Below are 72,089 nucleotides of genomic sequence, written 5' to 3' on the forward strand. Positions count from 1 at the left end.
CGTGAGGGAGGGAGATCCAAAATAAATGAAGTGCAAGTTTGTATAATAAACATCTTCAAAATGGAAAATAATCAATAAACTCCTCATAATGATCATTCCCCTTCTTTCATTTGAGCTATGTTGTGAAAATTGTACTAGCTTTTATTAGGCATATAGTGAATCTAGATTGCCTTAGTTAATAGATAAGAAATAACTCATTAGCTCCAGGAAGATTCTAGCATGAACAAAGTATGACTTGTTTATGTCCTAAGCATTAATTGTAAATGTTTATGTTTGCATGGATTAAACATAAACTAGATCAGTGAAACATACCATAAGTTGGATTAAAGTGATCAACTAGCTTGGTATCCAAACCCAGTTAGAAATTAAAATATGTGAAAGTATATATATGTAGATGTGAGCACATATGATAGGATGAAGCACTAGATATGCACATGTAGGTACAGGTCGAAATTGTATTACCAATTGTATTTCTAATTTTCATTTATGTTGTAGTTAATTTTCTTTATTATAGAATCGTTAATTTTCTTAGTTTTTTTTAAAACAAGACAATATTTTACTTGTTAGTTGCATAAGTTTTAGATGTCTTATTTCAATATGATATCATTGATGTATGTTTTAGATCTATATATATATTGTTATAAAAGTTAGTTATTCATTTGTAATTTGATGTAGGAAAAGGAGAACGAAGCATGGAAGAAGGTGCATGAAGCTCTCGGAGCATGACGATTAGTATTTTATTTTATGCTTAGATGTATTTGTTATTTGGATTATGAGTTGTTGAACCAAACTAGTTCTTGTTTTCATGTGTAAATATGATGTTTGTTGAATTGATATATTTGAATGTTAGTTTGGATGTGTAGTTTGGATGTGTAAATATTATGAGTTGATATATTTGTATGTAGTTTGGATGTGTATAAATATGATGTGTGTTGAAGTTTGGTATAAATATTTGAATGTTTGGATGTGAAGTTGTGTGAATGTGAAGTTGTTTGAATGTGAAGTTTGGATATGAAGTTGTTTGAATGTTTGTTTGGATGTGTATAGATATTTGAATGTATTTGATATGTAAAATAGGATGAAGAAATGAAAAATGTTTGGTTGCTGGATATTGTATTTTGGGACAAATTTTGGGACGAATTTGAGTTCGTTCCACATTTGGGACGAATCTAAAGTTCGTCCCTAATTTGGGACGAATCTAAAGTTCGTCCCTAATTTGGGACGAAATTTAGGTTCGTTCCAAAATCTAATTTATTCTGATTTACTATATTTTAGGGATAATTCGGGACGAAATTTTTTCGTCCCTAATTCGAGACGAAATTTTTTCTTCCCTAATTCGGGACGAATTTTTTCGTCCCGAATTCGGGACGAATTTGGTTCGTCCCTAATTTGGGACGAATATCTGTTCGTCCCGAATTCGGGACGAATAATTTCGTCCCGAAATTGAATGAAACGGGAGCTTGAATTTTGGGACGAACTGAAATTCGTCCCAAATTTGGAACAAACCAGAATTTGTCCCTAATTTGGGACGAAAATCTAATTTCGTCCCAAATTTGAAGACACTATGCAGTGTAGATTTGCAACAAAATTTGTGACGAAAATTTTAGTTCGTTGCAAAATTTGGGACCAATATTTTATTTTCGTTGCAAAATGTGGCAACGACTAATTTGCGACGAATATATTTTCGTCACAAAATTCGTCGCAAAAAATTTTGCGACGAAAATTTTGGGAAAATTCGTCCCTAAATTTGTCCCTAATTTACAGTTTTTTTGTAGTGACAAGAACCTATAGGGTCACACACAAAGGACAATTAGATGGAGATTAGGTTCATATGACGAACCAAGAGGATTAGATTCATTTGATGAATCAAATTGGATTAAGAGTAATCCTAATTGGGCTAATTGAGTTGGACTCAAGTTGATTCATGTGTTAAATGAGTCTAATTTAGATTATGACTCATTGAATCAATTTAATTAAATGAATTAGATTCATTATATTAAATTGGCTTGAATTAAATGGTTGGATTAGATCAACCATGAGAGAGATTAAGTCAAGTTTGACTTGACTTGAGAGGAAGAGGAAGAGTCAAGTTTGACTTGACTTTATGCCACATCATTTGTGAGTTGGCATTAAGTGGCCAATAATGGTGTTACACATCATCATATTTAGAACATGTGTGTGCCACCTCATGGAGGTTACAAATCTCCTCCTCATTTTAATGGCCACATTAAATGAGAGGAGTTACAATATTGTGGTCGGCCACTTTTGTGAGGAATGAAAAAAATTCATTTTTCATTCAAGTGCATTCACTTCATCTTCTTCCTTGCTCTCTCTTCTTGCTCTCCCTCTCCTCTCTTGGCCGAACCTTACCAAGGTGCTAGCACACCTTTGTGTTAGGTTTTCTCCACCTAATAGTTCGTGTGGATACTTCTAGAGGGTTGTGTTGGTGCGAGTAGCACTAACGGTCTAACCTAGGTTTTGATGAATGACAAATAAGTTAAGTTAGTTTTGTTATTGTCTGACACTTTGATCGAGTGTGCAGGAGAAGTCCAGACAGGTCGATGGGCTGACCGGATGTCTGGCACGAAGTCTAGTTTGGTCGACGGGCTGACCGGATAGCTGGCGAGAAGTCCAAGCGGGTCGACGGGCTGACCGGACGCTTGGCGAGAAGTCCAGACGGGTCGACGGGCTGACCGGACGTCTGGCAGGTAAGTGAGGTAAGTCACTGGAGGACGCGTTCCCGGGAAGGGAACATTAGGCGTCGATCCGGCTTAGATCCATTTCGGATATCTAAGTCAAGATCGTGACTAGATTCCGGTCTCGGAAAGACGGAATCTAAGTCATACTAACTTGTGCTAATTCATACTATTATAAAATGTGCTAACAATCTATGTTGCAGGTTATATATTGCCTCGGACTAACTTTGTTTTGCAGGAAAAGGGAGTTTTCTGGAACAAGGTGGTCCGGGCGCCCGGAGGGGATCGGGGCGCCCGGAAGGCAAATTATATCCAGCCGAGTCGTCGCCACGTGGAGCATCACGGTTTGAGTTGCTACGTCACATTCCAGGCGCCCGAAAGGAATCCAGGCGCCCGGAGCAACATATAAAAGAAGCCCCAGGCAGGAGCTTCAGAATCAATCATCAATCTGAGAACTCTTCTACTGCTGGTCCTGCTGCTCTACGTTCCTGCGACGTCGACAAAGCTCCGACAAAGTGCTCCTTCGATTTTTAATTTATTTCTTTGTCAGTATTACTTATTACTTTGTTTCATTAGCATTTCCTGTATTCATCTTGTAACTATATTCGAATTGCTAGTGATTGCCCAACGAAAGTGGTCAAGGACCACGGGCCTTCGAGTAGGAGTCGTCACAGGCTCTGAACGAAGTAAAAACAACTGTGTTCATTTACTTTTCCGCTGCGTATTTTTACTCAACTTTTCGAATCGATATTCACCCCCCCTCTATCGAATCTAACGGTCCTACAAGTGGTATCAGAGCAGGTACCGCTCTGATTTGGTGCAACCACCAATCAGACTGGGAGTGAAATTTTTTTTTTCTTTTTTTTTGTTTTCAGTTCGACGCTTAATTCTAAAACTGGTGCATCATTACTTTAATATTTTTATTAATCTAAATTGGTGAAACACGAATCTAGATTTTTTTTTACTTATCTCTCTCTTCCCGCACTACTAATTCAAGACCAAGTCTTGGAATTTTTTTTGTTTCTTTTCTTTCGTCTGTGCGCAGGACTAAAATGTCTCAGACAGAAGGATTCAGCACAGTACGACCTCCACTCTTCAACGGGGACGATTTTCCGTACTGGAAAAAGCGGATGGAGGTCGATTTTCTGTACTCTTCAACGGGGACGATTTTCTGTCCAGACTTCGACCAGTGGATGAGCATTACCAGACCCTACAAAATTCCAGTGGAGAACTCCGAGAATCTACTGGATCCTGAAGACTGGACAGCAGACTTGAAGAAGAAGGCATCAACAGAAAATAAAGCAATCAACACTCTACAGTGCGGATTAACAAGAGAAGAACTAAACAGAGTCGGTCCACACAAAAACGCTAAAGAGCTGTGGGACAAATTGATCGAGCTGCACGAGGGAACGAGCGATGCCAAGGTAACCAAACGAGACTTGCTCTTAAATAAAATTTTTAATATAAAAATGCAGGAAGGTGAAACGGCGAATCAGCTCCACGCGAGGATCAAGGACATCCTCAACGGACTTCATGTGATAGGCCACCAGATGGAAAATAGAGACTTAATAAGGTACGCATTAAATGCTTTTCCACGTAATAGTTTGTGGGCATCAATAGTGGATGCCTACAAAATCTCTAAAAATCTTTCTAAGTTAAAGTTAGATGAGCTTTTCTGTGAATTAGAATTACATGAATAAACTAATGCTGGAGCCGAGAAAGGTATAGCTTTATTTACAGGTTCCACCAAAGAAAAGAAAAGTAAGCCTGAATTTGAAGAAGATTCCGACCAAAACTCTGAAGACGAAGAACACCTGGTGAACTTAGTAAGAAAAATGTTCACCGGGAGAAAAAGGAGCTTCAGCAAAAAGGACCTTCAAAAGATCAGTTCTCGCTCAGAACAAAAGAACGTGACTTGCTACGGCTGCAATAAAAAGGGACACTACAAGAACGAATGCCCAAAACTGAAGTTCGACAAACCAAAGCCAACCAAAAAGAAGGCACTCAAAGCAACGTGGGGCGATTCCTCGGACGAATCGGAGGAAGAAGAGCAGAAACATCAGAGCCACCTCGCACTGATGGCCCGCGAAGATGAAACAGAAGACGAGTCGGAAGATGAAGACGGGTCTGAACCCGAAACAAGCCACGAGTCCGTACTCGTTTCCGAAGGCCCGAATGAGGTATATTTTAATTTAAACAAAAAAAATTTTAAAATTATTTCCTGTTTAAATAGTAAATTAATTAAAATAGAAAATGAAAACAAGTCACTTATTGAGGAAAATCAAAACCTCAAAGAACAAATCAAAAATTCAAATCCAACTCAAGATCTAACACTTGAGGAGGAGAATTTATCACTAAAAAATGAGATTAACAATTTAAAAGAAATGTTAGAAAAATTCACAACAAGATCAAAAAATCTTGACTTAATCCTGAACAATCAAAAAGCATGTTATAATAAAACCGGACTCGGATACAAGTCAAACTCAAATAAAACTTTTAAGTCATTAATAACTCAATACAAATCAACTAATCAAGCTTGGGTTCCAAAAGCGTGTCTGACCACGCAAGTAGGACTTAATCAATATTATATACCTAAAGAAAAAATACATTATATAAAATCGAATAAACCAAACCAAAATCCAAAATACAAAGCTAAATCAAATTCAAAATCTAAACACTTTAAAAATCAACAAAATTATCACCAAGTTAACCATAACTATAAAAAGAATCGACACAAACCTATAACCAAAATTTAAATTAATGGCCAATAATTCAGGGGGAGGCTCCAGAATAGCTGGCACCTCCAAAACTAACTTACCCGACAGGGTAACCCAAAACAAACTAACCCGGCAGGGTAATTAGGATTAGAGACCAAGTTTAACTTGAATCATGGTACTGGTGAAATTTTTGGATGATAGTACGTTAGGGAAGCTTGGGCATCGCATGTCTAGAAAGATATGGCTTCGATCTGGTGTATTTGGCCAAGTGGAACTGACCGAAGCTACCCTTAAATGGATCCTAGTTAGACCAAGATTTAGTACTAAGCTCCGTAGATAGGACTATTCGGAAAATCTCGAAATGTTGGTTACTTCTAATGACGTCCATGTGACTCACCAAGCTTAGAAATTTATCCGAAGAATGCCTATTTGTGGAGACCAAAGCTAAATCTGAATCTAACACAAGTTAAATCAAAACTCCATAAGTAAAAAATCTAATTTCATCTCACAAAATCATAGGATTCCCTGATTGATAATATAGATCGGGTGAGATGAATAAGGTTTAAAATTTTAAACAAAAAAAATTAATTTCAAAATTTTAATTTCAAATTTAAAAATTAATTTCAAAATTTTAATTTTAAACTTAAAAAATTAATTTCAAAATTTTAATTTCAAACTTAAAAATTAATTTCAAAATTTTAATTTCAAATTTAAAAATTAATTTCAAAATTTTAATTTTAAACTTAAAAAATTAATTTCAAAATTTTAATTTCAAACTTAAAAATTAATTTCAAAATTTTAATTTCAAATTTAAAAATTAATTTCAAAATTTTAATTTTAAACTTAAAAAATTAATTTCAAAATTTTAATTTCAAACTTAAAAATTAATTTCAAAATTTTAATTTTAAACTTAAAAAATTAATTTCAATTTCAAACTTAAAAATTAATTTCAAATTTTTAATTTCAAACTTAAAAAATTAATTTCAATTTCAAACTTAAAAATTAATTTCAAATTTTTAATTTCAAACTTAAAAAAATTAATTTCAAAATTTTAATTTCAAACTTAAAAATTAATTTCAAAGTTTTAATTTTAAACTTAAAAAAATTAATTTCAAAATTTTAATTTCAAACTTAAAAATTAATTTCAAAATTTTAATTTTAAACTTAAAATTTTAATTTTAAACCTAAAAAATTAATTTCAAAATTTTAATTTTAAACCTAAAAAATTAATTTCAAAATTTTAATTTTAAACTTAAAAAAATTAATTTAAAAATTTTAATTTTAAACCTAAAAAATTAATTTCTAAATTTTAATTTTAAACTTAAAAATTAATTTCAAAATTTTAATTTTAAACTTAAAAAATTAATTTCAAAATTTTAATTTCAAACTTAAAAATTAATTTCAAATCTTTAAAACTTAACTTAAATAATGTCTGCTCACAAAGACTAACTTTAAATCCTACTTACTGTAAGAAACCAAGTGGATTTTGGATAGTGGTTGCTCCGAACATATGACTGGAGATCACACCAAGTTCACTCAACTCACTTACAAAAGCTTAGGAACAGTTGCCTTTGGAAACAACGACAAACTAAAAGTAATTGGTATAGGTAATATTGAATTAAAATTAGACTTTATAATTACAAATGTTTTACTTGTTGAAAATTTTAAATATAATCTTCTGAGTATAAGTCAATTGTGTGATACTAGGTATAAGGTTAATTTCTATCCACAGAGTGTTTAATCAAACATCTAGATAATCCTACAATAAGCCTAAAAGGTTTTAGAAAAGACAACATCTATGCCATCAACTTAACCATTTCTTCCATTAAATGTTATTTAACACAAAAAGAAGAAACTTGGTTATGGCATAGGAGGATGTCTCACACCAACTTCAAAAATATAAGTAAACTAAATGGACTTGTGAGAGGCTTACCAAAATTACCTAACTTAGATTCAACCATATGTAATGTTTGTCAACAAGACAAACAAACTAAATCCACTCACAAACAAACAAATCAGCCACAAACTAACTCAATATTAGAACTTCTACATTTAGACCTTTTTGACTCCCATGGTGTCAAATCTATAAATGGAAACTTATATTGTTTAGTAATTATAGATGATTATTCTAGGTTTACTTGGGTAAAATTCTTAAAACATAAAGATGAAACTTTTGAAATTTTTACAAACAAATTGAAAACGAAAAAGATATTAAAATTAAAAGAATTAGGAGTGACAACGGGGGAGAATTTAAAAATCACAACTTTAACAGTTTTTGTCTTGAAAACGGTTATAATCATGAGTTCTCATGCCCTAAAACCCCCCAACAAAATGGGATTGTAGAAAGAAAAAATAGAACCTTACTTGAAGCTTCTAGAACAATGTTAAATGAGTATAACCTCCCTAAATACTTTTGGGCAGAAGCAGTTAGTACAGCCTGCTATGTACAGAACAGAACAACAATAAATAAAACTCATAACAAAACATTCTTCGAAATATTTTATAATAAACAACTAAATATAAAATATTTTAAAGTATTTGGGTGTCCAGTGTTTATCTTAAATACAAGAGAACACTTAGGAAAATTCTCCTCTAAAATTGAAAATGAAATTTTTGTAGGATATTCCCTAAATAGTAGAGGCTATAGAATTTACAATAAGGTTACCTTAAAAATTGAAGAAACAACTAATGTAAAATTTGAAGAAACTAAACAAGACTTAGAACTTACACAACCACCTGAATTTGTTCCAGAAACCAACCAGACTCTAAGTCATGAAGAAGAGGAACAACATCAAGAAAATGAACCCCCTAGAACTATAAGAGTGAATCCCAACCATCCAACTGATCAAATAATTGGTGACCCAGACCTAAGGGTTCAAACCAGATCATCTTTTAGGAACTTGAGTCAAATCTCCCTGATTTCAAAAATAAAATCCAAAACTGTGGATGAATCCCTACTAGACCCAAACTGGATTATAGTCATGCAAGAAGAACTAGCCCAATTTGAGCGTAATGAAGTTTGGGACCTAGTACCACCACCAAAGAATAAGAAAATAATAGAAACAAAATGGGTATTTAGAAACAAATTAAGTGAAACTGGAGAAATTACTAGAAATAAAGCTAGACTAGTTGCCAAATGGTTTAGTCAGGTTGAAGGACTTGACTATGATGAGACCTATGCCCCAGTAGCCAGATTAGAATCTATTAGAATGTTACTAAGTTATGCAGCCCATAAGGGATTCAAACTATACCAAATGGATGTTAAGTCTGCCTTTCTTAATGGACTAATTAAAGAAGAAGTTTATGTAGGTCAACCTCCTGGGTTTGAAAGTCTAGAACACCCTGATTATGTATTTAAGTTAAAGAAAGCGTTATATGGACTTAAACAAGCACCTAGGGCATGGTATGAAAGGCTAACATCCTACTTAACATCTAAAGGATTCAACCAAGGTCAAATTGACCCAACCTTATTTGTTAAATCATTAAATACAGACATATTTATTGCACAAATATATGTAGATGATATAATATTTGGTTCAACAAATTCAGATTTTTTTTTAGAGGAATTTATTAATCTAATGGAAAAAGAATTTGAAATGAGCCTAGTAGGAAAATTAACTTATATCTTAGGATTACAAATCAAACAAACAAATGAAGGAAATTATATTTATCAACACAAATACACTAAAGAATTACTTAAAAAATTCGGAATGGAAAATACAAAAGAAATAAAAACACCTATGGCAGTAAACACAATCTTAGATAATGACCCAAATGGAAAATCAGTTGACTTAAAATATTATAGGAGTGCAATAGGTAGCCTACTGTACTTAACTGCAAGCCGACCTGATATTTTATTTGCAGTTAGTATGTGTGCTAGATACCAAACTTGTGCTAAGGAATCCCATTTGACACAAGTTAAAAGAATTTTTAGATATCTTAAAGGAACAACAAATGTAGGAATTTGGTATCCTAGGACCAATAATTTTGAACTAATAGGATATTCTGACTCCGATTATGTTGGATGTAAATTAGACCGCAAAAGCACAAGTGGTGGATGCCAATTATTAGGTTCATCACTTGTTAGCTGGTTTAGTAGAAAGCAACATTGTGTTACTCTATCTACAACTGAGTCAGAATACATAGCCATAGGTGAATGTGTTGCACAATTATTATGGATGATGCATACTCTAAAAGATTTCAACTTAAACATCACAAATGTAAAAGTATTAATTGACAATATAAGTTCAATTAACTTAACCAAGAACCCTGTGCATCATTCAAGAACCAAACATATTGAAATTATGCACCACTTTATCAGGGATCATGTTACTAAAGGTGATATTGAACTCAAATACATTGAGTCCAAATCAAATTTAGCTGACATTTTCACAAAACCACTCCCTGAAAGTGAGTTTAGCAACTTACGTCGAAAATTAGGGATGTGCTCAATAGACTAGGAATTTTAAATTTCAAAATTGTTTTCAAAAATAATTCTTTCAAATTATAAGTTAAACTTGTTTGTTTTCAAAATTTTCCGTTTTTAGATTTTCAAAAACAGTTTTGGCCTTAGACTAGTTTTGAATCCTTAGAAAGCATGTACCCATAGGACTAGTTTTTGAGCATCTCACCAACACCTTAGGTTTACCTTGCTTGTGTTTAACAAACATAGAAAGGGGTGAGATGCATAGCCCAACTGTCTGGACTTAAGATGCTTATTTCAGTGCATCAGCATAAGTCTGGACGTTAAATACATATCAGACAGTAATCAAATTAAGATCATCAGTCAAGTCATACACTGACTGTTTATAATCACCTTAATCTGACTAACCAAGTGAAAGCTACTATCTTCTGATAGTTAGTTAGTACCTAATTGGTTAGACAACTGTTTAAATTTAAGTATCAAGTTCAGGGGGAGAAATTAATTAAAAAAAATTTTGTATTTGAAAATTGCTTTTTAAAACTAACTTATGTTTGAACATTAGTTTACAAAAAGTTTAAGTGTTTAATCCCACCTAATTTTCAAACCTGATTTAAAAAGTTGACTATTGAAAATTAAACTTTCCAAATTTAGCTTTTATCAAATTAGCCTTAAAAATTTATTTTGACAAATTTAATCTTACTTGTTTAATTTTTGCTTTGTTTAATTTACTTAAACCTAAAAAGAAAATTTACCGTTTGAAAAGTTGAAAAATCTGATTTAAAAATTTTACACTCTTGAAAAGTTAAAACTTGAATAACTTTAAATTTATACTTTTCAAAATTCAACTTGTCTCCCCCAAGTCAACTTGATTTTTTCTTGGATTTAAAAATTGTACTTTTATCCTTGAATTTTGAACCAAACTCAGATATTTTTCAAGATTAGGTGTTATTATTTTTCAGTAACTCTACACTATAATTGTTTACCCTTGTTATTTTTTATGAATGTCAAAGGGGGAGGGTTAGGCGATTAAGTTAGATAAACCAAATTGAAAACACTAAAACTAACTTTAAAACCGATGTACCTATTTTTTTGCGTTCTTTCACTAACTTAACCAGGTTGTTATTCAATCAAAAAGGGTGAGATTGTTGGTGCGGGTAGCACTAACGGTCTAACCTAGGTTTTGATGAATGACAAATAGGTTAAGTTAGTTTTGTTGTTGTCTGACACTTTGATCGAGTGTTCAGGAGAAGTCCAGACAGGTTGACGGGCTGACCGGATGTCTGGCACGAAGTCCAGCTAGGTCGACGGGCTGACCGGATAGCTGGCGAGAAGTCCAAGCGGGTCGACGGGCTGACCGGACGCTTGGCGAGAAGTCCAGACGGGTCGACGGGCTGACCGGACGTCTGGCAGGTAAGTGAGGTAAGTCACTGGAGGGGAGTGACTGCGAGGACGCGTTCCCGGGAAGGGAACATTAGGCATCGATCCGGCTTAGATCCATTTCGGATATCTAAGTCGAGATCGTGACTAGATTCCGGTCTCGGAAAGACGGAATCTAAGTCATACTAACTTGTGCTAATTCATACTATTATAAAATGTGCTAACAATTTATGTTGCAGGTTATATATTACCTCGGACTAACTTTGTTTTACAGGAAAAGGGAGTTTTCTGGAACAAGGTGGTCCGGGCGCCCGGAAGGCAAATTATATCCAGCCGAGTCGTCGCCACGTGGAGCATCACGGTTTGAGTTGCTACGTCACATTCCAGGCGCCCGGAAGGAATCCAGACGCCCGGAGCAACATATAAAAGAACCCCCAGGCAGGAGCTTCAGAATCAATCATCAATATGAGAACTCTTCTACTGCTGGTCCTGCTGCTCTACGTTCCTGCGACGCCGACAAAGCCCCGACAAAGTGCTCCTTCAGTTTTTAGTTTATTTCTTTGTCGGTATTACTTATTACTTTGTTTCATTAGCATTTCCTGTATTCATCTTGTAACTATATTCGAATTGCTAGTGATTGCCCAACGAAAGTAGTCAAGGACCACGGGCCTTCGAGTAGGAGTCGTCACAGGCTCCGAACGAAGTAAAAACAACTGTGTTCATTTACTTTTCCGCTGCGTATTTTTACTCAACTTTTCGAATCGATATTCACCCCCCCCCTCTATCGAATCTAACGGTCCTACAGGTTGTACACTTGACAACCTCGAGATCCGGCATCACTTGGAAGAGCAGGATACGCGAAGGGCTTCGCATCATGGGTAATTCCTTCTCTTAGTTTAGAACTAGCATAAAACTCGTACTCGTAATGTTTTTCCGAAAGTTTTACTTCGCACGGATCCGGTGGTATGGGGGTTTCGGGGTTTCCGCGATGCGAAAAGCGGTTTTCGCGGCCCGAAAAACCCAACATATTATCCTACAACTGGCAAGAGAACATATGGAGCAAATACATTCTTTTCCCGTACTAGCCCAGTTGGACCTGATCGCGGAAGGAGCTATAGCTGTAAGCTTCCTTTATTATTTTCTGCCATTATTCCTATCATCCCTTATACCTGTCTCTCTGTAGAACCTTGTCGAATCCTTGGCCAGGAGTCAAACCCTGTCCGCCCTATATCAAGAGAATAAAGCTATGAAGGACAGGGTAGCTGAGGTGGAACTCCAATTAAATGACTCGGCAGCAGCTAACCACATCCTGAGGGCTGAGATAGAGACCCTAAAGAGAGCGAATGCCCTCCATAGACAATTCCTGAGGGAAGCAGATCAGGAAATCAAGGGTCTTCAGGCAGAAAAGAGCCAGATCAGGCTTCTTCATCAGCAGACCATGAATCAATTGAATAAGGAGCTGCAATCCAAGGAAGCATTATTACAGGAGCAGAGCAGAACTCTAGAATCTCAAGCAACAGAATTGCGCACGATGCAGGCTGAATTAGCCTAAGCTTGCTCTGCTTCTTCTGGAGTCACCACAGCTTTGGAAATATATCGGGCAGGAGAAAATGAACACTGTAAGTTGAGCCGAGAGGCCTACCTCCATTCCAGAGAGTTTGGCGTCCAGGTAGGGGACCACTTCGTGACCTCCATAGCTTATGGTGCGGCAGGGGCCTTGCGACAACTATATGAATAAGGATACCTTAATTTCGCTCCCCCTTGAAGACTTAGATCACCGTCGTATTTTGAAAGAAATACCTGACGAAGTCTTCTCCGCCTTTAAGTAATTTGTGTTTGTAAACTATATAAACTGAACAATTCTGTGCTTAATTTTCCATCCCATTTCTTGTTATTCGCCTTCTGGGCATGAATCCAAAATAAGTCTGATGCTTTACAAAAGAGTAAGAACATAACGATCCTGACCGAGCAAACATTCTTACTAACTGGTTGGGCAAATATTCCCGACCTGAGTTATCCTAACTCCATCAGACTCACACTTATCGGGTTTAGACTTTGTAAAAAAATAAAGTTATCTATGTGCGATGAGGCCGTAGATAGTTAGCGCTCCAGGGTCGGTCTAGCTTTTTACCCCGAACGTCCTGCAGGTAATAGGCACCTGACGCCAACTTTTTAACAACTTTATAAGGCTCATCCCACTAGGGTGCCAGTTTGGCTACATCCCCGACAGGCTTTGTTCGCTTCCAGACTAGTTCCCCTTCTCCAAAGAAACGAGGAACCACCCTTCTATCATAATTCTGCCTCATCCTTTGTCGGTAAGCCGCTAGCCTCGCTGCCGTCCGCTCATGAGTTTCACTAATAAGATCCAGATCTATAAGTCGTCACTCGACATTCTCCTCATCGTATAGCGTTCTCCTAGTTGAAGACACTCTGATCTCTATAGGTACTACCGCCTCATTGTCGTAAACTAAATGAAATGGAGTGAGACATGTGCTCTCCCTGGGCGTTGTGCGGTAGGTCTAGAGAATACTTTGCAGTTCTTCCACCCAATCTCCTCCAACGTGATCCAACTTAACTTTCAATCCCCGCATAATTTCTCGATTAATAACTTCTGTCTGACCATTACTTTACGGGTATGCCACGAATGTGAAGGCTTGTATAATGTCGAACCCTTGACACCAGGCCTAGATCTTATGACCCTGAAACTGTCTTCCGTTATCCGATACCAGTTTGTGGGGTATGCCGAATCTGCACGGAATGTTTTTCCATAAAAACTTAATAACTGCCCCCTCTGTAATTCTGGCCAAGGCTTCGACTTCTACCCATTTGGAAAAATAGTCCACTGCCACAAGCAGAAATCGCTTTTGTCCGAGTGTCATAAGAAATAGTCCTACAATATCCATACCCCACTGATCGAAGGGACAAGAAATCATAGACGTCCTCAGCATCGAGGTGGGCGTATGCGTCAAATTTTGATGCTTTTGGCAAGATAAGCAAGTGTTCACCAACTGCTGAGCATCCTTCTATAAGGTAAGCCAGAAATAGCCGGCCAGCAGTACCCTGCGAGCTAATGTTCTGCCTGCAGCGTGACTGCCACAACACCCTCGATGTATTTCTTGTAAGGCATGCTCCGCCTCTTCCATGCTTAAACACTTGAATAAAGGCTTGAAAAATGCCCGCTTATATAACTGATCTCCTATCATGATGTAGGCGTGAGCCTTTTTCCTCACCAGCCATGCTTCCTCCAGGTCGGTTGGTAGGATACCTTGTTGAAGATAACTAATCATTGAGACTCTCCAATCAATAAGTTCCTCCACGTTATTCTGAATATCTATCTGGGCTATGAGAAACGTCTGCGCTATTGACCTGTCCAAGACCCATGTGGTCAGAGAACTGACCATTTTTGGCTAACTCGTCAGCTCGACCATTCTCTGTTCTGGGAATCTTGCTCACCGTGACCTCCTTGAACTCTTCTTTCATTTTCTCATAAGTCTCTCGGTATACCTACAGCTTATCACTATTGACCTCAAATTTGCCTGCTACCTGCTGGGTTACTAATTGAGAATCCGAGTAGATGATTACTCGGGCAGCTCCCACATGTCGGGCTGCCTGCAGCCCTGCCAATAAAGGCTCATACTCTACCTCGTTGTTAGTGGCTCTGAAGTTCAACCGTACGGCTAGCTGCAAGATGTCTTCGGGGGGGGATATCAGAAGAACTCCGACGGCTGACAGGTAGACCCAGAGCGCTCTCCTGTAATAGGCTTGAATAAAGAAGGTAAAGTCTCCAAATACTTTTTTAACTCTTCAAAAGCCCGCGTGCATTCCTCGTCCCACTAGAATAGCACATTAAAGAAGGGTGCCGCTTTGTTTGCTGATCGGGAGATAAATCTGGACAAGCCTGTTATCCTGGCCACCAACTTCTGAGCCTCCTTCAGGTTTTGGGGAGCCTTCAGGTCCCGGAGTGCTTGGACCTTCTCAGGGTTGGCTTCAATACCCCGCTTCGTCACCAAGTATTCCAAGAATTTTCCTCCTTTTGCTCCGAACAGACACTTCAAGGGATTCAATTTTAACTCATACTATCGGAGGGTGTCGCAGGTCTCCTCCACGTCGGCTATCAGGTTTGTGGCTAAAGGGGATTTGATGAGTATATCGTCTACATAGACTTCCACGTTACGCCCGGCCTGCTCCCAGAAAATTTTATCCATCATCCTTTGGTACGTAGCTCCAGCATTCCTGAGTACGAAAGGCATGATAGTGTAGCAGAAAGTACCATTAATAAAACTAACCTTCTCCTGATCCTCTAGGGCTAGGGGGATCTAATGGGACCCATGATAAGCATCCAACATGCAAATCCTCTCACAGCTGGCGGTTAAATCTACCGGTTGGTCAATTCTGGGAAGAGGATAACAATCTTTAGGACTGACACGATTGAGATCCCGGAAGAGTATGCAAACTTTCCACTTATTGTTGGGTTTCACCACCAAGACCACATTAGAGAGTCAGGACGGGAATTGTACTTATCTAACATGACCCTCTTTCTTGAGCTGATCCACTTCAGCTCGGATAATTTTATTTTGATCGGTCGAAAAATTCCGCTTCTTCTACTTGACCGGCCAGGCGTCAGACAAGAGATATAACTTGTGCTCTGCTATTTCGGGCCTAACCCCTGGTAATTTTGCCGAAGACCAAGCGAAGACATCCCTATTGCGGGCCAGGCACTGGATCAATTCTTCTTTAAGCTCGGGCGACAGGTCACCGGCTATACGAGTGAGACTCTTCGGGCGCTCAGGATCTAGCTGAACTTCTTCCCAGGGGATGAGCTCTTCCGCCATAGGCATAGGTTCTTCTTGAATGGCATGCACGGCCCCGTCCTGAGTCTTTTGCGCCTTGCGAGCCTCCACTTTAACCATGTCAATATAACATCGTCGAGAAACTCATTGTTCTCCTTTAACTTCCCCGACCTGCTCTCCCACGGGGAACTTGATTTTCTAGTGGAAGGTAAAGATAGCAGCTCGGAATTCATGCAGAGCTGGCCGACCCAAAATGATGTTGTAAGAAGAGGGCGAATCTACCACAATGAAGGTGCTCCTCCTGGTTCTTACTAATGGTTCGCTTCCCAAAGATATGACTAACTTGATCTGGCCCATGGGTTTTACCTCGTTACCAGTAAAATCATATCAAGAAGTAGCCACTGACTGGAGCTCGCTGGCATCGATCTGCATTTCCTCAAAAGAAGTCCTAAACAATAAGTTGACAGAGCTCCCGGTGTCAACGAAGACCCTGGCCACACGACTATTGGCTATGACGGCTTTAATGATGAGGGCATCATCATGAGGCAGCTCCAGTCTCTCCAAGTCTTGTGGTCTGAAGCTGATGACAAGGGCAGCAGTCTGCTCCTGGTTGCATCCAACAGCGTGAATCTCCAACCGACGTTCGTGGGATTTGTGCGCCCTGCCCAAATCTCCATTAGTAGGCCCTCCAGAGATCATGCATATGTCCTAGATGGTCACATTGCCCCTATTCTTAGCTTCACGAGCTTCTCCTTGCTCCCCCGCGCGTCCTTGTTGTTGTACGCCAGCCCCACTGATCTGCCCTGGGTCTGCTTGCCTGTCCCGCTGCCTCGCGCCGCTCCTCCATCATTCTTTGGACCTGAGGAGCTAGCTCGGGGGTGGCAGGCCTAGCTCAGCAGCACGACGAGAATCTCGGGCGAATTGAAAACAATCGTTGGTGGCATGCGTGTGTGACCAATGATAAGTGCAATAGCGTGGCCCCCAAGGCCCAGGTCGGGGGGCATGGTCTGCAGCTACGCGTGGGATCGGTCAAACATCCTGACTGGGGTGGAAGGTAGGCCGAGCATCCCGAGAGCGCGGGAGGGGTTGAGCAGGCGGTTGGGGTACTCTTCTCTCCGGCTTATTGGCAGAGGAGGGCGGTTTGTCTACCTTCCTTCGTGCCGTCTGCACTTCCTCCACATTGATATAGCTAGCGGCTTTCTCTAGCATCTCATCAAAATTCCTTACGGGATTTCTGAAGAATTCTCCCTCTCTCAAACCATAAGAGAAGACACTCATGAGTATTTTTGATATGGTTGTGGGGACGTCCTGAGTCACTTGATTGAAACGTTTGATATAGCTTCTTAACGGTTCCTAGGACCCTGCTTGAGAGCAAACAAGCAGTGGTCAGTCTTTTGATATTTCCTGTTGCTGGCGAAGTGGTGCAGGAATGCAGTCTTGAAATATAAGAAACAAGTGATGGACACGTGCGACAGTCCATCGAACCACTTCTGGGCAGAGCCCGATAGGGTATTCAAGAATACCCGACATTTAACGGCATCACTATACTGATGTAGCAGGGTCGCGTTTCTAAACTTGCGGAGGTGATCTTCAGGATCTTTGTGTTGGAGCAATCCCAATGGTCCGCGGGACCATGTGTTTTGGTGTTTGGGCAAAGGGTTTAAGTTAGGTTCACCCTTGTATTTGATATGTGTATTTGAGTTGTGCAGGTTTGCAGGATACACATATGACTCAGGTTGATGGCTTCGGGTCCGGTGAAGGATGGAGCATCCGAGGGACCGTGGACAAGGCAGCGAGGACAAGGGCCGAGGGAAGCGACTTCGAGGCATACGCGAAGGATGGCATTGGGTACGAGCCGCGGGCTTGAATGCATCCGAGGGACGAGAGCCAAAGGAAGTAGGCTTGAAGGCAAAAGGTCAAAGCTGCAAAGGAAGAATCAAGTGAGTCATAAGGGTGAGGGTACGAGTGCACGAGAGATTGTACTTGAGTAAAATCCTAGTTTTTAGGGTTTTACCGTGCGATCAGAAGCGCATCGAAAGATCGTAGCGCCATCGTAGCAAGATCGTAGATCGCATGTTTTAGCAATGATCGCGCCGATCGGGCAATGATCGTATCGTGTGGAATCGAGCTTGGGATGTAACGAATTTCCAGAGGGCGCCGATCGCATGTTTTAGCAATGATCGGTAGGCGGGTTTTCTAACCCGTGGCCTATAAAACCAAAGCTTGGGAGCTTGGTTTGAGTTGACGAAATAGAGGTGGTTAATCTCTATTAGTAGTCTACTTGTGCCCTAGCGTCAAAAGAGCTCTTGTGAGGGTTGTGGTGAGGTTTCTCCACCCACAAGGAGGTTTGAGCTAGCCGGAAGTTTTCCGGGGAGTAATCCACCGAAGGATCGGGATCGTCCACCTTACGGACACGCCGTGGAGTAGGAGCTTTATCTCCGAACCACGTAAATGATCGTGTAGCTTGGAAGCGAGTATTTGGGGGTGCCGTCTATCCAACCCCCCTTCAAGCCGGCCGTCCGATCCCCAACAAGTGGTATCAGAGCAAGGGCGCACTTCATCGGACTAACCACCGAGAAGAGCAACGCATAAGAAGATGGCCGGGTTGATTGTCCCTCCAAAGTTTGAAGGAGGAAGCCTTATGGACATCACATTTTGGATGATGAAGATGGAAGTCTTCTTCAACACGGATTGGGACACCATGATGGTGGTAAAGGAGTCATTCAAAGTCCCAAAGAACAAGAAAGAAAAGAAGCTCCGAACACGACATTGGACGGAGGAGCAAACCTCACGATCGGAGGCAAACTCAAAGGTAATAGCAATTTTAATTGATTTATTGCCTCCTAATGTGATAAGTGGTGTAGGTAAATATGAGAATGCCCATGAATTGTGGAGCAAAGTGAAGAAATTACCATGGAAGGAATTTTTGCCTACACAAGAAGATGAAAAATCCGAAGAAAGTGATGAAGTGGTCCAAGAGGAGAAGAAGGACCAATCGGATGTGGAGAGCAATTCAACATCAAAAGAAGAAGAACCCAAGGAGATGGGTTTAATTGCTCAAGTTGAGGAGGAGGAAAATGAAGATGAGGCATTATCTACATCCTCAAGAATTGAAGAAAATTCCAAGGCAAGTGAAGAAGAAGAAGAGGTCTTGGAAGTGGTCAATCTAGCAAGCACCTCCACCGAAGTGAAGTCAAAGGACCACATAATTTGCTTCGGGTGTAATAAGAAGGGACACTACAAGAGTAGATGTCCTTTGGGTAAGAAAGAGGTAACTCCTAAACTCAATTCAATTCATTTTGAATCTAATTTGAGTTGTAGGAAGAAGAACGAGAAGAAGCACATTAGATGCTTCACTTGTGGTGAAATAGGGCACTACCACACCAAATGCCCAAGGAAAAGAGAGCTCAAAAGGTTGGGGCATTTAAGGATGTGGGAAAAGAAGTGGAGGAAGAATGGAGGCTCATGTCAAGGGGGAGCTCCAAAGGTAAAGGGTAAGGTAAACCCTAGTTTGAATTTGAAGTCAAATTTAAATTCCTCCATGCATGCTAGGAATAATTCTCATTATTTACCCATGCAAAATTTTAGATTTAAATATCATGATAGGAATAGGGTAAATATCGATCATAACCCTAGGAGACCTATACATGAAAAACCTAGAAATGGTAGACCTAAGGAGACCCAAGGCATTAATCCCAAGAAGGGGAGACATATGCCTAGAAAGGGTAGGTCTAGGAATGTCCAAGGTGAACATGTTGACTCTAGGTTTAGGAACCTAGAAAGGGAGAATCAAGCTTTGAAGGCAAAGCTTGATGGTTTAGAGAAATTCCTTAAGAGATTCACTATTGGATCTAAGGGATTAAGTATGGAGTTGGGTAGCCAAAGACCCAATAATGATAGATCGGGCTTGGGATACCGATCTAGTCCCTCCAAGGCCAATGAGAGTTCATATGCTAGGGTGGCAAATGATCATGGCAAGGGAGAGGTCTCCAAGGCTAAGGGAAAGTCTTATGCTAGGGTTGCATATGACTATAGCAAGGAGAAGTCAATTAATGGCAAGGGAAAGTCATTTAATGGTAAGAAGAAATTAACCAAGGACAAGGTGTCCAAGGTTAAAAAGGTTAGGTTTGTAGGCCAAGTGTCACCAGAGGTGCACCGATGTGGCCTAGCCATCGTGGATGAGTCACCTAGGGAGGTGGCTAAGGCTAAGAGCTCTAGGGGGAGCTCAAAGAGTCAATTTGGGACCCATGGCCAATGAATCTCAGGTGGATTTTACTTGGGAGTCTATACAAGCCATGGAATGTGCCAAGTGGTTTGGAGACGGACTTGAGTCTCAAACCTAGGGATTTGACACAATTGGTTTATGTTTCATGCTTAGACATATGACATTGGGGTCATATAGCATGATAATTGATTTTGGATGTATAGATTCCATATAAACCAATGCTAGGGATGCATTGTGGGTTAGTATGGGAAAATACATCAAGAGGAAGCCAAAACTAGAACTTTAGGTCAAGGTTCAATTGAACTTTTTAGCTAGTTTTGTGTTTTGTGTCAATCTTGGGATTGGTGATAGATATATTTTTATATATATTTTTTCCAAGTAGACATTGATATAATAGACCTCTCCACAAAATTTGGGATTTTTTGGAGGTCTGTGGAATTTCTGAAGTTGGCCAGAAAAGGTTGATTTTTGACTACAGAATGTCTCTGTAAGGTTCTGTCGAAGGGGGCAATCGACTGGTACTTATGGCAATCGACTGATACCATCCTGAAAGTGTTTTCAGCACTAGATTTTGACCGGGTCACTCATATAGATGTATGGGATCCATGGGTGATACATACATGAGTTTAGGTCATTTGGATGACAAGTTTTCAATAATTAAGATATTGTTGGAGAACTTTTTGGATGTTAGGCAAAGGGGGAGAAGTAAGGTTTAGTTAGGAAACCACAGTACCTTTAAGAGGGGGAGCCTGGATAGGTTCTTAAAAGCCGTTGTAAAAATCCTAACTCAATGGAGAGCTTAGGTAAAGGGGAGCCTTGGGATAGGTCCTTCAAAAGCCTTATGTGGAAAATCCTAGCTCAATGGGAGCTTAGGTGTAGGGGGAGCCTTGGGATAGGTTCTAAAAAGCCTGTTGCATTGTTCATGCATGTTGCAATGTATTTGATTCGGCAGTGTAAGTCCAAGTGTGTAGCCTTGGCAACGTAAGTCCATTCGGCGTTGTAAGTCCAAGTGTGTAGCCTTGGCATCGTAAGTCCATTCGGCGGTGTAAGTCCAAGTGTGTAGGCTTGGCAACGTAAGTCCATTTGTTTTAGCATGTTTATTTGCTATATGTTTTCCCTAACTTAAACGTATTGCCAAACACCAAAAGGGGGAGATTGTTGAGCAATCCCAATGGTCCGCGGGACCATGTGTTTTGGTGTTTGGGCAAAGGGTTTAAGTTAGGTTCACCCTTGTATTTGATATGTGTATTTGAGTTGTGCAGGTTTGCAGGATACACATACGACTCAGTTGATGGCTTCGGGTCCGGTGAAGGATGGAGCATCCGAGGGACCGTGGACAAGGCAGCGAGGACAAGGGCCGAGGGAAGCGACTTCGAGGCATACGCGAAGGATGGCATTGGGTACGAGCCGCGGGCTTGAATGCATCCGAGGGACGAGAGCCAAAGGAAGTAGGCTTGAAGGCAAAAGGTCAAAGCTGCAAAGGAAGAATCAAGTGAGTCATAAGGGTGAGGGTACGAGTGCACGAGAGATTGTACTCGGAGTAAAATCCTAGTTTTTAGGGTTTTACTGTAGCAGTACTGTAGCGCTACTGTAGCAGTACTGTAGCGCTACTGTAGCAGTACTGTAGCAGTCGACTGCATGTTTTAGCAGTCGACTGGGGCAGTCGACTGGCAGCGAACAGAATGTGTGGAATCGAGCCGTTGGGATGTAACGGTCGAATTTCCACAGAGGGCAGTCGACTGCATGTTTTAGCAGTCGACTGGTAGGCGGGGTTTTCCAACCCATGGCCTATAAAACCAAAGCTTGGGAGCTTGGTTTGAGTTGACGAAATAGAGGTGGTTAATCTCTATTAGTAGTCTACTTGTGCCCTAGCGTCAAAAGAGCTCTTGTGAGGGTTGTGGTGAGGTTTCTCCACCCACAAGGAGGTTTGAGCTAGCCGGAAGTTTTCCGGGGAGTAATCCACCGAAGGATCGGGATCGTCCACCTTACGGACACGCCGTGGAGTAGGAGCTTTATCTCCGAACCACGTAAATGATCGTGTAGCTTGGAAGCGAGTATTTGGGGGTGCCGTCTATCCAACCCCCCTTCAAGCCGGCCGTCCGATCCCCAACACTTTGTTGTCATCATATTCCCCAATAGTTGGGGGCTTGTATCCTTTTGGCAGCCTTTCCTCCAATATTTTGGAGGAGAAGGGCACTTTTTCTTCTGGCTCCACCCGACGTTCTTAGGCAGAGAGCTTTCTGCCATAGAAACTTGTGATTGCTCCTTGTGGCTTTAGCATCCCGGCTTTGGCTGATAATAACCTTGGCCGGGCTCCCTATAGAAGGCCGAGGGAAATTCCATGGGCTGCTTCCTCTTAGAACCTCGATCCGAGGCATGGGTCGGCTCTTTGAAAGCTTCCGACAACTTTCGCGGTCGGGAGGCGGTAGTTTGCATTTCAAAGGTCGCCCTCTTCTTGGCTTCTTTGAATAGTTCGTATTTTCCAGCTGTCATGGTTACGTTGATTCTACCAGAATCCTCCATCTTCAAGTTCCGGAATAGGTAGATGTGTTCCCACAGACGGCGTCAAATTTAATCCCGTCCGGAAGCTGAGTCGGACAGAGGCTGGTCGCGTTGTCCTCGTTGTTGACGGAAAGTCGCGGAGACACCTAGTTGATCTGGTACCTCCTGGAAAGGTTCCCACGGGTAGATGACGAGGGGTGATGACTGGGACGATGAGGCGAGGGTTCTGCACACACTCAAACAAGCACCCAGGTCGTTAGAAACCAAGAACCAGGAAAAAAGTCCCCGGGTCAGGCCCTCCGACACTCAAGTCAAGTACTTTTTTCCCCAGAAGCACAGTGAAAAGACGAAAAATAAAGGACAAAATGTGAAAAGATGAGTGAGCGTACCTGTATAGAGACAAAGCCTCCCTTTTTATATGACAGTGGATACTTCTGAAGTCTGACGAGTGACAGGGAATGTTGGGTGTCAGGATTTGTCTGACGGTGAATGACACATGACATCTTTCTATAGGTCTAAGGAGGGATCGGTGGGCAATGAGCCCTAGACCGTTAGTATATTTCCTGACATGCGGTAATTATTCTCTGACGGTTGTTACGATTCTCTGGCTTGATTGTTGTATAGTGTATACTCAGCTCGGTCTATTAACCTTAGACTGGGTCCTCGTACCTGCAAATCTTGACCTATAGGCACAGACCTGCATTCCCTGGCGCATTCCCTGTCTTGTGTTTGTTGTCCCTTAAATCCATATCTGTACGTCCAGACTGGCATTTGTCATTCGGTCCCTCCCTGTAGATCCAGACCTGCGCCTACCGGTCTGCCAATCGAGGCCTTCGCTTGTCGTTCCTCAAGTCTCGTCTTGTATGCACAGCCCTGCTCCGTATTTTATCCTGTACGTCCTGAATCGTATGTCTTGGCCCTCATTTCCTGTTCTGCCTGTCTCGTTTTGTAAATCCTGACCTGTAAGCCTTAGTCTGCATATCCCGACCTGTACGACCTGGTCCGTATATTCTGACCTGTACGTCCTAGTCCGTATATCTTGTTCTGTATGTCTGTAAGTCCTGACCTGTATCCCGTAAGTCTTGAATCGTATGTCTTGGCCCTCATTTCCTGTTCTGTCTGTCTCGTCTTGTAAATCCTGACCTGTAAATCTTAGTCCGCATATCCCGACCTGTACGACCTGGTCTGTATATCCCGACCTGTACATCCTGGTCCGTATATCCTGTTCTACATATCTGTAAGTCCTGACCTGTATCCCGTAAGTCCTGAATCGTATGTTTTGGCTCACATTTCCTGTTCTACCTGTCTCGTCCTGTAAATCCTGAACCGTAAGCCTTAGTCTGCATATCCTGACCTATACGACCTAGTCTATATATCCCGACCTGTACATCCTGGTCCGTATATCCTGTTCTGCATGTTTGTAAGTCCTGACCTGTATCCCGTAAGTCTTAGTCCTCATATCCCGACCTATATAACCTGGTCCGTATATTCCGACCTGTACATCCTGGTCCGTATATCCTGTTCTACATGTCTGTAAGTCCTGACATGTATCTCGTAAGTCCTGAATCATACATCTTACCTACTCGCCCTGTAGGCCTAACCCCTGGTTGTCACTTATGTCTAACCTGGACCGTCCTATAATCTGGACTTCTGACCACCACGTAGGCCGGACCTTTGACCACCACGTAGGTTGGACCTTTGACCATTACGTAGGCTTGACTTCTGACCGCCACGTGGGCTACCACCTCGTGGGCTTGACTTCCGACCACGTCAACTATCCGACCCTACTATCATGTATCGTATCATACGTCAAGCACGTTAAATAAGGATGCCCTTTCAAATAGAGCAACTCATATTACTTAAAACATAAACATTAAGAATAACTTGTATGATTAAAAGCAGAGAAAAGAATTAGCAAATCATGGTAGGGAGCAAGGTTGGGATAAACCAATGCTTCCATGAGTCGAAGTATCAACTTGTTTTTATTTTTCACACCCTTAAAGTAGCAGATATTGCACGTCGTTCAAATATTAAAACTTTTATAGTACTTCAGAAGCAGCAATGTGATTCAAACCTAGTGTGACAGTACCATGTCTACCACTTGGAGAAGATCCTTCTTGTGGTGAAGCCCGAGTTCTATGAAATCAGCCTGGACAAAGAAAAGAATTGAACAATTTTCAGAGAAAAGTTAACATAAGGGTCGCACAAAGCAAAAATTTTGATGTCATGAACCACAAATGTCAATGAGTCGGTTTGAGAATACCAAATGGTAACCTATTGTTCATTTTACCATATAATATGCAGTATTTTCTTTCTCAGTGCAGGATGAGAGAGGAGACTGCAAGAAGAATACTAGAGAAATTCAACTTTGTTTCTAAAATATCAACAAATTAAGTGAAAATTAAACTTTGGCCACCTAACCTCTAGAACGTTCTTCAATCACTTGGCAGGGAATTCCATATTTGTCCCAAAAGTTGCTTCATCATATTCCTTGTATCTCATCTCCAATTAAATTTACACAATACAATATGCAGTGGGTCAACCATTTCACAGGTTTGGTAGCATAAAGAATGGATAATGGGACTGCTTCAGATATCACTAAGCTACAATTTACCAATTGAGACATGCTTTCTTGGCATTGAAGGAATGGGAGCTCTGGATTATCCAAACAAACCAGATGATCTTGGACAACCTAATCATAGTTGAGTTATAGCATACACCCCACTGGGATATCCTACAGACTGAATGTAGAATTACTCTTCTTAATAAAAGTGAAATGAAACATAAGGGGGGAAATTGCCAATGGTGCCTCATAGTTTAGGTTAGTAGGACTATGTTTAGCTACTTGAAAGGGCACAACAAATTATGGATCGGTGAGAATAGACCTAATTGACCAAGTAGGAAATAGTAAAAGTCAAAATAAAGATAAGTGAAACCGATTTTTAAAAAACTTGAATGAGGATGAAAACTAAAGGAACTGAGTCATGAGAATTATCACTCCACCCAAATCGACTAGATTGACAAAAAAAAAGTTCCAAAAAGAAAATCTAACTAATCCAATGCCCATAATTTACAGGTGGTACTAACAAAACATTTTTGGAAAAAATCAAGCCCCAAAAAAATGCATATTTGTTGCTTTATATTTCCCTAGTTATATAGCAAAAAATATAAACTCAATTAGACTTATCAAACATGAAATGAATAAAAAAAATCGGATATCTCCTATGCTAGATTCAACTGGTAACACACCTCATGACGAAAATAGGTTCCAATTTTTAGAACAGGCAGCATACAACGTAGAAGAGCAAGATATTAACAAAAAAAAAATCCTGACAATGGTGCTTACTTCATTGATGTTATGTTAGTATCCTGCAAGAACAATTGGTGCAGCATTTAAACTTGCAACACATTTTTGGTGAACTTTGCTAGAAACTGCAGTTGGAGGACCCAGTTTAGAAAAAAGTGCCATGAAATGGCTCAGCTCTTCTAATAGCAGATGGTTCATCCAAATCAAGCCTTGCTATGAGATCACCAGCCTACAACAAGAGGTTGGTTGTCCTTTTAACAAGGATGAAGATCAATCATTAATGAAGAGGAAATCTCCCTAATCCAAGACTAGGTGCATTGCCTGGCCCTTAAAACATCACAAAATGAATTACTCCAAAAGCTGGCAATAGCAATGGCATGCTTCATAATCAGCATACGGTGTTGTTAGTCTCAACCTGGGTAAGAAACCAAGTAACGAAGCAATTTGCATGGTGTCTCTGCCACCAATTTAGAAGGATCATGGTCATTCTGAAAAAGAGAGAACATAGATGAGAAGTTAAATCGATACCTCCAAATAAAGGTGATAACGTGGCCAATATCATGCATCAAAATGATACGATAGGAAAAAGTGAAACACTAGAAGAAATTCAAAATATCAATGTTTTGTAGCCACTTACAATCTACTACTGGCTGGAACTAACTAATAACATATAGATACAAATCTTTTTAGTTTTCAAATATTACACTTTTAGTTTCATCAAGTCTACCAGAGTAATAAAAATATGTAATATAAACAACAATATATATTCGTTATGCTCAATAGACATAATAAACCAAACAAGATCTAACAAAGAGATTACATTATCAAAAATAAAAATTTGAGAAGGAAACATTCATAATCTTGAATGTTAAAATGGAACCTTGAACGATTTGTGAATGTCGCTTCTACTTGGTAGACACTTGATATGCCTGATAAGTTGTAAAAGCAATCCATATCAAACAAAGAATGGTCACATTGAAGGATCCAACTACAGTAAACAAAATGCAAACAGGATACATGTTCCATGTTGTGGAGGATTAAGGGTGTCAATGAGCCAAGCCGCTCGTTAGCTATTCGAAGCTCGATTCGATAAAAGCTCGTTTGAGCTCGTTTAATTAGGCTCGTTAAGATAAACAAACCAAGCTCAAGCTTCATAATATTCGGCTTGTTAGCTCGTGAACATGTTCGTTAAGCTCATGAATCAATTTTTAAATTAAAAAAAATAATAGTTTTGATATTGAATTTATAGATTTTACACTCTACTTATGAAAAACATAGACAAATATATTTAATTTATTTATTAGAATAAAATTATAAATTTTAACAAGAATATTATAATTTTTAAAAAATATATAATTTAGTTTTTAATGAATATTTAAATTTATAATTTATATTTATTAAGCTCGTTTAGGCTCGATAAAAGCTCGAATAAGCTCGTGAGCCATGAATATATTCGTTAAATAAAGCTCGAGCTCGGCTCGATTATAAACGAGCCAAACTCAAACATCCAAGAGTCCGGCTCGGCTCGGCTCGATTACACCCCTATGGAGGATACAATAGAATCTATGTCAAGATGATTCAACTTAGAACATTGCATGAATTTAATGAGGATACATACTGTAGAAGATTTCTTGCATTCTTGATCACAATCCTGAACATCAACTTTAGACTACCACATTTATATTTATTAACTTAACCCATCAATCACCAAGAGACTGACTTCAGTAGTTTGATAGGATTAAAAGAAATATTAAGCAAATGTTCAACATAGCGGCACCAAACAACCTAAGATTTATAATTTGGTTTAATCTCATTTTCCATCTCAATGTGCTGGGAACAAAAAACTTTATGGAGGAGATAATGAATATGATTGATAGGATAAAGAGGATAATATAGAGTTATACCTTGCAGAAAAAAATTGAACAATTGACTTGCATATGGCAAAACCTTATCTCCAACATGATTAATTAGTGCAGATATCAAATTCAACACTTGTACCTAAAAGATGTTAGCAAGATGATGTAAAGAATCTCATAAAAGAGGGAGAAAACAAAACAAACATGGATCTCTATAATTGTAAAACACAAAGTTTACATGACAAAAATAACTAATTAAGTTAAAAGATACTCTTACACATAATGCATGAACCTCCGAATGCCAATAAAAATAGCGTTCAAAGAGGAATTTGATTTCCATTCTAAGAAAGAAGGATTCAAATGTATTGGGTTAGAAGCATATTATAATCTAGTTAATTATCAAAAAAGCAAAGAAATGAAGTTATTCAATGAGTAAATTATTAGAATTCTTACTAGCGCTCAACATTTGTAGCTTTACAATTCAGTCCAAAACACTGTCACTAAAGTTGAACTATTATGAAATTCAATTGTCCTAATGTGGATCTCCTATCTATGGAATAACCCATCTATATTGAATAGACCAAAATATGTAGATGACCACACAAAGGTCGAACAAACCTTTTTCAAGAATCCTTAACAGTTGTTTCCTAATAGTCATTCATTGAACCCAAAGAATTGACTAATCACACTTGCAACAATTAAGATCTGATAATAGTGATATAATTCAATTTTCTAACTAATTGTTATACTTCCTTGGAAAGTCATTTTAACACTAGGAAAACACATGATTTGCGTATACTCGGGAGTAAAGCATAATCAACCAACAACAACAAACAAGTCTTATTTCACTAGATAGCGTCGGCTAAAAGCATTATCAACCAACATAAACAAAATAAACATGCATTCGTTCCTCATAAAAGTTGGTAGAAAGATCAAGTGTTGACACTTTCTTGGAAAAATAAAAAGGCAAAAAGGCATTTTAGATAAATTACAAAGGCAAAATAGAAGAATTAAAGCAATGAAATAATAATTTGCAAATGTTTTAACCGGTAAACTCTTTGAAAAAGGCCTAAAAACTGAAAGATAAACCTTTAAGTCAAACTCTTCAACTTCTTCCATCAACTTCAAGTAAAAACTCTAGTATGTTGGTAGATGCTCAGAAAAATCATGTTCAAAAAAGTTCTTGAAAAAATAACAAACTAAAAATAAATGGAGCAATAATAGTTCGTTAGAATGTAAATCCTATTAATAGAAAGCTGATAATAATGCATATAACATAATGTTATTTAGATATTTTAAGGGTATAAAATGAGAAGTAATGATTGAATTGACTTGTCCTTTAGAAAGAATAATACTAGCACCTTGAGCAATATAATTAAAGCGTGATGGATAGGCTTCCTGGTGACACCTTTAATTTGTTACAAAGTAATAATCATAATAGAATGAATAAGCATATATGCATAGAAAGTGTTAATCTATAACAAACATAAAGAGACATGAACAAAGAAAAGCATTTTAACATATATAGGCATTATAACTGAAAGAAGAAGAAGAGGAGCAACAATTTTTACTCTTGATATTGCACTCATGATAATGCAAAATATATCATAGCAAAGATGATAAGAAACACGCAGTTCATAAAGATTTGATGAGGACATTTATATTACCATATGCTTCCCTATCATGACAAGACCAATTCATATTCAATGGAATCTATTTATACTTGCACAAGATCATCAATTTGTCACATTTGGCAATCCTTAAACGTATGAATCATATTTTATTTGTTTGAAAGCATGGAATATGCAAGCTTTTACAACAATGACAAGTAAGAGATCCAAAAAAAAAAATCCTTTCTCTTTTATTATTATTATTATAGTTTATTGATTGTCTATTCTTCTCTTCTTCTAAAATAGCTATGCAAGGTCATGTTACCTACACCCCAAGGCCACAACAAACACTAGTTAACCATTCTGCACTCTCAATTTCAATTTATCCTTCTTATTCCCCACACACTTGTGTTTCAGACCACATTCAAAATACATATTAGCTAATGTCGAGGGCATGGATCCAATCTAGTGGCCAAATTTATTAGAATAAAGTTAAGAAAGGCTTGGTTCTTTAAGTTATCAATATTCGACATGCATATTCTTATATCATGTGCTTTCGCATCATCTGGTTGATCCATCATTTCTATGATTGACAACCACAATTAGCATGGTAATGAAAAAAGAACAAAAAAAATTCAAAGTAATAAAAAAATTAGTTTATTTTGCACAATTCAATTCCCCATGTCAATAGATAAAAGAACAAAAATTCATATATGAAATAAATAATTAAAAAGTAATTGATTGTATAATTGATAAAAGGAAATTCCAATTCAAAAATGATCACCTCCTTTCATAGCTACAATAAAGCAACCCTACCAGATGGGAGTGAAGTGGATTTACAGCTGCATTTTGAATCTACATTGAAGTTTTGCACGGGATGCCGAAAACTAGGACATCATGTGGTGCACTGCGATGCCTCCCGGAATCCTCAAACAATGAATACGATTGGTGGGAACCATGCAGACTTGGATAGTCCTGCTGATGAGGCCAGTGATGAGAACATGAGTCCTGTGATAGTGGGAACAACCAGACAGAATAGTCAGCCGCCACCTGCACATCAGCAAACATACAATGACTGCAACATCAACTTTAACTACCACCGGAAGAAGACATTGGAGAGAATGACCTACTGACGCTGGTGTGTACAGATGGTTGGAACCAGAAAGACATGTGCCCACCTGGGGCAGTAACGATTTTGAGTTGTCCCAACCTCTGGTAGTATCAAATGAGGAAATATAGCAACTTGAAAATATGATTCTAAGAAAGGTTCCACCTATACTCAAGGCATTCCCAATGTAAGGGAACATTTAAATAAAGCTAGAGCTGATCCTAAAGGGCATTCTGCCTAGTCATTGCTACAATCTCTAGCATGTAGGAAAAAGAATTTGAGAAACAGTTTCAATAATAAAAAATACAAGAGTTCAATGGATGGAACCTAATTGCAAAAGCTACAGTTGCATTGGCAATACCGCCTGAACACACGCAAGGGCTAACATTTCAATGACTGCATTCACTATTTGGTGTAGCTCATGTGTCAAAAAAAAAAATAGAAAGCATGGTTATTAACTCATCGGCAATGCGAATGTAATAACTTTTTGTTCTGAGCATAATTGTCATTCCATGTTCCAGTTTGGAAAACATTCTCTAAATGGAACATATCAACCTATCAAAAAGTATAAGCAGCTAAGTAAATGCATCTTATTCAATTTCAAAGCCTTGCACCTTAAAAAATATAAGCAATGAAAAAATAGAAAAGCCATACACATCTAGTGAAGTATGTAAGAAAATAACTTTATCCCATTCTCAAGAACAAAAGTCACTCGAGCATTAACCATTATACCTGGAACCAATAGGTCAATTGAGAGTCCTTTAAGATCTTTAACCTATGATAGAATATCAAGACAATCAATAATGAGATTAAATATTAAAAACATAGACAAAGAACTAAAACAAACAACACATTTTGCGACCACATCAGGATCAGAATCGTTATAGAGAACAAATTGAGCTTTATCAAAGCTTTTAACACCACACTGTATAAATTGTCTAGCAGTAAGCACATTGGAAGAAGAAAAGTCCTGAGCAGTATTTTTTTATGAATCAACAAAATCATAGTTAGAAAAAATGAAAGAAATAATCAGCGATAGAAGATAGAAAAAGCTACGTATGGAATAAAAAAAATTAAGATTGAACTCAGACACCGTCGAGTACTTACCATTTTGATTCCTTGGTAAAAATCTAGTAATAGATGAGACTCCAAAATAGATAATGCAGTCATGATCCTTCATGCTCGAGTGATCAATCCGAAACATCACAAAGTACTAAGCTTAGATAGTTAAAGTTTTTAAGCAGAAACAGTTGAGAGGCAAGAAATCTAGGTAAAAGAATTGGAACAACAACAACCCAGACTTAGGATTAATTGAAACCAAGATTTCAATGATGATAAAGGAAATCATCATATGGAACTTTAAGTGCATCAAAATAATACATTCAAAAACACATAAAGGATGACTAAATGATTTTGTCCATGCTCCTTTCATACAAGTTGCTAGGAAGAAAAGAGTTTACTCCCATGTGATTGTTGGCTTTGATTTCCTGATTTACTCCCTACCAATGGTGTGGGGCAATCATGGGGGGCCGCCAAGGTGGCATATTTCACCTTTTGCAGACTTGCAGAATAGGAAGAAAAGAGCTTACTTAATATTGTTAATAGTCCTATCAAAACATAGCCCATAAAACATAACAATCTTCCTCGAGGAAGAAAAAAAAACAAACTGAAAGCTCGATAACAGACAAGAAGACAAGACTAAAGGTGACCTGGTGCAGTGATCTCAATGGGCATGCTCAAAAACAGACAAAAAGACAAGACTAAAGGTTACCTGGTGCAGTAATCTCAATGAGCTCGATCCCATGACCATTAAGATAATAAGAAGAAAAATGCATTAAATGCCTGAATGCCAACGATCCACCGTTAAGAATAAGAATGCCATAATACTTGAATACGATCTATCCCGACCAATGGGAGGAGTTCAATCATTATATTAGGAGGATAAGAAGAAAATCAAGAATACTAGAAGTCCAATAATGTCCTGACCGAGGAATGGAGTTCGATCCTTTAGTTGGGAGGATGATAACGAGAAAAGCAAAAATACCAGAAGTCCAATAATATTCCAATAGAGCATATCAATAATGTCCAGGCTGAGGAGATCAATCCCTATATGAGGATAATAACAAGAAATTCATGAATACCATAACTCCAATAATGTCCAGACAAGAGAAAGAAGTTTGATCCCTTGGCCGGGATGATGATAACCCGAAAATCAAGAATACCAGGAGTCCAATAATGTCCCCACCAGGAAAAGGAGTTTGATCCCTAGGTCGGGAGTATGATGACCAGAAAACTAAGAATACCAGAAGTCCAATAATGTCCCAACCGGGTCGAACAATAAGGAATAATATTGAAAATACTGATAAGACTAGGAGATGAGTCACGTCCGAGGATAAAATACCAATAAGATGAGAAAACCAATCCGCTAGGGATATTTGTGTAAAGAGACTAGCCAAGGGTTGTTATAGAATAATATAGCCTGGGGATATGTCAATGATATCAGAAAGTTCACTAGACAATATCTAGAAGTATAATAGGATATGAATTCCAATCCCTCCCAGAGATAGTAAGTGAAAAACCCAAAAAGATCTAAAAAAAACTAATATTGCTGAGGTCTATTAGCAAGATCAGAGAACCAATCCCCTAGGAGAATATTAATAAGATATGGATAAGATTATAAAATTAATCCCGCTCGGGGGTGCAGACCAATACAATCAGAAAAAACAATCCCGCTGGGGAATATTAATAAGATCAAAAAACCAATCCCGATAGAGAATAACATAGAAGTTCAATAAGATGAGAAATCCAATCCCGCTTGGAGATATTATAAGATACTATAGTTTGGAGGCTGTTGTTCTCATATAAATAAAGATTTTGCTATAGGCAATTATTAGTAGAGACTCCTATACTTCAACCAATATGGAATATTATAGGTTAATGAATTACCCTCTAGACTTCAAGGAAAAGAGAACATTCTCATGTCATTCAAAGTGACGAAAAAGAAAGAATGAGATTAGATAATGAATTACCTTATCAAATTTCAAGAAAAAGAGAAGAACATTCGCAAATCATCCACATATAAGCTAGTGGAAACAAGAATCCAAACCTATAATGAAAGAGCATATTGTCATTATCAATCTTAGCAGTTATTTACAAGTTGACAAAATTTATTAATTGACCGATATGTCCAAAATAAAATACCTCTTTTCAAAAAGCTTTGAAATTCTCCTAGCAAATCTGGTCATGTATGACTTTGCAAATTGGATGTCTCCACCTACAACAAATGGTCAATTACATAATAAAAATAAAAATTATTGAAAATAATATGAAATTAAAGAAAAACTGCAAGTGATAATTATAATGAAAATGAAAAACTGGTGAACAAGTTGTAAAGAAAAATTTGTTGAGAGAAAATATGGTAACAACGAACTAATACTAGAAAATAGGTCAAAAGTATCATAATGAAAATTGAACCAGAGACTGGAATTTTAGTAGAATTTAGTGAAAATTGATCAAAACTCCCAGATATAGGCTGCAATTTTAGTAGAATTTTCAAATTTCTTTATAAATTATGATATCACAATGAAATTTCTGACAATTGGAATGATCCAAGGACAAGTGATGATTATAATGTTGATCAAGCTATTTTCCATATTCCTAATTTAACTCTTGTCAAGTTTTTGGCGAGATATATTTCCTGGAACCTCTAGGTGAACACTTAAAGGAACCAAAAAATAATATGCTTTAAGGTGATAGGTGACTGAAGCATGCTTCTTTCATGTAGTTCCATATATTTAAGTCAAAGACAATTCAATATGACAGCATAACACTAATGAAACTGAATAATAGATTGTAGTAGATTTGGAAGTAAAATGCATAAATAACTTACAGTAAATTACTACTCTAATGAAACTGAATATAAGTAGTCAAAAAAATTCTGAGAATTCAAAGAGGGCAAAGAAAAACTATGATAAACAAAATCAACAATACTGACCTTTTGTTAACTGAAAAACATGCAAAGCACAACGCTCTGCGGAATACATAGCCACTCCCATTCTTTATGCTTTGTGCAATAGCTGGAGCTAAAATAAAAAAACTTGCAATAACTAATGCAAGATTTACCTAATGCAATCATGGAAACAATTAGAAAAATTCAAATTTCAATGTGGCTTCTTTATAGATTTAAGGGAAAGTCAGTCACCCATTTAAAATGCATATGTTTGCATAGGCCTTTATACAAAAGAGGGCTCTTCTTCTGACCTCACTTAAGTCATCTTGAGAAGCTAAGATAAGTGACTGCACGAGCTGTGAACATACATTTCCTTCCTTTCCAACTTGAAACCAGAGTAATCTTTTGATTGTTATGGTTGCGGTTTAACAAATTGGGAACTATTCCCACACACAAAAATAAATGAATGACATTAGAATTGCATAGCAAAAATGGTACATATACCAATGCTAAGATTTGTACCTAATCATCTTTCAAGGCATCTTTGAGAGTATCAATAAAAGATGGAAAACTTCGGTGCAGTGTGGATGGATTGTGCCAAGAGATAGATTTAGTTAAACCCATAAGTACTTGTAGTCGAACCATTATCTTCCAGGTACTGAGACTAAATAAGATTGCATGACAGTGCCTCAATGAAATGTACGATTATTATTTCATTTCTTCTAGTATGATAACAGGACTTAGGCACTCCATATGGGATGACCAACAAAATTTCAAGCCCAACACACGTGAACAGGAAACAATGATCAAAAGAATCAAAAGTATATGGTAGAAGAAAGTCTTTCCCAATTTAATTGGTTCCTTCCAAACAAGTATATGGTAGAAGAAAAATAGCAAAAAAAAAATATATATAGTAGCATTGATGGAAATTCAATTTAACAAACCCATCATACACAATATTGAATCATTTAGGCAGATTTTTTCTTAACTACTTAGGCAAGTTATTTTAGATAAATCATATGGTCAGTTTGAAATTTATTCTCAAGAATATTTAAAGCCATGAATTTTGTTTTACAAACTCACTTTGAAATATTTTTTTCTTAACGAACTCCTTCAGTGTCTCCTCATTTGTGAGAGAAATTAACTCGCCTAACCCCAAAGCATCTTGTTCTCTCGCATTTCAACTGATCCATTAATTAGCCCCTGAAAAGTCATACAGAACCATAGTTGAATGATTTTGAATTGCAAAAGGCTAAAAATCTCAAAGAAAACAAAACTTAACCATAACAGGCATCCTTACACTTTATAATTAGTAAAACAAGAATTCAATTTAATAATTCATTTTTCAACATATTGGGGGATGTGGAAAATCTGAAGAAGTCACTTGCAAAAATATAAGCAACAGAGGGTGAGTACTTTAGGAATGCAAAGTCCAGGAAATATGATCTGGTCCAGAATTACAATTGTATGTTACCATACAAGACTCAAACAAAATATCACAACTCTGTTGATATCCTTTGTTGGAAAAAAGAGATATCTTTCTTTTTCTTCGCTCTTTATGTCAAGCAGTAGAGAGAGCATCTCGAATAGCTTTAATGAATGAAGAAAGGACATAGCAAACACATTTGATGCGTGCAAGTGTGAATCTGACACCTCAGAACTTTCTATCACTCCATTTTAATGATAGATGCTTGGCAAGAAATAGCTAGTTTCTTCATTGTTTATCTCAAAATCTACAAGAGTTACTTCATGGCTACGAATTCCACTGGACCAAAATTGGGCAACATTCAACTCCATTGCAAAACCACCTTTAACATTAAAAGTAAATGATTTAATTAAAGGAGATACTCCCCATTTCTTAGGCCTCTCCAAAGGACATATCTATTAAGGAGCATATCAAATAAAGTGCAAGTTCACAAAATCATAATATGTTAGCAAAGCACATTGTACCTGAATTGTATCAAATCCTGAAGCTCTCATTGATTGTTGCTAGAACCCATGTAGCTCCAAGAGGCACCTCAATGAACCTTCTTTCGATATGACCTATCATTTTAAGAGTACAACATAGATACATATGAATCCAAAAAATTGACACTCATTTAGTTGCTCATGAGCTAAAACTAAAATAAACTAAACTTACAATCTAGCAATAAAGAAAATGAAAACGGGTGAACAAGATGTAAAGAAATATCTGTTGGGAGAAAATATGGTAACAACGAACTAATACTAGAAAATAGATCAAAAGTATCATATCAGAAGTTCCCAGGTGTAGTAGCCATGTAGGCTCAGAAGTAGAAAGTGCAGTCATTGTGAAGTGCATGCAGTCTTCTGGGAAGAAAACAGAATCTGCTCGATTACCTAGCATAAATGAAGTAATTAAAAAAAATATCTAGCAACAAGTAAAGTTGGATGATAACTAAATTTAGATAGAAATAAACTGGAAATTTAAAGGTAAACCAATCTGTTGGAGGTGGTCCAACTTTACATGACACTGACAGACCACTAACTATTTGTTCAAAAATACCCCTACGAAGGGCCTTTGGGAACTTGACCTACTTTCCATACATTGTTGCTTATACCGTTGTTGGCAATGCAAGGGTGAGTGAACAAATTATCAGCTGGAAATATGAACCATCGAAACAGGAAATAGCTGCAGTTGCAATAAGAAGAAAACATTTCACTAACAGTTTAACGGATAGTAGATTTGTGCCTCATACCAACTCTGTATGTCATTGACCACGCATGCATCATCTTAGGAAGTTAATTGAGAAAATTAATCAAATAAGAAACTAGTAATTGGCATAAGAAGTTTGGAATAAACTTGATATAGCACCAAAAGTGAAAAAACAAACACTAGAAACAACTAGGCAATGAAAACAAACCAAAAGGTGTCCATATGCCCAGAAGAGAAACAAAAAGAGCAAATTCTCAATCAAAGAAGGCTAAACCTTGTATGACTCCAACTAGAGTATAAGCATCAAATAGCATGAATATAAGTATTAAACACATCACAATATAAAGCGGCAACATGGGGTTAAGCAGATCTAGGTGTCCATATGCCCCAACCATACAAAGTAAGTCATTTAGGTTTTGGAGGAACTAAGGCAACAACCTACTAGATCACAATTGACCATAAGTTACAAAGAGCACATAGATTTAGTAAGGAACACAAACACTTACATAAACTTCAATTGTGAAATTTTCTCAATAACTAAAGACAACCAACACCTATATTCAAGAAGCAGATTTACCAACAAAATTTCTACTTAAGAAGAGCCAATTTTGCAGGTAGCTTCATAAGAAACCTTCCGAACATTCCAACTAGGTTGATAAATTAGACAAACTAGCAACTACAACACAAATCAAAAGACACTACTAAGTAAAGAGATTAGAGAGAATAAAATCATCAAAAAAATACAAAAGGCAAAATACAAGAATTTTGAGACCCTAGAAAAGCTACACCACTGAATCATTCCCCTAACTAGTTTCCACAAAATATAAAAAATAAAAAATAAACATGAACAACCCTTTTCATAAAACATAACAAATAATGTAAAAAAAAACTTTGAAAAAGTTCCACAAGCAGAACCTCAAGTAGAGCTACACAAGCATTGAATCTTATCAATGACTTGTTGGACCTGTCCCCATAAACATGTTAAAATTCCTTATCAGGTAAGTGCTAAAATCTAGTGCAGATACAAAAAAACTACAATATCACATATATCAAGCAAATTGTTATATGCAACAAGTATAGAAATCTTAACTTCCAAAAAAAGCAAGCTCCCAAATTACAAAAGAGCATTAGTGATCAGGATAGAAAGCCATTACAGAGTTTAAAACTCCCAACGCAACATGAAAATAGCTTCATGCATCTATCCACTCAATCACAAAAGTAAAACAATCAGATACACCATATTTGTACAATATATTAGATTTGTTGAACAATCAACTCTAGGTAAAATTATTCAACGAAGAAATTGTTTCACTAAGCAAAGTAAAAAAAAAATTAATGTGATTCAAATTTAAAGTTGAATTGATCAATATCTAAAAGGTCATCCAAAATATCTAAAGAAGTCAAGATGTAAATAAAAAGAAATTATGAAAAGGATATTATTTAAAGGTAACTAAGTAATATAAATTATTAATTAAAGAATATTAATGGGTCACCAAAAACAGGGTCAATTGACAATATGTTTTGTTGAATAAAATCAACATTTTTGTAAAGAAGCATGCTATGAAGAAATATTAAGAATGTCTTCAACTAGATTAACAAATTGATATATAATTATTCTTTAAAATACTTAATTTTTCTATTTTACAAAGAACAATATAACTGCAAACCAGTATAACTTAAGAGGGAAAAAACTTGTAGTAAAAATGCAATTGATTCCATTATTATCCTGCCTATAAAATAGAGCAACAATCAAGTACAAAAAAACAACATGAAAAAGTAGAATGCCTCAAAAATATATGCAAGACTAGAATGGAATTAAAGTGTTTAAACAAGTGGTGAAGATGTTGAGGCAACACAAGCATAGCCCCAACTTTGGCAACTCCTTAAATGGATACTCAAACACTTAAAATATTCATAAGAAAAAAAAACAAATATTTATAAACATAAACACAATTACAACAACTAAAGACAAGAAAATGTTAAGACAAATAATGATTTTTTACTTATTGGTTGACACTACTTCAAACTCTAGACACAGTCAACCTGCAAGAAAGCAAACATCAAATCAGGTTATTTCTATATAATACCATCCTAATAAATAAAAGAAATTTCCTAAAGTAACACGAAGATAAACTTCTAACTTATAAGAAACTTTCAGAATTATAGCATGAATTATAGGAAAAAGAGAATTACAACACTTTTTATATTAAGTTGTTGGCCCTCATGTTTTTATCCTAATGTATGCACAAGTCACTAGTTTAAAAGACACAAAATAATTCATTCCTTATTAAATAAAGACTAACATGTTCTGCTTATAAGTGGAAAAAAGGAAGAGGTCTTGATTAGCATTCCATTAAAAGAGAAAAAGTGAAAGTTCATGAAATCATAAGAAGTTTTTTCTATTTTGGAAGTGAACTTCTACCAATCAAAAAAGGTACATATCAGATATCTTGCACCATATCTCAAAATAAAAACATTTTACGAATATAACTCTTTATAGAAATAAAAAAGGAGAAAGTATAGGAAAAAGAAAGCATGTATCTCTATTTGATAACTCTCATGAAGAAAACCATATTGATGCCCAAACGAAAGTCAATGCCGTTTCATAATTTCAACAACTTATGTCTTTTGCAAGAATTCAGCAACTTAAGTAGATTTCAGTCCTAGAATATCAGAATTTATGATCAAGTAAAATTAGAATGCTCGAAACACCTGAATACTAATTATAATCTGACCGAGCACAAGAGCTCAATCCCCAAGGTCATGAAGATGATAAATATAAGAATGCCTAGAATACCTGAATATCAATTATATTCCAATTGAAGATAATAAGCATAAGAATGCGCAGAATACAGGAATACCAATTATCATCCGAGTGGAGAGAGTAGCTCGATCCCACGACCAAAAATAAAAAATGGTCAGAATACCTGAATAACAATTATAATTCGGCCCGAAAAGAGAAGCTCAATCTCTCGATTAGGAGGATAATTATAAGAATATGAAGAAATCCAAAGAAGACCGAGAATATCCGGATGTCCGTTCCACCCTAACGGTGGAGAGGAGATTTAGGAAGACTAAAGAAGCCAATAGAATGCCACGAATGTCACAAACAATAGAAATTCCCTTCTTTCTCGATCGAGAAGAGGAGAGGAGCTTGATTCTACAGTCGACAGAATAATAAGAAGATCAAGAATACGTTGAGAAAGTTATAGAAGTCATATTTGTCCCAATCGGGGAGAGGAAATCGAAGGGCAATAAGGAAAAGACAAGAATACCCCGAGAATAACATGAATACCAGAAGTTCTAGAAGTCCCATCATAATCCAACCAGGGAGAGGAGTTCAATCCTACAGTCAGGAGGATAATAATAAGAAGAAGAAGATCTAGGATGCCACAAGAATGCCAAGACTGCCATGAATATCCAAAATCCATTCATGTCCAAGAGAGGAACTTCTATCCTTCGGTCAGGAAAGTAATAAGAAGACCATAAATACCATAAGTAGTATCTATCCCGATCGGGGAGAGCAACTTGATCCTTTGGTTGATAGGGTAATAAGGAAAAGACCAAGAATACTCCTAGAATTCAATGAATACCAGAAGTTCTAGAAGTCCCGTCAATTCCGATCGGGTCAAAGAATGTTCCTGCAGTATTCCAAAGAAAAATGGATAACCGCTTCAGAGGAACAGAGCAGTTCATAGCCATATATATTGGATATCTTGGTATTTTCTAAGAATGAAAAAGAGCATGCAGAACATTTGAAGGTTATGCTTGATATATGCAAGAAAAATGGTCTCATACTAAGTCCAACAGAAATGAAAATAGGAGTACCTACAATTGATTTTCTGGGAGCCACTATTGGCAATAAAAGAATCAAATTACAGCCTCGTATTATCAAGAGGATCTCAGGATTTCAAGAAAAAGATCTTCAAACAACAAAAGGCCTGCGATCATGGTTAGGACTTCTTAACTATGCTCGTTCTTATATTCCTAATCTTGGAAAAACACTTGGGCCACTATATTCAAAAATTAGCCTGACCGGAGAAAAGAAGATGAATAGTCAGTATTCGGCTTAGTAAGACAAATGAAAAAAAAAGGTCCAACAACTCCCGGATCTCGAGCTTCCACCAAAAAATTGCTTTATCATACTTGAAACAGATGGCTGTATGGAAGGCTTGGGAGGAATATGTAAGTGGAAGCTACAACAATTTAATCCCAAATCAACAGAAAAAGTTTGTGCATATGCAAGTAGGAAATTCTATCCACCAAAAGCTACCATAGACGCTAAGATCTATGCAGTAATGAACAGCCTGGATAGCTTCAAGATTTATTATCTTGATAAAAAGAAATTAATGGTCCGAACTGATTGTCAGGCTATAATATCATTTTTCAACAAAAGCTTTCAGAACAAGCCTTCTAGAGTGAGATGGATAGCCTTCATCGACTTCGTCACCGACATGGGCATACCAATTAACTTCCAGCATATCGACGGTAAGGACAACCTTTTGGCTGATGCCTTGTCTTGTCTTGTGTGCAGTTTAACCACAGGATGGCATCCACAAGCATAGACCCTGATGACTCTGGAGGAAGCCCTAAGTCAAATCAAAGCTCAACCCAATCAACATGCCTCCAATTATCTAGCCCACATTATCTACTCCTTACTGAATATGAAGACCTGTCAACTCAACCCGAACAAGCGTCCTCCTTGAAGAAGAACATGACGCTAGACGACAAATGGCCAGCATCGAAAGAGCAGCATCTCAGCAAGTGCTTGCCAGCTTCGAGAACTTGAGCTTATCTGCCAGCTCAAGGAATACGACTTCCAACGCAGAAGCCACCATGAAGGAAAAGAAACTTATTGGTACAAACAACTGCCAAATGTCAAAGAAGCACGCCTTGAGCTCTGGAAAAGCTACTTTCAACTACAGGATGTCATAAAAAGCATCAAGAACACGCCGCCATGAAAGGAACAGCTAATTAACCTTGATTCCCCATAACAATGTATTGAGCCTCGGGGAGCCGCTCACTTGTTATCAGGAATAAAGCCTAAAAAGTAAGATAAGTCATATAGACTTAGTTGGAAAGTTATATAGACTCTGGAAAGGTGCTAAAGAAGGAACCCGTGAATGATGATGGCCCAATGAGCACCCAGTTCACGCTTTTCTCTTCTATTTAAGTACCTTTAGTTCACTCTTGCAAAACACGGAAAAACATCCGGAGTTTTACTTGAGTTTAGCAGCAAGGCATCAATCTCTTGTAAGTTTCAGTTCAATCTCTTGTAAGTTTCAGTTCCTTTTTGTGAATAAGAGTCCTGAAAGTTCGTGGCTGCAAATTGTTCTAGTGTGTGAATCCTAAAAGGATAAAATTACATGAGAAATCAAAGGAGGAAATGAAAGTAAATATCTATTATAAAATCAAAGATAATTGCAAGTGAACTTCTGTGGATGAAAAAAGGTATGTATACGTTGCACCATATCTTAAAAGAAAAACACTTTATAAAAGTTAACTTTACAGAAATAAAATAAGAAAAATTATAGGTATAAGAAAGCATGTACTATCATAATTTCAGCAGCTTATCAAGTCTTCTGAAAGAATTCAAAAACAGCTCAAGTAGATTTCGTCCCCCAAACACCAGAAAACCTGACTCTATTGTCAAAAAAACAAATTAGACACTAAAATATCAGACATCACAAATTACAGAGAACGTAGATTTAGAAACCAATATGACAAAATTCATCTGAACAAATTTTAAAGAGAGACCACAAGTTTTCACAAACCACACTGATCCATCCATTTCAATAGAAGATTGAAAAAGAAAATCAGTCAAATATATAAAACTCAATTAGTTCAATAGAATAACTTATTGCCAATAAACAAATTTTCAACTCCAAGAAGCAGGGAAATTAAGTGAAGATTCAAAAAACTACATCGCATATGTCAAACAAATTGTTACCTGCAATTATAGAAATCTTAGCATCCAAGAAAAGCAAGCTCTCAAATTACAAAAGAGCAGTAGTTATCAGGGAGAATGGAATGAATTTAACTCCCAACACAGCAAGAAAACAAATCCGTGCAAGCATCAACTGCAAGACAACAGAGTAAAAAAATGCATCAGATTTGTTAGAAATACTTAATTAAGTAATTGTTTCAAGAAACAGATTAAAAAAAAAGCATTGTTATCCAAATTAAAATTTGAATTAATCAATATATAAAAAGGTCACCTAAGATCTCAAAAGGAGTCTTGATGTAAATAAAAAGAAAGTAAGAAACAAATGCCCATTATAAAATAAAACAAAATCACAAGTGAAGTATTGATGAGAAAAGTTAATAGTTCGTTAGATGGTAAATCCTATGGACAGAATAAAAAGTTGATAGAGCATATAACAATGATTATTTAGATATTTGAGGATATAAATTAAGAAATAATAGAACTATCAAGTTCTTTAGAAAGAATAATATTGGCACCTCGAGCAATATGATTTGAGCGTGATAGACAAGCTTCCTGGTGTCACTTGTAATCTGTTACAAAGTAAAAATCATAAGAGAAGGAACAAGCAGATTTACAAAAAAAAGTGTTAATCTATAACAAACATAAAGAGAAATGATCAAAGAAAAGTATTTTCACATATATAGACCTTATAACTGAAAGAAGAATAAATAGGAGCAGCACTTTTTGCCCATGATAATGCAATATATCATATCAAAGATGTACAGAAACACAATTTATTCAAATTTAAGTGCTTCATCTAGAATTTTATTAACATAATGGATTCCAAACAAGCCTATAAATTGAGAGAAGCAAATTCAGTTTTTATTAACACAGAAATGCTAGAAATTATAAAAGATTGGATAATGAGTTTGCATCTCATACTTTTCGATCAGAATTTCCTAGATCCTTCAACAAATTAGGTGTTATCTTAGCATTAATATCCTCGTGAGGAAGTCAATCAGATCTAGATTCAGAAAAAGAGAATTCAATAAAAAAGGACAGCTTGGTGCACGAAGCTCCCGCCATGCGAATCCCGGGAAGGATCCATTGTACGCAGCCTTATCCTACTTTTTGCAAAAGGTTGTTCCCAGGATTTGAACCCGTGACCTTTTGGTCACAAAGCGACAAAAAGATATGTCTTTTCAACAAAAAGATAATTATCAAATAAGTAACCATAGTGATGAATTAAATAAATCCAACAAAAAGATAATGTTGCATCATTCATACTTGACCTTATATGCGTTCTTTTCACACTTAGCATCCAAAGCACTCAAAAGAGCAAGCTAGACATCAGTCAGGAAACCTTTAATGTCTCAGAAAGCAAAACTTAAGATTCTGATCGTCATAACAATTATTATTTGAAAAATCAAAAAAATTTAAACTGGGCCTACAAATTTATGTAAGATTCCAATAAATCAGATAGTCGCATTCGTGATTTTATGTAGATTGCAACCCAAACTCTTTGCGAAAATTAATTCAATTTTATAACCAACGCTTACTTTGAAGAAAAGATTTTGTGAGAATTACAAGTTGTAAAAAGATTCCAACAGCACCTTTAACTTTATAGGCGTAATTCCAAAGTCTTCAACTGTAGATACCATCCATGAAATGCCTTCACCGAAACCTTGGGATTCTTGCTCTTTCATGATTTTGTAGAGCTTGAACATCAACAAAGCATCTTGTAAGAGATTATACAAATTTAAAAAAAAATTGTAAAAACAAATCAAATTCCTTTAATATCAAAAATAAATCATTGACCAACTACCTCACAAAAAATGGTAAAGCATTCCATTGCTTGATTTCATGTTTTAATATCAGCAGCCCTGTCGTTTATGCATGTCAAAAAGAAACATCCACTTAGACCCACTAGATTAAATATCCTTAAAATTCAAATCTAACTACAATGGAAAATTAGAGTGGGAGAGCCGACATGGGAGCAACTCATTCAAGAAAACTTTTGACATAGATACAAGAATATGAAGGAAAAATAAATAGTTGTTCCATACCCAAAAGACAGCACCACGCATCACTTTGGAATTTTTTTCATGATGGAAGCCATTTAAGTAATGACATCAATGAGTAGGTGCTGAACTTGTCCCCATAAACACACTAAAATCTCTTATTAAGAAGTGTTGAAATCTATAACTATCTTTTTGTAATTTCCACTTTGGTATGTTACCTGTACATTTTTCTAATTCCATCAAAGTACATCACATAAAAACCAAATCAAAATCTAAACATATTATCTAGATTCTGAAGATTCTCAATTTCCTCTTTAAAAAACAAATAGCTTAAAAGACATATCTTGGTGAGTGTTATTCTCCCTAGCATAAGTGTTATATGATTGATTTTACGGCATATTCTAAATCATCACAAGTAATGAAAATCTTGTAGGTTGTACTACTTTACAATTGATATATGAAGTTATAATACAATGAAGCATGCTACACATAATGACAACCTAGATTTATCACTTACGTTCCTATATGGAAGCACACCATATATGTAGACTAGAACACTAAACATAATAATGACAAGGAAGAGGGATTCATTATATTCTAGTCGTTCCTTCTAAACATTACTCTTTATTTGAGAGAGTTTCCACCTTTACGCATGATCCCAATCTTCTTTCAATTTCCTCTAAACTCATTTCGCAATCAAACAAATTAAGAACCAAAAGATTTAATGAATAATTATTCTACGTTAGTTTTTTTTTCCTACTTTGCAATCTAATTCCTAGGGCTGTAAACAAGCCGAGCCGAGTCGAGCTTTGGGGTGTTCAAGCTTGTTTGATAAGATAACTGAGCCGAGCCGAGCTTAAAATGAACCAAACTTTTGAAATGAGTGTTCAAGCTTGGCTTGGTTTATTTTTTATGAGCTTGAGCTTGTTTGAAGCTTGGCTTGAACTTGGTTCGTTTAAATATTATCAAGCTCTCAATTCAAGCTTGGCTTGAGCTTGGTTCGAGCTTGGTTTGAGCTTGGTTCATTTAGATGTTATCAAACTCTCAATTCAAGCTTGTTTGAAACTTTTAATTGTTTGATTGGTTATTAAGATTGATAATTTAAATTTATTTATTTATTTTATTTTATTTTATTGTTTATTTAAAATATTGAAAAGAGTTTTATTAATAAATATGGTTCATGAACATTGTTCACGAACGTTAACGAGCTGAACACATATGTGTTCAAGCTTGTTTGTTTAGCTTAACGAGTTGTTCAAGCTTGTTTGTTTAATTAATCTAATATATATTGAGCGAACATAAACAAGTTCTTACCAAGCCGAACACCAAGCTTGTTCACGAACGCTTGGTTCATTTACAGCCCTACTAATTCCATTTAAAAGAAAACAAGAGGCCTGTAATTCCAAAAAAAACATAATTGGAGTTTCCCATAGACTTATGTTTCAAACCGTGTTCATAATACGGTTAACCGTGTTCATAACAGATTGTCTATTGTTCTCTTCTTCTCTAGAATAGCTAAGCAAGATCATGTTACCTACACCCCAAAGCCACAACAAACATTGGTTAACCATTGTGTTCTCTCACCTTCAATTTATCCTTCTTATTCCCTATAGACTTGTGTTTCAAACCGTGTTCATAATACTTATTAAGCAAAATATAGTGACTCATAAATCGTAATCTTTAAACATCACTTATGTAGAGGCAAAGAGCACTTTGGATGGTATAAAATATGAGTTCAAACAAAATACAAGAAGTAGGGTCATTTTTATTTAGAATGCGAGAAAAACTAATGGTGATCAAAGAACTCACATGCCACAACGATACAATTTGAATAGGATCATGTGTCACATTATACTTAGTCTAGTCTTGTATTGCAATCATACCCAAATAGTTGGGACAAACATGGCTTGACGACCATAATAATTCCTGGAAAAATGAAGCTCGTATATGCTAAATAAGATCACCTATATACATAAATTGAACACAAACCCAGTATTTGTTAACCATATTAGTTAAGTAAAAAAACCTTGCTACCAATAACTTAAGTGTTAAGTAAACTAACATATTAATAATTAGATCATGAACCTTTACTATGCATGTCCAAGTAATTGTGTAAATATCACACCAAACATAAACTCCAAAAGAGCTCCTAGCATGCAATAATAAGATGTCACTTCAGATCAAAATATCCTCAAACTATTAATGGGAAAGAAAAAAAGAAATGAAAAAAATTACAACCTCAAAAGCCCCATGAATAAATGCAATTTTTCAAAAAAAATGCACGTGTTTGCATGCTTGTTGGAAAGATCAAAACTCAGATCCTTGAAACCTATACATAGAGATTAGATAATCAAATATAAAGTAGAAATAAAAACATTTACGGTTTTGAGGAAGATTGAGAAAATAAAGATAAAAAAATTAGAGGCAAAAGCAAACAAGATGGGAAAGATAAATAAAAAAAGTTAAAAGATAAATATAGATATGAATAAGTGGAAGACACGAAACAAGAATGATCATCTAACCCAAATGGTGTATCTAATACATAGATTTCTCAATAATTACATTGATTATATGCTATCTGCCTATATAGAAATTTGTGATGCTAGGGTTATATAACCAATAAGTAATGATTATGTGCGCATATGTATAATCTAAATCATTTTATATAATTTTCATCTAAAAAATACACTTCAAGCATATTCTCTAGGGGAAATCGTCTCTATAATATGAACAAGATAAAATATAATCAATATGTTGCTATAAGTTTATTGTTGCTAAAGTTAATATTGAACAAGAAACAAAAGAAATTCTTAGCCATTGCACCAAAAGAAACTTGTTTAAGCAATAGACTAAAATTTGTTTAATCTTCCTAGTAGTAATTTTGCTAGGATTGGCTAAACTAAAACAAAAACATTTAATCTACAATGGAAAAGTTCATTTACATACACTGTTCATGTGAGAAAATATTTACTTTGAATGAAGCAACAAAATCTTGAATCTTTATAATCAACACACAAAAATTAATACATATGTTCATGCAAACATTAACAAAAATAAATAAACAAAAAATCTTGAAAGAAATGTTATAGTATTCTTTGGTTATTTGACCCACAGCATAAACTTTAATGAAATCACTTAACTACAACGCAAGAGTAACAACATCTATTTTGATGGGCCAAACAGGTTATAGTGGAATTGTATATAAGTATAGCTATCTGTTTTAAAGGGAAGCCTTGGCGCAACGATAAAGTTGTCACAGGTTCGAATCCTGGAAATAACCTCTTGCAAAAAGTAGGGTAAGGTTGCATACAATGGATCCTTCCCCGGGACCCCGCATAGCGGGAGCTTCTTGCACCGGGCTGCCTTTTTTTTATCGAATCTCAAGGTGGTGTTGGATTTTTATGTGAATCTAAAAGATATGTAGTAGGGCCGGCACACACTAAAAAGAGAAACACTAGCACCATAATAATAAAATATTTAGCTATTTATCTTTATCTTTATTTTATCCAATCAATCTGAGGTAACCAGTCACAGTGCAAAATTAATACTTTCAGAAAAATATATGAAAAATCAAATATCATTTCTGAAATGGATTTTCCAAAGTTAGAAATGATAAATATGTAAACCTTCTAGACACTCAGGAAAAAGATGAATTCAAACAAGCTGTCGGGGTTCTAATGAATCCAAATAATAGCATCACTATTCTACATCTATACCCACATGATTTCAATTAATTGACACAATATTTGTACGGTCTAATAAAATGAAGCATATTGCTTGAACTAATTATTAAGAGGAAAAAAAGGACTTAAGAATTATCACAATTAAGCTTTGTTTGATGATTATAGCCTTCACTGAATATGCACCAACTAAATGTACAACAAATTTGCTATATACTAATGACGAATTGGCATGGTGATACAAATAAATAGTTTTTAAAAAAATCTTACCTACTAGAGGATTCAGAGCTTTCATAAGCATGATACTAGAAAAGTGGCAAAATAGTTTTCGTTGCATCCATCTTTTGCTGCTTGTTTGCATTAATTTTATTAATATAGTCATCAAGATTATTTTGGTTAATGAATCCATTTTCTCTTTCCAATAAGGTCTATCAATCCCTGGTCAGCTGCTGCTAAAGTTGCAGTATCTTGTATAGATATTTTTGGGTCCTGGTCAGGATCCTTGCTAATTGATACTTTCTTAGAAGTAGCTTCTAAAATTAAATCAGAATCTCTTGATTGTCTTTATCCTTCGTCAGCAGTATACTCTTCATCAGCTGAGTTATAAACTTCATTAGGAATAGCTTCCTGAATCAGAATCCCTTATGATACTATGAAAAATAACGGGCTACTTTGCTTAAGTTGTTCCTGCAAATTTTATTAACTTTAAAACGGAAAACAAAATAACTGGTTACTTTACTTAAGTTGTTCCTGCAAAACATGACAGTATGTGATGGTAAGAAAACTAGAAACTGTGCTCAAGGAGAACAGTTAAAGGCAATCAAAGTTCTGATATACAGGAAAATATTTTAAAGTAGCTAACCAACTTTGCTGAAGCCTACCTACCCCAGTATTATTTCATTGAGTTCACTCATTTAAGGAGTTCTTTCCACAGCATGCACTTGTAATATAAGTCTGTTTTAACTATCAATATCACCCTGAGTAATGAAGAAGCAGATGGAAGATAGAAGCAAAGGTTTGAAGTCTTTTCTTCCATGTTTCCCAATTCAAAAATCAACAAAAACATGTTACCTGTAGCTAAGTATGTATTACACTTTCATCCTTAGGGTAGTTATTCTAAACTAGAATTTTGTACAAGGGCATAGATCTTTTGAAGGATTTTCCAAACATATCTATAGATATTATGTCATTAATTTCATTTTTCTAGAAGTGCAACTGATAGTTTCTTTTCTTTTCTTTTCTTTTCTTTTCTTTTTAACCAATTAAAATTTATGTTAGCGTTTAAATACTAATTGAGTTTAAGTAATTAAAGCATTAATAGGTTTAAGTAATTAATGTATTAATAAGTTAACGAATCCGACCAGATTGCTAGCAATCCAACTGGACTTATCCTTTTAAATACATGTTTTATTTCCCCTCCCTCACCTTTAAAGTCGTCGACCTCCCCCACACCCCCATCCAAACCCTAACAACTTCGGAGGAGATAGAGGAAGAACCCCATCGGAACGCTTAAGGTCGTCTTTCTCTACGTCTCGCTAGTCATCTTCTATATGCAAAAACACCAAGGCAAGTTCGCTTTTCGGTTTTCGATATTTACTGCACCATACGGATCGTAGTATAATATTTTGATTTATGTCATAAGGTTTTCTATTATGCTTTTATTGCACTATATGGATTATATTCGCCTTTCCCTATGTTTCTGCTTTTTATCGCGCTACATGGATTATAAATACGAAAGCATGCATATTACATACTCAATAACAAGACAGATTATGGATGAGAAAGCTAAATTAACGTACATTTGTTTTGTTGTTTGATACTTTTTAAATGTGGTATATTTTGACTTGCCTTTGTTTTGACCAAATAGGAAGAATTATTGATCTGATTGCATTGTTTTGTATTAATTTGTTGACATGCAAAACCTTGTTGCCCAAAAGGTTATTGTGTTGTTTTATATTAATTTGTTGACATGCAAAAATTTTGTAGTTCAAAGGGTCATTAATAGACATGCACTTAGATAACTGATCTTGTAGTATATTCATGCAATAGCAAGCTTTCAAATGACACTAAAAATTACAGATTTCATGCATCTTTTATTGTTTCAGTGCATTATACGTTGTCTAAAAGTTATGTTGTTACTAGTTGGTTTAGGTAGATATACTGCTAGGTATCGGCTTGGCTATTTTATCCAAAATAGTATTAACTTTTTTTTAACAGTAGGTAGAAGTCCTTGCTCGATTAATCTTATGTTTCTGAGTGGTTGAAATTGTTAAAAGGTCGATACAAATAACTTTTTAATTTTATGTCCTGGCTCGATGAATCCAGTTTAAGAAGGGTTAAGAGAACCTTATCAAATAAGAGTTAGGGAATCCGGCTTAAGAAAGTCCGGTGAACCTTACCAAAACAAAGGGTTAGGAAATCCAACTTAAAAAGGGTTCGGTGAACCTTACTAAAACAGAGGGATTAGGGGATCCAATTTAAGAAGGGTCTGGTGAACCTTACCAACCTAGTACTAGGGTAAACGTTTCGTCAAACGAGCAGAGGGAATGTTAATTACAAGTCTTGTAATTTACTTACAAGTCTTACAAATAAAATAAAAGATAACAAAGGTAAAAGAAGGGAATGTTAATTTAGGGTAATTTGGAGGTTCATGAAACTAATGTCAGAAGTTACTCTCTATCACTATTTAACATGGTACTTATCAAAATATTTCTTGTGAATGCGACAAATGATATTTATATAAAAGGTTGAACTTGTTATGTCTTTTAGACTCACTAGATCTATATGGTGCAGGTAATGAGGAGACGGAATGACTTGATGGATGAGAGGTCTTATACTTGACAGTGCACACCCGAGGGCTTCTTTTCTTAGTCTCGTTTTCTTCTTGCATTAGGGTGTTGGGTCTTCTAGTCGAAGTTGAGTCATTTGTTTTGGTAATTTGTAAAATACGGCAACAATAACAACAACCAAGTCTTTTTCCACTAGGTGGGGTCGACTGTATGAATCCTTTTATATCATTGAGCTCTATCTCCTATTATATCATCATCTATATTTAAATAAATTTTATCTTGTTTTATTGTTGCTAACCAAGTCTTTTTTGGTCTTCCTCTTCCTCGTTTGATATGCATGTTTATCATAGTTTCACATCGCCTAACTGGAGCATTTATTAATCATCTAAGTACATGTTCGTACCATCTTAAATGTGTCTCTCGGAGTTTTTCCTCAATAGACGCAACTTCAACTTTCTCTCTAATGCTTTCATTTCTTATTTTGTCCATCCTCGTATGTCCACACATCCACCTTAACATTCTCATCACTGCAACTCTCATCTTCTGCTCATGTACTCGAGTCATAGCTCAACATTCAGCTCCATATAACATAGCAGGTCTAACTGCGGTTTTATAGAACTTACCTTTAAGTTTAAGAAACACTCAACGCTCCTCTCCATTTCACTCATCCTGCTTGTATTCTATGTAAGACATATCTCTCAATCCCTCCATCGTTTTGCAAAAATGATCCTAAATATTTAAATCTCTCGGTTCCGGGCAACTCGTCCTCTCCTATCTTAACAATTGTTTCATTACTTCTAATATTACTAAACTTAAATTCCATATATTCTGTCTTTAATCTACTAAGCTTAAAATCTTTTCCTTCTAGTGTTTTCCTCAAAGATTCTAGTTTAGCATTTACTCCTTCACATGTTTCATCCACCAAAATAACATCATCTACAAACAACATGCACCACGGTACTGTGTCTTGAATGTGCGCAGTGAGTTCGTCCATAATTAGTGTAAAAAGATAGGGACTTAGAGCTGATCCTTGATGTAACCCTATCTTTATTGGAAATGCTTCAGTTACTCTGCCTGAAGTCTTTACTCTGGTCGTTATATCCTCATATATATCCTTAAATAATTCAATATATGTTATGCTAACACCTCTCTCTTTCCTAAAATTCTCCATATAATCTCTTAGGACTCTATCATAAGTTTTTCTAAATCAATGAATACCATGTGTAGATCTTGTTTTTGCTCCCGATATTTTTCAATTAATTGTCTAAGAAGATGTATAGTTTCTATTGTCGACCTTCCAAGCATGAACCGAAATTGATTTTCTGTCACTCTGGTCTCCTTCCTTAATCTTTTTTCTATTACTTTTTCCCAAAATTTCATAGTATGACTCATTAATTTAATACTCCTATAGTTTGCACAATTCTGTACATCTCCCTTATTCTTATATAAGGGAACTAAAGTACTTATCCTCCATTGATCAGGCATTTTTTTCGTTTTTAATATCATGTTAAATAATTTTGTAAGTCATTCAATATATTGTTTCCCTAAGCACTTCCATACCTCTATCGGAATATCATCTGATCCAATGACTTTTCCATTGTACATCTCATTTAAAGTTTATTTTACTTCTGAAGTTTGAATTCTACGATAAAAATTAAAATTTCTATACTCATTTGATCTACTTAAATTACTTAAGTTAAGTTGGTCACCTAAATGTTCGTTAAAAAGTTGATGAAAATACCTCTTCCACCGCTCTTTTACTTCTCCATCATATTTACTAATACCCTATTACATTCATCTTTAATACATTTTATTTAGCTAAGATCTCTTGTTTTCCTTTCTCTCACTTTAGCTATTCTATAAATGTTTCTTTCCCCTTCTTTTGTATCCAATTTTTTATATAATCGTTCAAAAATTTCATTTTTTTGCTTCACTCACTACTTTCTTAGCTTCTTTCTTGGCTATTGTGTATTTTTTTAAGTTTTCCTCATACTTACAAATATATAATTCCTTATAAGCTATTCGTTTTTCCTCACTTTATCTTGTACTTTCTCATTCCACCACCAAGATTCTTTACTTAGTGGTGCATGTCCCTTTAACTCACCGAGTACACTCTTAGCTACTATTTTCAACTTTGATACCATCTTATCTCATGTTGTATTAGAGTCACCGTATATTTCACCTAATGCTGGTACTTCTACCTTCTCCTTAAATATATCTTGTTTCCCATCCTTTAACTTCCACCACTTAATTCTAGGAATCGTATATATTTTCTTTCTATTGATACTATGTTTGAGGCGTATATCCAACACTACTAACCTATGTTGGGTAGTTAAGCTTTCTCTAGGGATGACTTTGCAATCTTTACAAATCTTTCTATTCTTCTTCCTTGGGAATTGATTGGAATAATAATTAAATAATAAGGTTATTTGAAAAATAATCTTATTGGAATTTTTTGAAATTTTCTGAGAATTTTTCGAAGCTCATAAGGCGTATTTTGAGGGGGCGAATCTATAGGCTTGGGAAAATCCTGTTTGGAATACCACTTATGTGGGAATTGATTTATCAAATAACCTAAGTATATGTATACATTAAAACATAGGTTTCTTTTTTTTTATTTCCCTGATTCATTCCTCCTTCGCCCTCTCCCTCTCGCGACAACTCCTCCCGATTTCCCCATCTCCATCCCCGATCGCCCTCTGCCCCCATCGAGCGTCGGCGCCAGGACTCTTCACAGCCGCAGATGCCGCCTCCTCTCCCTTCTCTCCGCATCTCCTCCGACCACCACGAGCCGATGCTAGGTCACCGCCGCCTTGTTCCATCTCCTTTCCCGATCCCGTCGCCTGTGCCCTAGCCACCCTCTACCCTAGCTTGGATCCACCATCAGCGTGTCGTGCCCTAGTGCCGACACAGATCCAGCACATTCTTCTTCGAGCCGTGCCCTAGCGACGCCATTCTCCTCTGCTCGGATCGCCTCCACAGTTGCAACTAGCGTTCATCAAAGAGGGATTAGTGGATATGATTAAGGGTTTCAATTTGCACTGTTCGTCGGTGGCGATCCACAACTCCAACCACTTTTCCGACAAGTAAGCACACCAATCTCATGCCAACAGTAGAGCAATCAGATTTAGGGTGAGCCTGGGTTAGTGTTGGAATATTCAGAAGCTATGTTGGTGTTGAGACTTTTGTGCTTAATCAGCTTCCCTGTTTTTTTCTTAGCTCTGGCCGATAGCGCTGTTCCGACCATCTTTCCGACAGTAAGGGGTTTTCCGGTAGTGGGCTGATAGAAGGATACTCAAATTTGGGTAAGTTGTGGTTTGATTCATACATGAATGTAGATTTAAATTGGAACGGTGTAGTTGTTAATCTGTTGTTACTTGGATAATTAGTGATTAGTGAATTTAGAATGATTTATGATAAGATTTGATTAGTGATCAATTGGTAATGAATTAAGTGATTCATGATGCTAGGTTTGGTTAAATATGAATTACTAAATATGAATTTGGATCAGAAGATGAAACAATTGGTTGACTGAGGATTATTGGATTATCATTAATTAGGGTTAATTAATGATCGTTTCGATTAGGGTTTTTCCCTATTAGTTTAGTCTTGAAGCTATACAATATGTGATTTGCAGGACTTTGATTCGAGATAAGAGTCTCGACATGGGTTCGTTCTATTTCGGATACGATCTCTATTTTTTAGGCGGGTACCTTTGACTTATCTCTTTTGATATGCGTAGTAATTTATAGCGAGTAGTAATGATTGTGTTTAGCTACCATTGGTATGTCACTACTTGATACTTATAGCATGTCTTTGTTTGTTATTATCTGTTATGCATTTAGACTAATATTTTTTTGTTCTTGCCATGTGTACAGGACTAGTTACTAGACATACCTGACATGTGTACCTAGTTTCACGATACTTAGATCCTTGTTGGATTTCTTTAGCTTTTTGGTATATATTATGGAGGTGTTAGGATTTACATGTTGTAGTGTCATGCACCATCTTGCATGATTGCATGTTGAGCGATTGTCGGCTCCATTGTTGTTGAGCAGATCGCCAGTTACATGATCTGCACATACAACCACTCAAGAATTAGTGGTACATCAGGCAGGGTGTGTGCAGTTTGCTCTGTCGGTCCGCTCATGAGTAGCGATGACTGCAGCGTGTAGCGGGCAGGGATCCCTCCCCTTGACCATGATATGTTTGGGTAGGAGGATAGGTGTACTCCGACTGTCCACTCGGTCACTCAGGAGTAGTGATGACAAAGTGCACAGTTGTCATAGCCCTACCCACTCGGTCTCACCATCGCATGTGAGATGGTTAACTGGCGTCAGGGGTGACCATGTCATATTTTCATCATATGCATGGATTGCATTTATTGCTTGCGGTTGCTGCATTTTGTATGTTGCATTTTTGGTGGTTGCATATGATTGACATGCATATTAGGAGACATTTTATGTCTGGTCTGACGACCCTTATATCCGGATAGGAGGTCCTAGTGAGTACAGTTTCTTCAGCCTTTTCAGTTCACATTTCCTATTATTGTTCGGAAAACTATACCGCATGATTTTTACTGATAGTTATATTTTACTATGCATGTCCGCTTGATACCCGCTGAGTTGTTGAACTCACTACCCCTTATTTTTCCTGTTGTTTTCAAGTTAGCACATAGATATGTCGTGTCGCTCGGAGTATCCTGTCTGTCGGTCCCACGTCACATCAAAAGACGGTTTACCTCGCTCTTGATTTCTTTTTTTTTATATATTCCTTATTGATTTAGCTTTGTATTGGTGTTTAACCATGTGACTATTTTATCGTTTTGGTGTTGTATTTGTGTTTAAACCGTGCCGGCACGCATTGTGTTGTTTTCGTTTGCATGGACTTTCCTTTTGTTTTCCCGTTATATTCTTAGTACAGTCGTATGGGCTGATATATATATAACTGCGTGGTTGTGGTTATTTTGTTCCAACCGAGTGGACTGACTATATAACTGTGTGTTTGTATATATATATATATATATATTCCAGCCGTGTGGGCTGATGTATTTTGTTTGTGACGTATTCATGCTTCAGATTGTTATCGGTACAGGGGAGATGCTCCCGGATTTTCCTCTGGCAGGGACTCCTCTGGGGCATGACATAATTGGCTGAGTTCATCTCACTAGTTAGTTGCACTGTTTGTTCTTTTGAAGATTTTATTCACTATTATGATATTCAAACTCAAATTATTTTGGATTTCAAGTTGAACCAGTTTATAATGTAGTATCATTTGAAATTGTTCTATTTAATTTGAATCTCTTTAATGTTAATACATTGTTTGATCACAGCACTATATAGGAGAAGTTGATACAATAGAGAAAAATCAAAAGGTCGCAACAACAACAATCATGGGCAAGTACCCCAATGACACTAAAGTATCTCACTTTGATCCTGGTGAAATGAGAACTCATAAGAACAATAAATGGTTGAACCCAGGCCAAAAAACATTACTAACTCCCAATCATGGATGGCAACCTGAGGCTAGCTAATGATAACATCAGAATTTAATAATAAATATGGCTTGAAGACATTAATTATGATTCAAGCCAAGAGATTCAAAGGGACACCATTTTCAGCTAAGAATATTCTTAACATAGAAGGAAAAAAAAAAGAATCACACATTAACCTAAACCAGTGGTTAAGGTGAGTAAGCTCACTTGAAGTTCAATTGCATCCAACAAGTTAGAAGCTTAAGTAAAGAGCGAAAAAGCATACACTGCAGTTGGCAAAATATAGAATCCAAATCACGAAGGTTAAGTCCATTCTCAGTTGTCTGTATATTCCTAAAAGAAGAGTTCTTCAGGATACTAAGTGCTAAAGTGCTAAATTATTAGGGTAGAACTACAAGCCAGTTCATCAATCACTAATCCTCTATAGATATAATCCTTGGGCCATAAATATTAGTAGATGTGTGTATATGACATGAAAGGTTCAATACTATCAGATACAAAGTGGCATTTCATGAGTGCACTTGATCATATTGTCAATATATCAAACTGATACCAGTTTCACATGCTCACATACTCTAATTGGTTAGCTTTTCTAGTTTATGTCAATATTATGAGAGAAATAAAGTATATGGCCATCTCCATTGTTTTTGTTAAGCCGTATTTGTAAATAAATTTTATATAAGAAATCAATACATGATAATATAATCACTTAGACAACTCTTTATTAGAAAACAAAATCACTTGGGGAATTAATTAAAGGATCATGCAAGGAACATTTAAATCAAAGCCTCTAGGTGAGATGCCTAAGGCAAAAGTACTCAACCAAAATAACAAAAGAACAAATGGTATAAGAAAAATTGATGACCGAATCTATAATGCTATAAACTATTATAATGTTGAATCATCCACCACCTGTGATAGAAAAATACTTATATGGCAACAACAAAAAGCATTATAGCGCACCGGCATGGTATTTTTACTACTCATATTTAATTGAAAGCATAACTTTGAACAGAGAAACTCTAATAGGACTTGTCATTAAAACAAACAATTGGTCAAATAGGAAAGCAACTGCTTGTAAAACTAGAAAAGAAGGAAAGCAACAAAGTCATAAATGGAAAACAAAATAACCGGTTACTTTGCTTAAGTTGTTGCTTGTGATAGTTAGAAAACTAGAACCCGAGATCAAGGAGAACATTTAAAGGTAATCAAAATTTTGATATACAGGAAAATATTTTAAAGAAGCTAACGTACTTTGTTGAAGCCTACCTGCCCAACATTATTTCATTGAGCTCAGTCATTGAAGGAGTTCTTTTCACAGCATGCTCCTGCAATATAAGTTTGTTTTAACTATCACTCACCTTGAGTAATGGAGAAGCCGATGGAAGATAGAAGCAAAGGTTTGAAGTCTTTTCTTCCATGTTTCTCAATTCAAAAAACCAACAAAAACTTGTTTCCTGTAGCTATTTTAAAACTAGCATTTTGTACCAGGGCATAGATCTTTTGTAGGATGCATGACAAGAATGAAAAGTAATCGGCAAACAGAAGATAGAAGGTTTATATCAAGGAAATATAAATGGTTGTTCCATACACAAAGGCACTGCACCACACATCGCTTTGGAAATTTTTTCACAGCGGAAGCTATTTAAGTAATGACATCAATGACTTTTTGTTGAACCTGTCCCATAAACAAACACATTAAAATCCCATATGAGATAAGTGTAGAAATCAATAACTATTTTTTTATAATTTTTACTATGGCATGCCACGATATGTTTTTCTCATTCCATCTAGGTATAGTACATAAAAATAGAATAACAATCTCACATCTAGATCCTAAAGATTCTCAATTTTTTCTTCAAAAAGGCCAATAGCTACAAAAGACATATCTGACCTTATTCCGACCCACATTAGTGTTATAATGATTGATTTGATAACATGTTCTGAATCATGATAAGTAATGAAATCTTGTAGGTTGTACTACTTTGGAATTGATATATGGTGTTATAATACAATGAAACATGCTACACATAATGACAACACAGATTTATCACTTACGTTCCTATACGAAAGAATGTCACATAGGTAAAGAGGGGTTCATTACTTTCTAGTTGTCCTTCCAAACACTATTTATTTGAGAGATAGTTTCCACCTTTACGCATGATCACAATCTTCCTTCAATTTCCTTTAAACTCATTTTGCTAGGCTATTATCAATCAAAGAAATTAAGAACTAGATAAGATAGAAAAGAGTATTAGCAAAAAACCCTAACCAAAAGATCTATAGAATAAGTGTTCTACATTAGCTTTTTTTCCTACTTTGAATATGATTCCATGTAATCGAGCATTTGATCTCTTTATTTTAAAGGGAATGAGATGCTCATTTCAGAAGAATTGATGACAACACGACCTTTATAGGAAGTGATAGAGTTATCAACATTTTACAATGCTCAAATAAGTTTATTTGTTAACAGGAAGAAAAGGCTTCAACATGTCCACACTGAGCATATGAACCTCTCCTCCAAAGTGAAAGCAAAAAAATAAAATCACAAAAGAAAAGAAGTAATATTTGGCAGCAATGTCTTGGTAGAAGACAAAAATAGAAAAGTTTGCACAAATTAATCTAGGACAAGCCCAGATAACCTTTTTGTAGTTCTTGATCTAAGAATTAAGTGAAGCATGTATTGAAATGTTTTCAACTGAAAAACTGATGTTTGGTATATGTATTAGTTAACATAAGAAGGCAAAAATACCAAATTTTTTAGTTGGTTAGTCATACTGGAGGGGTATAACCCAACCCAAACAAACCAGGAATACATTTTAGCAAAATTCGCTCTAGTGTTGACAAATCCTAGTTTTCAAAAGACTACATAAGAACATAAAATACTAGGCTCTCTTAGCTGAGACTATTGGTTGTTTTTCAATGCACCTTCCTGTCAATGCTTCAAATATTTACAAAACAAAAAAAGAGAACTTCAAGATCTGACACCACCAAGTTCTGGCATTTACATCAATAGAATCCATTTTCTCTAAATAAAGGCTAAAGAATTTCACTAGACTCATCCTCTTATGCATAGATATTTGACGTGCTCAAGAGTGTCAAGATTCTTATTAAGACATTATACGCTAAACTACTTAATATGATTTTCAAGTTAGAGCAATGTAAATTTCAAATTTAGGCCTAGGAATGAATGATAATGATTAAGCATTCCAAACTTGAGGTTTAAAACTAAGCACAAGTTCCAATTAATATATTTGAAAGAATCAAACCATTATTTTGTTTTTTCCCTCTAGTCGTACTTATTATCCAAAATCATGTGAATACTCTTAGAAATAGAAGTCTCTAATTTATTTAAATATATTGTGTAATGGAAATTAACAACAATTTAGATGTGTTCTCTAATATTTCAGTCAGTCTATCATTGCGAACTAAAATTATGAATGTCTCAATCATTTGTTTTCTTTGTTTCCAAATATGGATCATGTGTAGGTGCAGATCAATGAGACCGGAAAACTAAGGGGGTTGAACAGCACTTCAACCTACAAATAATTTTTGCCTTTTCTTGCATTTTATAAGGCCAAAAAAACTCAATAGTGATTTGCAATGATGCTTGTATGTTTGTTCATATTAAAGTAAACACATCAAAATAATAATAATCATAGAAGAATGCAATGCTAACAAGAGACCTTTACATGCTTAGAACCCTAATCCTACTAACAATCTATCCAAAGTTAAGTTGATCATGTCAGCAACCCAACTGTGAAAAACTCCTTGGATAAAGTGGAGAAACCACATGTACAAAGACCTTGTAGAAGAAGCCTTTTGATAGCACTAAGTTGCATTTATCTCAACCAAACAAAGCTAGAAATCAAATATGATTTTTCATGCATTATTCTAAGAAGAAACATGCTCATTGTTTATATAAAGAGGCCTCTACAACAAACCAACAATACTTTTTGAACTTATCTTGACAATTGAAATATGAAGGGGAGCTTTGGCGCAACGGTAAAGTTGTTGCCATGTGACCAAAAGGTCACGGGTTCGAATCCTGGAAACAACCTCTTGCAAAAAGCAGGGTAAGGCTTCCCCGGGACCCCGCATGGCGGGAGCTTCGTGCACCGGGTTGCCCTTGACAATTGAAATCTATTTCAATTGACTCAAATTCAAATAAAAAGTCATGCATCTCTTATTGACAACTTAAAAATCAACTAACTAAAGTTTCAATTGACTCAAATTCTCTTTAGTCAATTGGATTCCTTATTTAGTTAGTCAACTCAAGTATAATAGAGCGCATTTTATTCACGAACAAATAGTCTGTAGACAGCTCAACAGTTGATTGAACACTAGTGGACTCAATCTGCTAAGAGATTCCAATTTTGCTCGCTCACACCTCCGTAACCCTATGTAAAAAAGCTTTGGGATCGAGCTTGGACATCGACTACAACAAGAAACTCATGTTACTAGATCGAAGGTTCTCTACAAGTCAAATTTACTCACATCATTCTTGGATAATGTTGCCCAAATCACGTGAACCCCAAAATTACAATTTAACATATTTCTAAGATCATTGCCTTAAGGACTTTGCTAGCTTCCATATCTTCCACATGTCCAAAGGCTATAACCCTTCCTACGATTGACCAAATGCCTCACTGCTACTTTCAATCCATTGTATGCAACCCTAACTTCACCCTATGTGATACATCTCCATTGACGTTGACCACTTGAGGCACAATTGCACCAACATCATGTTATGAGAAATAATATGAATAGAGCACTCACTTTCTAGACATATAGGGTATGACATATAAATACATAGGTTATAATTTCCTTATATAGTACCCTTTTTCAATGTCTGCTATATATTCCTAGTTGGCAAATACTCTTCCCCCACTACAAGCCATTTCTTTCATAGGATTTTTGTTGCCCAACTACACTATCAACCACCCTTCTGCCAAAACCATATGTGTTCTTACAGTGACCAAGGTCTTCCTTCCCTCACGAAACCATCTTCTCCAACAAACAACCCTTCACAGCTCTATGTAATAAAAAAAAAGTGCCAAGGAGCCAAAGTTTCTACCTCTGCCTACTACCCCAAGAAATAGGAGAGGATTCCTCTACCTCTTTTCTTGGAGAATTGAATAGTTTGTCACAGAATGCAACAGAATAGATACTCCTTGGAGATAGAAAGACAATTATTGGAACAATAATTCTATGGTACTTGGTATTTCAAATTCATTAAGTAACCAAACATAGGAGTACTTATTCCACATAAAATCAAAGGGAATAAAATAGTAATTACCACATAACTATTTTAGAAATCATGTAGCATTATAGTATTGAAATATGAAAACAATAATTAAAAAAAAAAGTATGCAACCTCCCAATATAATAAAACTTAAAAGAATGAAGACAATTTAAAGTCATAGTTGAGCTCATATCTCAAAAAAAATAGCAAACTCTTAGTAACACCACAATGAATTTTTAAAAAAGTAATAAGGGATCAGATCAGGGATCATACCACTAGTGCAATTATTCTAGCTTGAATGACTTGTTGAAGGAGCATATCTAGCATCATATCCATACATTAGTGCTAAAGTTGCATATGTATCGCCCACATCCTCTAAAACTATCAGAAAAGTAGGACAAAAACCTAGAAGAAATTTTAGAGAAATGAATTGCATATGTATTGCTAGGATTTTCACCGAGTAATTATTAGAAAACTTAACAAAATAAATAAATAATACAATGTGAACCTCAAAACCAATTGAGGTTAACTGTGTCTTGTTGATGTTAAACAAAAAGCGGCAATAAATATTCAAGAGTAAAAAAAATAATACTTCTTAGAATCATGATTTTCACTATTTTATGTACCAACTGATAGTTGCGTAGGGATCAAGACAATATTAATATAATAGATAAAACTATAAACCACATTGCACGTAGAACTATAAAACCAAGAAATATTAGTCCTTAGTGAAATCATATCTACCATGCAATGCCTTAATAGATTAAGAATTTTGTTCCAAAAACAGACTAATATGCCAAAATGTCGAGGCAAGAATACTATTCATAGATTGAGTATTTCTATCAAATATACTTAAAAAAACAACCTAGAAGAATAACCCTTATTTAAATTGTGAGTGTTGTCTCACATGTATCAGGAGATACACCCAATTCTAATTCTACTTCAACACAAGGCACAACATGCCAATAAAACACGGCATAGTGAAGGAACAGGAAATATTTTGTATAGCATTGTTTTTTTTTAAAAAAAAAAAATATAATTACATGCATTCACAGACCCAAAATGAAAACCTTAGACATAACTGATTTTATCTCAAACTTTGTCATAAGTAGTAATGCATTAATAAGCTAGATCGAAGATACGATCTATATCTAACTTATTGAGCGAATTAGAGAAACTCTCATAAACAAAAACACAAATTAGACATGAAGATGCCGAAAAGAAAACATTACACACAAATGAAAAAATAATTATATAGTTGATGGACACATAGCAAATAGTGTTTCCAAACTCCTATCAGCAAAGTTTTAGAAATTGCTAATGGTGCACATAGACAATTCCTTCACTCAGACCAATCAATAGATAACTATTTCTTCAATGTCAAATCAACACATTGATAAAGAGACGATTAAAGAAAGGATTAAAGGAAGGACATTAGCACCAAATAATAAAGAGAAAAAGAAAGCGTTCAGGGTCCCTGGCAAAAAGATAGATAGAAATCACAGCTTAACCTTAAGTAGACCTTAGCTCGATGAGAACAAGATGTCTTCTTGGATTAAGTCTCATACTCTAGGTTTAGTTTTCCACTAGTTGCAGACATATAACATGGAAATATCATAGAATAGTATAAACACCTAAGTGGCAAATGACTCAATGATATATATTTAGAAATTGTGATTTAGTTTTTGAAGAATTTGATGGTGAAATTTTAAGAATAATAATCACAACAATTGCAGCAAAAATAAGGAGTTTGGGACGACAAGATTATAATATTGATATCATGTGGAAATTATGGCAAATAAAATCATGAATATGGCAAGCTTAAGTCATTGAGTCTAACGGTACATGCATAATATATACAGATTCAATGGTAGTTTTGAGTTCTTTCAAAATGCCCATTAAGGTAAAAGATGGTTTTCATAGATTAGAATGTTGAGCAATTAGGAAATATGTAATAAATGAAAAGAAAAGAAAAATATCATTATGGATATGTGAAGTTACATGAAAAGATAAAATAAAAAATATTATCTATGAGAAATTAGATATAACATCAGTAGATTATAAAATGATGACAAAGAAATTTTAGTTATGGGAAAGGTGTCAAGATACAGGATGGCAAATAAATTTTAATTAATTTGATTATTTAAAAAAATGTTAATTAACTTAGAATAAGTTATGTCTAAGGATATATACTCTTATGTCTTTCATAAAGTGCAATAAATAGATATGACCTATGTAGTTAATATGGAATTAGAAAAAAATAAAAGTTGTAACAAGTTATGTGAGACTACACACAATCACTTAAATATAATGCCATTTGTATAAGGTACTTGTTTATAAATAGAAATATGTTGATACAAAAAATTATTTGAGTTAAATTCCAAGCCCATAAACAAAACAAAAAGGTAGAAAATATAATATAGCACCAAATTGAAGATACAATCATGTAATGATATATAAACAGAAAAGCTACCAAATGGACACTTACATTGATTATCATGTCCTCCCCTCGGGACAGTCTAGTGGCTAGCACATGAGGTATTGCCACCATGAGGTCTAGAGTTCGAATCTCGGCAAAGCCAAGGTAAATGCCTCCCATATATGTTAGTCACTATTCCAAAGGCTAGTAGCCGCCCGTGATTTACCTCCTTTGTGTTGGCTCTGGGACGGGTTGGCGGGGACGTTAGGGGCGAGCGTATTCGCCTTTTGCCACCACATTGACTATCATGTCATCCCAAGTCTCTAGATAAGATAAATCCTACCTTAAATCGTCATGATCACTTATATATGCCTTCATTTTTGGAACCTAATACTTGTCAAGAATAAATTGTGCCAAATTTGAAGATTTGAACGTAATTAAAATTGACACAAATAGGAAGAGTTAAAGAAAAGTCAAGTTGGGATTTTGGCATGTTCTTGGGAAGAAAGGGCAACCTAAGATTATTTTTAGCTTAGCAAATGATTTAAGGATAGAAACACTTACATAAATAATTTAGGTATATTATTTATGCTAAATTGCCATGATTGCTTGTCCATGAATATGGTAACAATATAATCAAATGTAATGTAGGCTTAGTGTAATAGCAGGGTGAATTAAATAAATCCAACAAAAAGATATTGTCAATTGTCAAATAAGTAAACATAGTGATAAATTAAATAAATCCAACAGAAAGATATTGTTGCATCATTCATATTTTACCTCGGCAGCCAAAGCACTCAAAAGAGCAAGCTTGACATCAGTCAGGAAACCTTTAATGTCTCAGAAAGCAAAACTTAAGATTCTCATCGTCATAACAATTATTATTTGAAAAGTCAAAAAAAAAAATTAGGCCTGTAAATTTTTGTAAGACTCAATAAGTCTGACAGTCACTTTCCTGATTGGTAGATTGTAGCCCAAACTCTTTGCAAAAGTTAATTAAATTTTATAACCAACACTTACTTTAAAGAGAGGATTTTGTGAGAACCACAGGCTATAAAAAGATTTAGGGGTATTAAAAATGAACCCGACCCGACGACCAACCCAAGTCGACCCGAAAAAAAATCAAGTTCAGATTAGGCATTTTCGGGTTCGGGTCGGGTTCAGGTTGAAGGGTTGCAAATTTTTATGTTGGGTCGGATCGGGTTCGGATTGATCCAAATATAGATTTTTTAGGGTTATATCAAATTTTATTTTAAAAATTAAGACATTTTTATGTATATTAATATCAATATTTGTATGATAATAATGAAGTATTGAAATAAAAGTGAAGAATTATAGGAACAATAGTTAAAAAAAGTCATTTTGAATAGAATTTTCGGGTTATCCAGGTCGGGTTCGGGTTGGTCGGGTTCGGGTTTAGGGGTTTTGGATTGAATTCGGGTTTGAGTCGGGTTCGGATTGAGTTAAAAAAAATTCAACCTAACCCAATCCGACCCGATCCACCCGAATCGACACCCTTAAAATGATTCCAATAGCACCTTCAACTTTATATGCATAATTCCAAAGTCTTCAATTACAGATACCATCCATGAAATGCCTTCACTGGAAACCTTGGGATTCTTATAATGCTCTTTTATAATTTTGTAGAGCTTGAACATCAACCTGCATCTTATATACAAATAAAAAAAATTGTAAAAACTAATCAAATTCCTTACTCTATTAAAAATGAGAAAAAAAACAGTAAGTATCATTGTAGTTAGATTTGAATTTTAAGGATATTTAATCTAGTCGATCTAAGGGGGATGTTTCTGGTTGACATGCATAAGCGAAAGGGCCACCGATATTAAAATATGAAATCAAGCAATGAAAACCAAATCAAAATCTGAACATATTGATCTCAGATCCTGAAGATTCTCAATTTCCTCTTTAAAAAATAAAAAGATGCAAAAAACATATCTTGTCAATGTTATAATGATTGATTGTACGACATATTAAACCATTACAAGTAATGAAAATCTTATAGGTTGTACTACTTTACAATTGATATATGTAATAGAATGACATGTTTCCTATATGAAAAAGAACACCAAATAGACTAGACAACTAAACATAATAATGACAAGAAAGAGGGATTCATTACCTTCTAGCTGATCCTTCCAAACACTACTTTTTATTTGAGAGACAGTTTCTATCTTTACGCATAATCCCAACAATCTTCCTTCAATTTCCTCTAAACTCATTTCGCAATCAAAGAAATTAAGAATCAAATCAAAAAATAGAATATTAGCAAAAAAAAAAATACCCAAAAGATTTATTGAATATTTATTCTATATTACATTTACGTATTACCCAAAAGAAAACAAGAGGTCTTTAATTCCAAAAAAAATATTATTGGAGTTTTGCTGAGACAAATTATCTCGACATCTTCAATCACAACAAAATCCTTCAATTCTTCCACCCCACCTATTGTTTTCACTTACGGTTTAGCAGTCGCACAATTCTTACTAGGGAGCTAAAATGATATTCAATCAAATTGAGGTTTCTTCCCACTAAGCATGCTAGCATTAAACAACCATATGAATGAGCTATCAGCATGCTCAATAAAATGTCATATCAAGAAAGAAAACTTAGAAACCTATATAATGACTAATGAGTTATGAGTTATCTATTGCAATCATTTTATGTTGTTGAAACTCCAACAAAAAGTAGGACAAAATTAGTTAAGTTGTAAAAGAAAAGGGAGAAGCATTCATACAACATCCAAAGGAGAGAGAATGAACACCAAAATCTGACCATCAAATCTAAAAAAAAAACAAAAGAAGAAGCTTGTCAATAACACCTTTTACCTAGAAAGACAAATCTTACCTTCTTGAGTTTCAAGAAACAAGAGCATCATTCTCTAGTCATCCATAAATGAGCGTACATATAGTGCCCATATATTTTAGTCCAACCTTCGAAACATAAAAAAAACTCACGATGAACACTTCATGAAAACATACTAATTATAGCATTTCAAATTATTCGAGGGGAAAAAGAAACAAAACCAACCTTGGACATTCTGGCTATTAATCTTGAGCAACTTGGAACAATTTTTAGAACTCAAAAACAAAAAACTTTCTAAAAACTTCACATAGTTGAAATATAAACAAAAGAATATCAAGCCAAAACTATAAAGTGGAAGAAAACAAAAGGACAAAAGAGGCAACATAACATGTGTCATAAATTTACAAGACTTGATGTCAAGGGCACAAGCATGGATCCAATCTAGTGGCTAAATTTTTAGCATAAAGTTAAGAAAGACAAGGTTCTTTAAGTTTTCATTGATGAAGAATTTATCATATTTGTCACTTTCTTATATCAGTTCTATGATTGACAACCACAATTTAGCAAGGTAATGAAAAAAGAACAAAAATTCGAGGTAATAAAAAAAATCAGTTTATTTTGCACAATTCAATTCCAATGACAATAGATAAAAGAAAAAAAATCCTATATGGAAAAAAATTTAAAACATAATTGATTGTATAATAGATAAAAGGAAATTCCAAATAAAAAATGATCACCTCCTTTCATAGCAATAAGTAATTGATCTGTTGGCCACAATGAAGCAACCCTACGGGATGGGAGTGAAGTGCATTTACAGCTGCATTTTGAATCTACATGAAGCTTTGCATCGGATGCCAGCAACTAGGACACCAAGTAGCGCACTGTAATGCCTCCCGGAATCCCCAAACAATGAATACAATTGTTGGGAACCATGAAGACCTGGATAGTGCTGCTAATGAGGCCAATGATGAGACAACACAAGTCCTGTGATAGAGGGAACTACCCGACAGAATAGTCAACCACCTACACATCAACAAACAGACAATGACTGTAACATCAACGTTTCACTACCACTGATATTAGAAGATCTTGAGGAGAATGACCCAGCGAACCTGGTGTGCACAGATGGTCTGAACCAGAAGGACATGTGCCCACTTGGGGACAGTAACGATTTAAAGCTGCCCCAACCTCTGACAGTCTCAAATGAGGAAGCTACCTGAAAATTAGATTCTAAGAAAGGTTCATATACTCACTCAAGGGAAGTTATCACAACGGAAGGGAACTTTTAAATAAAGCAAGAGTGATCCTACAAGGCATTCTGATACAATTGCAGCAACTGCAGGACGCCTAGTGACTGATAAAATCTCTGACATGCAAGAAAAAGAATTCGAGAAATAGTTTCAGCAATCATAAATGCAGGAGTTCAAAGGATGAAACCCAATTGCAAAAGCTACCGTTCAATGCTGCCTGAGCACACGCAGGGACTACCATTTCAATGACTGCATTCACTATTTGGTGTAGCTCATGTGTCAAAAAAAAAAAAAAGAATTAGAAAGCATGGTAACTAACTCATCGATAATGAGAATGTGTTTGTTCTGAGCATAATTATCTTTCCATATTCCAGTTATAGATTATAAGTCACTAGGTGAATGTATCTTATTCAATTCCAAAGCCTTGCACCTTCAAAAAAAAAATATATAAGCAATGAAAAAATTAAAAAGCCATACATATCTAGTGAAGTATGTATAAGAAATGATAGCATTATCCCATTCTCAAGAACTGAAGTCACTTGAGCATTAACCAACATGCCGGGAACCAATAGGTCAATTGAGAGACTTTTAAGATCTTTAACCTACGATAGAAAATCAAGACAAACAATAATTGGATTAAATATTAAAACATAGACAAATGAAAGACTAAAACAAACAACACATTTTGCGACCACATCAGGATCAGAATCATCATAGAGAACAGCTCGAGCTTTATCAAAGCTTTTAACATAACACTATATAAATTGTCTCACAGTAAGCATATTGGAAGAAGAAAAGTGGAGAGCAATATTTCTTCATGAATCAATAAAATCACAGTCAGAAAAATGAAATAAATAATAGCGACAGAAGATAGAAAAAACTACACATGGAACAAAAAAATCGAAAGTTACTTTCTTAGAGAAAATAGGCAAATGAAAACTTCCCGCCAAGAATGACCAACCATAAAAGTACATATCTGAAATACTTATCAGATATCATCAAACAACACATTGTTGACATGATCAAAAAACCATTTAAAGTTCAAATAGTAACCAAACAACCGATAGGTCAAAACATAGAACAAAAAATAAAACTAGAACCATAGAATTAATTTACCTTATATATATGTTCATATGATTATAATTTAAAACTGCATAGAATTATTTATCATGGTTGAGATACTGCAACAATGACATATCAATAAATCTTTAGACAATAATGGTATATCACAATTTGTTCGTTGCATCCACTCATAAGATAAAACATATATCAAGATTAAATTTGAGTAATTATTATTAGAAAAGGCAAAATTTTGGTACCACAATAGACAAGAAATTCCTTTCAAACATAATCCTAATATCAATCAAACTAATTGTTAAATCATAAGCATTCTTTCAAATCGCAAATCAAATATGATTGCTCGAGTGATCAATACAAAACATCACAAAGTACTAAGCTTAGAAAGTCACAGTTTCTAAGAAATCTAGGTAAAAGAATTGGAAAGACAACCACCCAAACTCAGAATTAATTGAAAACCAAGATTTCAATGATGATAAAGGAAATCATCATATGGAATGTGCATCAAAATAGTACAATCAAAAAAAAAAAAAGATGACTAAATGATTTTGTCCATGCGCCTTTCATACATGTTGCTAGGCAGAAAAGAACTTAATAGTCCTCTCAATACATACCCCATCAAACATAATAATCTTCCTTGAGGAAGAAAAAAAACGTGTCAGTAACTTAGGAACAAGGAGAAGACAAACTGAAAGTTCAAAAAAAGACAAGACATGAAAAAAGATTATGCTGCTTATTCAGAAAGATATATATTTGGAAAGCAACAAAACTGGAACCATAGAACCAACTTGTCGTGCTTTACTTAAACCAAGTGCATCAATTTTGATAAGCTTATTAGAAATTATTAATGAAGGGGAGCCTTAGCATAATGGTAAAGTTAGAAACACCCTTTTGCAAAAAACAGGATAAGGTTGCATACAATGGATCCTTCCACGGACCCCGCATAGCGGGAGCATCGTGCACCGGGCTGCCCTTTTTTTTATTAGAAATTATTAATGAAAAGAGTGATAAACACACAGAAAAAAAAAAGATACAATACCAAAAGTATGACAATATATCAAGAAATTATAAAATCTAAAGTAATAATCTGATGTGAAAGAACATAGATATAAAATAGACGTGATGTTCGGGTAACAGCTGATCGACGTGATGTTGAAATGCACCATACATCATTAGGATATCTAGAACACCTACATCACAAATGCTGACAGAATTTAAGCAACAAAAAATTTAACTAGTTAGAAGGAACATATTTGCTTTCTACAAACTTCAACACAGCATAAGTGAACCTACTTAATTGTCATCGAATTCACACCATTATTGAAAGCAATGATTGTTAATCCGGGAACATAAATTTATTAACATGTGACTGAGATTATAAAGTTGAAAATACAAAAAATTATAGGATTCAATAACCTAAAAATAATGATAACAATTAGTTTGGTAGATTATATATGAGCTACTACCATGGAGTAAAAAAATCAAAAGGAATCCCTCTTTTCCAATCCTGCCCCAACCGGTGAGAGGAACCAGATCCTTAGTTATGAGGAAAATAATAAAAATGTTAAGATTACCAAAATATCCATTTCATTAGGATTGAGATGAAAGGAGATGAAAGGGCTCGATCCTACGACTAAGAATAATAATAAGAATGTCCAGAATACCAGAATATCCATTTCCTTTGGACCAAGGAGAAAAATAATAATAATAATAATAATATTTGTATGTACCAGAGTTATAATCCAACTGAGAAAAAGAGCTCGATCCCACGGTCATTAAGATAATAAGAAGAAGAATGCCTGAATACCAACGATTTGCTGTTAAGAATAAGAATGTCAGAATACCCATCTCGACCGATGGGAAGAGCTCAATCACTATATCAGGAGGATAATAACAAGAAAGCTAAATAATCTCCCAATCGAATAAAGGAGTTTGATCCCTGTAAGGAGGATGACAACTAAAAAATCAAGAATACCAAAAGTCTAATAATGTCTTAATAGATCATATCAATAATGTCCCAGTCGGAGAGAGGAGCTCAATCACAATAACAGGAGGAATAACTAGAAAGCCAAGAATACCAGAAGTTCAATAATGTCCCGACCGAGGAAAGGAATTCGATCTCTTGGTCGGG

General features: G+C 35.8%; 1 long non-coding RNA gene across 3 annotated transcripts; it reads right to left on the reverse strand.

Moving 5' to 3' along the window:
• Nucleotides 1-24,603: 24,603 nt before the first annotated feature.
• On the reverse strand, nt 24,604-59,442 carry LOC122056554. 3 transcript variants are annotated; one of them, XR_006133261.1, is made up of 16 exons: nt 58,736-59,442; nt 58,399-58,472; nt 44,986-45,043; nt 44,774-44,878; nt 43,697-43,750; nt 43,185-43,314; nt 42,787-42,877; nt 36,511-39,277; nt 34,606-35,763; nt 33,813-33,885; nt 33,641-33,717; nt 31,344-31,386; nt 30,320-30,553; nt 27,942-28,035; nt 26,077-26,525; nt 24,604-24,879 (listed from the first exon to the last, which is right to left on the reverse strand). It is a non-coding gene; the product is annotated as an uncharacterized LOC122056554 (long non-coding RNA). The 3 variants fall into 3 exon arrangements; XR_006133259.1 differs by having other exon boundaries at nt 58,414-58,472; nt 58,736-59,441; XR_006133260.1 differs by lacking the exons at nt 58,399-58,472; nt 58,736-59,442 and adding exons at nt 45,227-45,399; nt 49,132-49,837.
• Between the last annotated feature and the right edge of the window lie 12,647 nt (nt 59,443-72,089).

This window comes from Zingiber officinale, chromosome 3B (assembly GCF_018446385.1).
Source record: "Zingiber officinale cultivar Zhangliang chromosome 3B, Zo_v1.1, whole genome shotgun sequence".
NCBI classification, from domain to species: Eukaryota; Viridiplantae; Streptophyta; class Magnoliopsida; order Zingiberales; family Zingiberaceae; genus Zingiber; species Zingiber officinale.